General features: G+C 33.1%; 2 protein-coding genes and 2 pseudogenes across 2 annotated transcripts; 2 read left to right on the top strand and 2 right to left on the bottom strand.

The window, feature by feature from the left end:
• Nucleotides 1-3680: 3680 nt before the first annotated feature.
• LOC150032308 (uncharacterized) lies at nt 3681-6132 on the top strand (annotated as a pseudogene).
• Nucleotides 6133-26466: 20334 nt separating this feature from the next.
• LOC150032307 (uncharacterized) lies at nt 26467-30045 on the top strand (annotated as a pseudogene).
• Nucleotides 30046-32317: 2272 nt separating this feature from the next.
• LOC120090014 (uncharacterized) lies at nt 32318-33264 on the bottom strand. The gene has a single exon (XM_039047493.2). It carries the CDS (start codon nt 33262-33264, stop codon nt 32491-32493), a length of 774 nt encoding a protein of 257 aa, XP_038903421.2. The 3' UTR covers nt 32318-32490.
• A 3653-nt stretch (nt 33265-36917) lies between these two features.
• Nucleotides 36918-37872, bottom strand: LOC120090011 (uncharacterized). Its single transcript, XM_039047486.2, has one exon. The coding sequence runs from the start codon at nt 37861-37863 to the stop codon at nt 37084-37086; it is 780 nt and encodes a 259-aa protein (XP_038903414.1). The 5' UTR covers nt 37864-37872; the 3' UTR covers nt 36918-37083.
• Nucleotides 37873-72089: the final 34217 nt, after the last annotated feature.

The following is a 72089-nucleotide window of genomic DNA, read 5'->3' as shown; positions in this document are numbered from 1 at the left end:
AACAAACACTTTACAGAAATAAAATTCCTCTTTAACTCAGGAACTATATATACATAATTCAAAATGATAAATTATTCTGTAAATTCAACTGGAGCCCTCCCACTGGCGCAACTGAGATGATGTGCTCGGTGCCTACTCGCATCGTTATCTCAACAGCCTCAAGTTTCCGCTAGGATCTAATCCTTTGAAAAGAAGAAAAAACAAGATTAGTGGCCCTAGAGTTTATAATCCAGGCAAAATCATCATTTTCCACTAAACAAGTTTCCAAAATTAGTAAATCACATTTATCTTGTTATGCCTTGGCCTTAGCCTTCTCCTTCTCCTTTAACCAGCGAGGATAGTTCCACTTCGAGCGCCCATCCTGGTTACAACCGACACTTGTCGCCTACCCACTGTGTGGCAGCTTGTGGGTTAGCCGGTGCCTTCCCTTTCCCCTTACCACCCTTCTTCTTCTTCCACTTAGTAGTGTTGGAAGTAGAAGGTGCAGACTTTATTCTGGAGGTCGAACTCCAATGGAACTTTTTAGATGATGAAGCAACATTTTCCTCACCAACCTTTTTCTCCTTGCTTTTCAGTAAGGATTGGAATGTATTCAACTCATTAAGGAGAGTTGTAAGGGTATAATAAACTTTGTTCAGCACAACATTACTGTCAAAGTCTATACATTACTACTTTTAACACCAATTTTAGTTTTAGCAAAAATGTCCTATTGTACCCTAAGTGACATCTATTTTTCAATGGTGCCCCAGCGAGGCAGGACAAAAGTCACCAGTGGGGTAATCAAGTGCCTCTTCATTGAAATGAGACATTCTCAACCATTAAACAGAAACAACTCTTGTAACTGACTCTAACAGTCACCATTTTTCGGTCCAGAACTGTTAACCTTTAAAAATTTCGCGTAAGTCTAACCCCTCATTTTAGGCCCTAGAATCCTGCCCAATGTGCCCATCGTAGGGAAAAGTAGATTAGGAAAAGAGACTAAACGAACCTTATCCTATACAGGAGATGAGATAAAGAGTTGTGCAAAACTGCCATCCTTTAGGGGGACACTCCCAAGGTGTCTCAAGGCGATGCATAAAACATTATCCAACCGAATGAGAAAGACCGTGAAATATGTTATCACACGTCCCACTCCCACTTACTATGAATATTCTCTCAATTCACCTTAGTATTGACCTATTCAAATACCATACTTTAGGGGGACACTCCCAGGGTACCTTGAGGCCGAGGATAGATCTCATGGTGTGGACATTAGGGAGAAACGTGAAGAGGTTTAAGTGAAGTATCATATACCCCAAGTACCTTTCATTGAATGTTCTACCTAAGGATTCATTAACTTAGACAATCCGACTACTGATTTTATCCAAGTGTGAGTTTAATTTGCTAAAAAAACAACTCTTGCTTTTGATAATTAAACAAGTTCGAATCAAGTCCCATTAAACACTTTAATAGACTATCATCAAATTTGCATGCATGCATCAAATCTATCTAATTCACCTTTCCAGGTAGGTTCCCAGGTAGGAGTGTTCCGTTTCCATCAGCTTAAGTACTCCAGCCTAGACAGAACCCGTCTTAGACAAAAGGTCCCTTATAGATAGATTTGGTACATATTTAATCTTTTATTAGTCAATTTAATCCTATTAAACTGATTGAAAGATTAAACTTAGGTTTCTAATCTCATTAAAACCGTGATCTTATGTCTATCTCAGTTAAATTTTAAAACTCTTTTAAAACATGATTCAACCTAAGTTTGCATGCATGTCTTTCTTATTGATTTTAGTTCTAATTTCCATTATAACTCTTATAAAAGAAACAACCAAAATCATCCACATTACTAAGCTAGACTAGGTATTTATAACTCTTATAAATTAACCTATATATCATGCTTCATGCAATGTCCATTCATTACTATATATAACTCTTATATAAAATGTAATGAACGAAGCATACATGCTTCCATACACCTTTATACTATAATATTTATAATATAAAGATGATGCCTGAATATGCTTAATGCATGCATAAATATAACTCTTACATTATATGATGCATGAGCATGCTTTAAAGTAGATTAATCATGCAAACTACTATATCATGACTCTTACAATATAGAGATGATGCATGGTGAATGCATAACCTATGGTAGGATTTAAAACTATATGGTATACTATATGACATATAACTTAAACATACATCTCATGTACATTCACCAAAAATTAATGGACTGAGATGATTAGCCTAAAAAACGGGAAAGGAACACTAGAAGAAATTCGGGCTTCAATGTCGGTTGAAAATAGCATTATCGGATGCGACCCTCGATTTAAAACCGACATTGAAGGCCTCCCATTTTTTTTTCAAATTTATCAAAATTTTCATTTCCCTCTCGCATGCGCGTGCCCTAAATTTCATCTCTCAGCTCTCTCACTTTACCAAAAGTACTGCGACCCTCGATCGGCCATTTGCCTACCCAAACAAACTTTCTCCTCTCTCAATAGCTGTTGTTCAGCTGTTTGCCTTCAGGTGGGGTTGTCTTCATCGGGTGGTCATCGGGCAGTCATCTAAAACGAGCTCGTCATCCAAGCTTCTCCATCGCAGGTATATTTGAACAACATTTTCGTTTGCCTTCAGGTGGGGTTTTCTTCCTCTGTCATTTGATAGTTGAATATTTGAACAACTTTTTATTTTTTCATCGAACCTAATAACCACCAAAAGAGTAGCTTGTCTTGTTGTATTCATTTGGGAAATTTTGGGTTTATCTTTAGAGTAGATTCATAAACTTTGAATTTTTAACCATTCAACCTCAGACTTCATTAGACGGTGCATTGTTACACAAACAACAGTGTCATGAATCACGATGAATGAAAGAAAGGCTGAACAAATGTTCTAAAAATAGTCGAACCAAGCAGACCAATGTGTTATCCATGTTTATGTTGCTTTCTTCAGGGCATTGGAGATTAACTGAACTCTCTCTCTCCTTGAAGAGTCCTTTCATCCTCTAAATTTCATAAACGTCCTTGAATCTCAATGGCATATACAACCTAGTAGTTGTTCTGTTACTCATCCACTATATATTCTGGAAACTTTCATGTGTTTACATTTATTTATAATTTACAAATGGTTTAATAACTCTTTATATCTGACCAATCCATCTTTTGATCCTCTATCTTGTTGTTATTCAAGTTGAGCAATATGGTTCATGTATAAGAAAATAAGAAATTAAGGCACTGATTATCCTGTACTTTAGTAAGGAACATTATTTTCGTTAATCTTTTGTAGCTTCGTGCAGTAAGCTTTTTTTCTCTTCCGTTGATCAAATTTATACGTTACGTGGTTAATGGTTCATGCTTGTCAACTCCATATGTTACCGTTTAGAGTCCTTACCTCCCATTGGCTTTAGCTTAGAATTCACTGTCAGTTGTTGTGTGGTGTTGAGTGAAGTTTTTCATTTGTTAGGTTCAAGTTTGACGTGTAAGGCTAAATTTTGATTCTTGGGTATTTGGAGGGAAGATAGGAAGATTGCATTAGATGTGTTTTAAGAAGGTTGACAAGTGGAGAAAGTGCACCCAACACAAAAAGGACTTCATAACAACATTAATAACAAGGACAAGGTAATATTTATAAGATGCTTACCTTAAAAGTCTAGTTGTTCTAAATTTGTTCAAGTTGCATATTTTACAATCATGGATAAGTCATGGATGAAAATGAATAGAATGTCAGCTGAGTATGGTTTAGGAGTCGAGGTGTTTATTAAAAATGGTCTACAACATTCAAATATACCGAATGTCATGAGTTGTCCATGTTTGAAGTGTGTTAATGCAAAGATTCTAGATGTGAACAAAATAAGAGAACACTTATTTTTTAATGGTATAGATCAAAGTTATCAGACATGGATTTTTCATGGTGAATCATTACCGATTAAGAGGAACAATGAAAATGTGTCTACTAGTGAAAGAGACGAAGCTTATGAGGATGATGTTGATGTTGATGACACAATTGGAATGTTTGAGCCTGTATACAATAACTATTTTAGTGGAAAATCCGATAATTTTGAAGAATTATTAGATGATGCGAACAAACCATTGTACCCAAATTGTAAAACTTTTTCTAAAATATCTACATTGGTAAAGTTATATAATTTAAAAGCTAAATTTGGATGGAGCGATAAGAGTTTCACTGAGTTGTTGAAATTAATTCATGACATATTACCTAGTCCTAATGAAATTCCAACTTCTACTTATGAAGCAAAAAAGATTTTGGGTACTCTTGGAATGAAGTATGAGAAGATTCATGCATGTAGAAATGATTGTCGTTTGTTTAGAAAAGAACTCTCTAATACAAATGTATGCCCTATTTGTGGTACGTCAAGATGGAAGCTTAAAAAAAATTTAAACAAAAGGGCTAAAAATATCCCAGCAAAAGTCATGTGGTAATTGCCCCCAATTCCAAGATTTGAAAGAATATTTCGAAGTAAAGAGACAGCAAGTTTATTGACATGGCATGCTAAAAAAAAAGAAACAGATGGTTTATTAAAACATCCCAAAGATGCCCTATCGTGGAAAAAAATAGACAATTTGTGGCCAGAGTTTGGGTCAGAACCTAGAAATCTTCGTCTTTCTCTTTCGATAGATGGGGTAAATCCACATGGAGATCTGAGTAGTAGATATAGTTGTTGGCCAGTGATGTTAGTGACATACAATCTACCTCCATGGTTGTTCATGAAGCGGAAATTTTTGATGTTGACTGCACTAATATATGGTCCTAAACAACTGAAAAATGACATAGATGTTTATTTAGCTCCTTTAGTAGATGGCTTGAAAAATCTTTGGAAAGATGGGGTAGAATGTTACAATGCATATGAAGAACATCGTTTCATTCTTAAAGCCATTTTATTATGGACCATTAATGATTTTCCAGCGTATGGTAACTTGTGTGGTTGTACGGTTAAAGGGTATCATGCATGTCCAATTTGTGGAGAGAATACTTCATGCACTTATTTACCAAAAGGGAAGAGGATGGCATATCTCGGGCATCACAAGTTTCTACCCCACCATCATCCATATAGGAAAAAAAAGAAAGCTTTTAATGGCGCACAAGAATTAGAATTTGGTCCAGAACCATTGAGTGGGGAAGAAATTCTTGCAGAAACAAGTAAGTATCAATATTCATTTGGTAAGAAAAGTATCAAAGAAAAGAACAGTGGAGATAACACTTCAACTTAATGGAAGAAAAAATCTATTATTTTCGAGTTAGAATATTTGAAGTATCTTTACGTGCGACATTGTTTAGACGTGATGCACATTGAAAAGAATGTATGTGCAAATCTTATTGGCACATTGCTTGATATTCCTGGTAAAACAAAAGATGGAAAAAGACTCGATTAGATTTGGTGGAATTGAACATTACATCAGAGTTGGCCCTCAAGTAGGAGAGAAAAAAGTATTTTTACCTCTCGCATGTTATACATTAACACGAGCTGAGAAATTGAACTTTTGTAAGGTACTATCAGAAATTAAAATACCTAAAGGTTATTCATCGAACATTCAAAGTTTAGTGTTGTTCACAGATTTGAAACTTTACGGACTTAAGTTGCATGACCATCACGTTCTTATGCAACAATTATTATCTGTAGCCATTCGTGATATTTTACCCAAACATGTAAAACTTGCAATTACTCGCCTATGCTTCTTTTTTAATGCTATATGTTGCAAGGCGATCGATTCATCTCAGTTAAAGGGTATGCAAGAGGATATCGTTGTCACTCTATGCCTCTTAGAGAAGTATTTTCCTCCATCATTCTTCACAATTATGGTACACCTTGTAGTGCATCTCGTAAGAGAAGTTGAGTTTTGTGGACCTGTTTATTTGAGGTGGATGTATCCTTTTGAACGATACATGAAAGTGTTGAAAACTTATGTACGAAATAAAAATCAACCAGAAGGCTGTGTTGGAGAAAATTATATTATTGAAGAGACTATAGAGTTTTGTTTTGAATTCGTATTTGGTGTTAATTCTATTGGGCTAAACTCATCAACAAAGAAAGCGAATTCAAACATTGATAGAGCATTATCAACTGCTTCTTTTATCAGATCGAGTAAGGATGAGTTAGATCAAGCTCATCTTTATGTCCTTTAAAATGTAAATGATGTGCTTCCTTACGTCGAGTATGTAGATCTTCATCTTATTCTTGTTTTAGGTTACTTGATTATTCAATAATCTACTAACTTTGTCATTTATAATAGGCAACATATGGATATTTTGTCTAAGCTTAATTCTGGTAAAAATAAAAGTAGAAAGTGGTTTCAAGAAGAGCATAATCGTACATTCAGTTGGTGGTTGTCCACACGGGTAATCTCTAGAGACCTACTATTTGATGTATAATTAAATGTTAACTACTAAAATATTATGAATAATAACTTTTACTTTGTTTAGGTATCTTTGGGATGAATGTGGTTGTGATATTACAAAGAAGTTTTTTATAATTGATCAAGCAAGAATATCGCCACACGTGAAATCTCAAGATATCCGATCCAGAAATTTAGCCAATCAACTAGAATTGGCTAATTTAGACCAAATAGTCCTCATTCCATATAACACAGGGTAAGTAAATTGTGTTTATGTTGTGGCTAATTTGCATTATACACGTACTAATATTTCAAAATTGTTGCTTATTATAGTTATCATTGGATATTGATTGTAATCAATGTATAAGAAAATTGTGTTTGTGTTTTGGATTCTCTTCGAAGCAAGGTTCAAGAGGATTTTCATGGAGTTATAAATATGTAAGTGTAATTGAACTTTCTTAGCTCTTAATTGAAGTATTTATGTTTAACTAATGCTTTTAAACTATTTAATGGATTGAAAACATGGCAAGCCAAGCACGATCTCCAACACTATCGGTCTTCTCCAAAATGGAAACCGGTAAAGGTAAATTTGTATTCATTTTTTAACAATTTATGTTCATTCGACTTCTTTATAAAAATTTAACAATTGTTTTCAACTTTATATGCAGTGCCCTCGTCAATTAGATTCTGTAGGATGCGGGTACTTTGTGCAAAAATATATACATGAAATAGTGCATAATCCTACTACTCCCATTACTAGCCTCGTACGTAAATTATTTATTTTTTATATAGTGCTAGCTTTAATTTAATAAATGGATGTAAGCTTATGTTGAGTTTATCTTTTTTTTTTCCTTTTTGTAGTTCAATACAAAAGATGCATATACACAAGGAGAGATTGACGTAATTCGGACCCAATGGACAAGTTTTGTTGGCCGATTTGTGTAAGGATGTAATTCTTGTTTTTTTTTTGTCTCAATAGAATGTAAATGCTAGCTTAGAATGAATTTGTGGATAAATTCATAGGTGGAAGACATGATCTGTTTTTTATTGGAAGTTGTATTCTAGTATTGTGATTCTTGTTTATTCATGGAATTAGTATTAGATATTTGTGAATGAGAAAAATGATGACTTGGTGTAAATATTCTATGAAAGTCTGGTTCTGGTTGACTTGGTGTAAGTATTCTATGAAACTCTGATTCTGGTATTGTGATTCTTGTTTGTGGATAAATTCATAGGTGGAAGACATGATCTGTTTATCATTGAAAGCTGTATTTATGGTATTGTGATTCTGGTTTATTCATGGAATTAGTACTAGATATTTGTGAATGAGAGAAATGATGGCTTGGTGTAAGTATTCTATGAAAGTCTGGTTCTAGTTGGCTTGGTGTAAGTATTCTATGAAAGTCTGGTTCTGGTATTGTGATTATTGTTTATGGATAAATTCATAGGTGGAAGACATGATCTGTTTATTATTGGAAGCTGTATTCATGGTATTGTGATTCTTGTTTATTCATGGAATAGTACTACTTGATATTTGTGAATGAGAGAAATGATGGCTTTGGTGTAAGTATTCTATGAAAGTCTAATTTTGGTATTGTGATTCTTGTTTGTGGATAAATTCATAGGTGGAAGAATATTGATGGGCTCGCCATGCAATTTTTTTAATACTATTTAATATAAAACAATGACGGATATTTCCTGACCCAACACAAGACATATATTGTCATTTTTAACTTATTTGACCAAAAAAATTGATTCGGCAATGGAATTTTAAAAAAAGGGATAGATTCGGGCTTCAATGTCGGTTAACAATTAAAAAAAAGGCTTTAATGTCGGTTGCAACAAACATTAAAGACCTTTAATCACTAAAGACCTTTAATGTTTGTTGCAAGACTTTCAATATTGAGACTTTCAATGTCAGTTGCAACCGACATTGAAGGTTGCAATATTGGTGTTACTGAAGGCCTTTAATATCGGTTTAAAACCGACAATAAAGGTAGCCGACATTAAAGGACTTTAATAACACGACCTTTAATGTCAGTTGCCAACCGACATTAAAGGTCGAATTTCTTCTAGTGGAAAACTATTTATTACATAAACCATCGAGTAAACCGGTTCAAAATGACGAACCGAGTCTTGAACTGCCCGGGTGAAGCTTTGCTATCTTATCGTGTACCTTTTCCTTGTGATCATATAGTAAAGTTGGTCGAGTAACCACGATCGTATAACAACAATTGAGTACCTTTGACTATGCGATGAAGCATGAAGGCCAGTCGATCGTGCAACACACTGAGTATAAATGTGAGGCTAAATGATCGTGTAGACGACAACTATGTGCTGAAGCATGATCGTCTAGACGATCGAGGAGGGAGCGTCGTGTATCAATTTAACAAGTGATCGTGTAGCCAGTGACTATACGATGAAGCATGCTGGCCTACACGATTTTTAGTGCGCTCGCCTACCATGCAACGAGTATCCCATACTCAATGATCGTTTACCCCCATCTTTTACACGATCGAGTAGCCAATGCAAACCGATTGAGTAAACGTTTTACTAGTTCGTTTAGCCTCAACCATACCATCGTTTAGTAAATGTTACACGATTAAGTTAGAACTTTTCTACTTAATCGTTTAGCCATATCTAAACGATCGTTTAGCCTGGGTACACGATTTAACCAACTCTTGGTCTTCTTCTTCCTCGATGTAAACTGCATCTCCATGCCCTGAAGCTTCATCATGTGCGACTCTTACAGACTCAAACTCTTTGAATTACAGACTCGATAGCAAGTTAATATGCCCAAAAACACAGGGACCCTTACAATTAACCTTGAAATGTAAAAGAAAGCAATAACCAGAAACTCCATTAATCCACATCCACAAATACATTTAACACTTAAACATAATGTAGATATGTTTAAAAGCCACCAAGAATGTAAATGCAATTCAATATATCAATGGATTTGGAATAACAGAACAACCTAGCTCATACCAATTGAAGGAACTCTTATTCAAGAAAACCAATGAGCAGAAGCAAGATCTTTCCATGCCCATTGTAAAAGAATAAATGCATTCACAAACATACAAGAACAATTATGTAGAGAAAATTAAAGCATGCTATCTCAACTTAAATACAAAGGGAATCGAGAGACATACCTTTGAAGAACTTTTCTTCAAGTATTCCTTCGATCTACACTGGTTAAATGTCCCAGCAAAGTCTCAATGATCACGAACGTAACGAACACCCAGTGTAATCACGAACTGTCTGATCCTCAAACGACAACCCTTAACATTACCACTCGGTTACCTTGGTATTCACGAAGTGAGAATCCAGGAGATGTGGGCTCTGTGTGAATTTGGTAGAGGGAAGGAGGATTTATACGATCGAGCTACATGGTTGAGTAAGTGGGAGAAAGGTTTAGTCTATCGTATAGACAGTGGGTACTCGATCGTCCCGTAACGAGGAGCATCTGTCTAGAAAACTCTCGCTCTGGTCGCAATCGTCTAGCAAATTCTCGCTCAGTCGTTTAATCTCTCGAATGGGCTATCGTATAGCTTTCTTTTGCTCGATCGATTAGTAGTCCGATAATGCAATCAACTTAAAAAATCGAAAACTCTTTTCATTTTATTCTTCAGTTATTAAAACTAAAAATAACCTCCCACTTGCACGGTTAATGGAGAAAAGAAATAAACAACCAAAACAATTATCTCATAATTGTTTTATTCTAAATAAATATTATAACTAACTTATCATATTATATTTATAACCTATAGTTTTAATATCACATCATATGTAATATTTAAACCATAGTTCTTTTCTCCTTTATTTAATATAAATCATATTTATATCCATTCCTCCAATTAATGTATCTAATACATCAAGTCAATTATATCACAGACAATTGAACAAATTTAATTATATCATATATAATCAAATTTCCTTTTGTTAATTTGAACACTTCAAACTAACCCTCAAACTAACCCAAAAACTGATTCTCAAATTGAATCCGTTGAGCTGGGGACCTTATGGACGTGTAGCTTGAAGCTCCAACGGTACATGAATAACTGACTAAACTCTTTAATCACGATATCGGCCATCCGTTAACTGTCAGACACTCCACTAAAGACCGACAGTTGCATTCTTCACACTACAAATATATTTTTGCATCCATTGGATATAACCAATCAACAGTATGATAACCCTTCACAGATCGCTCGTAAGTACAGTTGGGTCAATTTACCGTTTGCCCCTATAGTTATATCTAACTTCTTAAGTACCACTAATTCCTCTAATAAACAATACATCATAGTCCTATTATGAGTGAACACTTCTCGGGCCATGCGAAAGTGTGTGGCGCCACATCATTCAAGCCTTAGAATTAGCCCTCAAGGGAGCGATCTATCTACTTACTCCTGTTTCAGGGAATGAGTGAATTTCGTCTTTTGTAGCTGAGTTCCCAACTCCCCAATCAGACGAATCCTCAAAGTGGTAGGTTTGAGTCGGTAATCTGGCCACTCGCACCCATACAAATCAAAGAACGGCGTTCATAGGCAGGAGTTCCCAATTCACTCCGGATTAAGGTCATGTGACCTATGGTCATCCTAGTGAAATGAAAGTCTCTATCATGAACGACGTTATATAATGAGACTAAACATTTTGTGGTCAAGTCTTATACAAACTCCTTTATATAGGATACCCCCGCCCACATGTCTCCACAAGAATGCTCAGGATCAGACCATCTGTAGCACTTTACAACACTTGTAACATCTACAAAGCGGGTCGTATCCGTAGTTATCTATAATGATGAAGTCAACTCTACAAGTGGTTATATTTTTTTTACAAAAGAGGAACAATATTATGAAAGTCTGCAAAACAGACTTGCATAGCTATATCCACTATGAAATCAGAAGTTATTGCTCTAGAACTAGTAGGATAGGAGGCTGAATGGCTTAGAAGCCTACTAGAGGATGGGTAGAATGCCAAGACAGAGCATAGTTCAAGTAGCCAAAGCTAAATCTAATCCTACAAAAAGAAGAAAGGAAAGGCACAACCCTCCGAAGATAGTCATGGAAACAAGTAGAGAATGGGTAGAATGCCTAGACAGAGCACTGTTTGGTGAGCCTTTTTTCATATAATTAGGCCTTAAAGTTAGATTTGATACTAAAAGAAAACATAATATTTATGTAAGCCTAAGTTGATTCCATCTTCCACTTTGCACCGTCTTGCAAGATTTGGTAAGATTTAGAGAAGTCACAAGAAAAACATTATAAAGTTAAAGGTGAAATTAATTAATACCTGTTATTGCGATACGATTGACTAATTTTATTATACGTTAAATTTAGACAACATATCTTTGCATTATGTGTTGCTTTGTGTTAAGTATCTTGTGCTATCTCCTTGCTGATTCTGCATGATTTTTTCTTTATAAGTTGGAATGTGTTCTTTTTCTTTTCTTTTTCTTTTCCCAATTTTTTTGATTTACTTTTCTTTTTATTTTTTTTGATTTTCTTTATTGTTCTTGTAGATAATATTTAATTTCCTTGGAAGGTTCTTTAAGGTTGTTCTGATGAACTATATGTTGTGCTTATTGGTTTCTGTTTAGGATTAACCCATTCGAATTAGAAGAGTGTGCGTATTAAGGGTTTTGAGTTTAGAGATTCCATGTCTAAAAGAATTTTTTGCACTGTTATTGAGCATTATATACTTTTCCGTTAAGGGTATTATCGACAGTCAATTAGACTAGATTGAATTGTTGTTGAGTATAGTAAATCACTTAGGGATCAAAAAGTAAGATCTCGAGACAAGTAGTTATTATTGTATTGAGAGGATTTCAATCAAAACTCAAGAGAAGCGTGTATGTAGAAGTGAGGGGAGCTCAAACTTAAGGGAACATAAGTTGAAACGGAAGTAAGCTTTACTTGAGATGTTGAAGAGGGAGTCTATCAGTTAAAACCTCCGTTTAATTGCTTGACTCTTTATTTAGTGAAGTTTCTTTTCACCTGACATATAATCTCTTGGAGTAGGTGACATTGTACTGACCTAGGTTATCAATCTTTGAGGTACTCTAACTTTGTTCAAATTGTTTGTTATTAAGTTATTTAATTCGTTAGTTATATCTTGTTACAACATTGTGTCTCTGGCTTTTATTTAATCAATGTTAGATCTTTAATTTTTCAATATCCATAGTCAGCTAAGTTTAATTACTCTAATCTATTTTCCTACCTTCGTGTTAGCTAAGACAATGTTTTTTCATTAGATTAAACGATATTTGCATGTTTTCTTATAATTAGGCTATCGGGGGTAAAATAGCATATTGACCCAGTCGTTATTATGAACAACCTGTGAAGGGTCAACTTACTAGTTATGGTTAAATCATGTGGACACAAATATATCTACAATGAGGAGAGTTAAACTATCGAGCTATAGTGCCGTGACTTGGTAGTTAACGAATACTGATTAATTTGGTCTAAAGAGTTTTAGCCACTTATATCATTGGAGCTCATGATCCGTAGGTCAATAAGGTCCCTCTACTAGCTCGTATAACATGAACACCTTGAATTAATAAATTGAGTAAATTTGGAATGATATCAATTTGAAATGTTCAAATTTAATTTCAATTTGAAAATGTTCAAATTGAAATTAGGGTTTAAATTTGAATAAGTTCAAATTCAAATTAGGGTTTATATTCGATATAATTAAGGTTTAATTTGTTGAAATTAAATGAAATTGGAGAGTTTACAATATTTAAATAATGATTTGAATATTAATTACATGGATATGATTCATGTTTAAAAGTAGATATATGATTAATTTAATATGTTTAATTAATTAAAAAACAAATTAATTTCCAATTTTAAATTCAATTTAAGAAATTGGATTTTGTAATTTTAGATTTGATTAATTGAGAATTAATTAAGTCACATTTTGATTAATTGCAGAATTAAGTAAAAGAAATTAATTTGAAAAAAAAAGAGAAAGTGGGGATTTCTCTTTACTCAAGCATGGGGTGGTTCTCATGCAATGTAGGACTTTGGTCGCATTCCCAACAATCCTCCCCTCGAACAAAGGACCACCAAGCCTCCAGTCATCCATCTGTCTATCTCACATCTAGGCTAACTTCTTCACCCGAGCATACCACCTATCCAATAGAGTTCAACCACGGATCACACACCTTTGTTCGACACTGAGGATGCTCACTTATATACCCACGATCCTCCTCTTATCAACCAATGTGGGACTTTGGTCGCATTCCCAATAATCCTCCCTTCGAACAAAGGACCAACAAGCCTCTAGTCATCCATCCGTCTAACTCATATCTAGGCATAAAAAGTTCAACCACGGATCAAACCATGACTACTTTCAAGGCTCCACTTTGGTGGCATTCCCAACAATCCTCCCCTCGAACAAAGGACCACCGAGCCTCCAATCATCCATCCGTCTAACTTAAATTATTTTCACCCGAGCATACCACCTATCCAACTATCTCCACAATAGTATGATATTGTCCACTTTGGGTATAAACCCTCATGGCTTTGCTTTTGGTTTCACCCCAAAAGGCCTCATACCAATGAAGATAGTCATTCTCACTTATATACTCACGATTCTCCTCTTATCTAACCAATGTGGGACTTTGGTCGCATTTCCAACAAATATCTACTTGATGGCAAACATGATTCTTAGAGATTGCACATATGCAACATTTGCAAAGTTTGAAAAGTGAAAGACAATTGCTAAACCCTAAACTTATTTAGCTACCCATTACAATTTCCCTTTCTAAAAACTATGTTTTTTTTTAAATCTTTATTTTCAAAACTTGACTTGATTTTTAACCATATTGGTATAAAACAAATAACAAAGTCACAATGCAAGATAAAATTTAGAAGTGACCGGGAATTTAATTATAAACTTGATTTTCAAAAATAAAAGGCCAAATGGTTACCAAATGAGAATTGAAATAGAAATTTATATATTTTTAAATACTTTCTAAGCTTTTAAGTATAAGTTGATCAATAGTCTTCTTCGTACTTTTTTATTGAAAAAGTAATATTATTTTAGAAGTGTGTAAAAGCAAAGGGGTAGATTGACAAAATAAAGCATGTATGGCCCAATCAATTTTTCTCATATAAATGTAATCCAAATTTGTTTATCATTTAAAAATCAATTCGAATTCCACATTCATTACATAGCAAGTTCGACATAGATCTAGAAAACAACATTCATTACATAGCAAGTTTGACATAGATTGAAACGTCAATTTGAATTCCACATTCATTACATAGCAAGCCCTACGGTTCAAAATGACCGAGAACAATTTGTTTAAAATGTTGAGGATCCCACATTGAAAAGAAATCAAGGAATCTATAGGTGCGTTACTCCTAATATTTTTTACAATTAATTGATTTTAAGATGACTGAACCCATCTTATTTAATAAAAATTAATAGAAAAACAAAATAAAGTATGGTCCAATCAATTTGTCACGATACACTTACGTAATTCAAATTTAACTTTGAATCGTTGTTTCGAATTTGACATTCATTAAAAGCAACTTCAACATATATTTAGAAAACAACATCAATTCTCGATCTCTTACCCAATGTTTTTATTTTTGTTGACATAATAAGAATATTGGGTTCATTACTTATAAAAGGGATTCTCAATTCTTATTTGAGATGGAGTTTTTGAGTGCATATCCACCATCATAACCTCCTTCTTCTCCACTTCCTTTGCTATTATCATATTCTCCTCCATGCACTCCTCCATTACCATAACCACCACTTCCACTACTACCACCATGGCCTCCTACTCCATAGCCACCGCCAACTCCTCCACCACTCCCATACCCATTGTCACGTGCTCTGTACCCACGTGAGTCTCCATAGCCATTGTCACGTGCTCCATATCCACGTGAATCTCCATAGGCATTGCTAGACTCAGGACCTCTTTTACTTCATATCCACGTGAATCTCCATAGGCATTGTCACGTGCTCCATATCCACGTGAATCTCCATAGAAATTTGATTGAAGTTTTTGTTCTGTACGGTAGCCAAACAAGTGGTTGGGTGTAGATCTTAGAGATTGTGAAGCAAAAAGGTTCTATAGATCTTAAGGTTTTGCTCTAGATCATTCTGAAGCTCAAATGAAGCATGGATTATCTTCTCTCTCTTATTTGAGAGTTATTTCCTTTTCTGAATTCGTGTATAAAAGATGTGATTTATTGAGAGTCGTTTTAAATAAACGAATTATATTTTTGAGAGCAAGGCGATTTCTATACCTTGATCGAACTGTTCTACATTGTGTACTTGCTCATTGTTCATTATTATGCTATGCAAGTTCTTCATTCGATGATTGCAACAGGTGGAAGATTATCATGAGAGATCATAAGCCTTAGCTGTCAGAGAAAGGATTATCAATCTTAGGGGGAGCTTAAGACTTAGCTTTAGAGAGTGAGTTCTCCATCTTACGGGGATCCTAAGATTTATCAGTGAAGGGAGTTCACTAACTCAATGAAAAGATATCATCGTGAGAGAAGTTTCATGATTAATATCATCAAGTTTAGGGAGAATCTAAGTACATTTGAGAGTGAGTCTCACATCTAGGGGGAGCCTAGGTGACTTGAGAGTTGAACTCTACGTGAGCCATTGTAGTAGTTTATGTATTACATATAAATACTACATTGTAAATTGCTCAGTATTAGTGGATTATCTTTTCTAGGCATACTATTCCCCAGACTGTACTGGATTATCAACTATTGTGTTCGTTTACTTGTTTTTGTTTATTATTACAATTCTTGTTAGTGCTCTCTGTTTAACATTCGAATTTTGAATGACAAGTCATCTTAACGATTTTTCAAACCTAAATGAAAATTAAACCAAACTTCATGAACTAAAAATGTATTTTTTCCCTTAAATAAATGTTAACCATGTATATATCTATATTAATAATGAAGATATATTTATCTCACAATTTTTTATATATAATATATCAAAAGGTGTGGATGTAGGAAAATTTTTGAACACTTTTGTCCCTTCTTTATTTGATGTAATTGCACAATATGTCATTATCGATTGAATATAAATAGTAAATTAATTAATTAACTGGTTGTTTTTAAATATAGAAAAATGAACCAAAATATTCCAAAATTTTAGAACTATTAATGATAGATGCTGATAGACACTGATAGACAGTGACATTGAAATATCCTCTCTTTTTCATTTCTCAATCTTTCTTCTCTTCCCTTTCTCACTTCTCTTCTCCAAACTCTCTTCCATTTGACTAAATCTAACCTTTGCTTTCTCACTTCTCTCCTCCAAACCCTCTTCCATCTGACCAAATCTCACTTCTCTCATTTCTCACTTCGTTCGTGGAGAGGTGCAGATCTCACCATCGTCAACTTTGTTTGTTTAATCTGTTCGTGGAGGTGCCAGCATTCAGATCTGCAGTCCGTTCATCGTCGATGTTCAGATATGCGGCCATGCAGTCAAATCTGAGGTTCACTTCGTCACTGGCATTAAATCTGTGGTAAGCTCGTCTTGCTCATTCGATCAGATATGCGGTCAGCTTGTCATCAACGTTCAGACCTGTGGTCGTGCAGTCATGCTAGGTTCACCTCATCGTCGTCGTCAGATCTGCGGTCAACTAGTCTTGCTCGTGCAGTCAAATCTTTAGTCACCAATCGCGTGTAACTTTGAATATCTCGCTTATGCGGTTAAATCTGAGGTGCACCTCGTTGCCGGTGTCGAATCTGCAGATTTGGTCGTGGGTTTTTCAGATCTAGTCGTCTATTTGTTCGATCTACTCATGGGTCTTTAGATCTAGCCGTGCAAGTTTATTTTTTAGATTGTTCCAATTTTGAGCTCCAGGTTAGATTCGTTCAAGCTTGTGGGTTGAGTGAAGCTCTTCACAATCTTTATGTGGGTTGTTTTAGTTGTTTGCTTGCTCCAACGGTAAAATTTTCATTTTATATTTATTTCCAGTTTAGTAATCTAAAGTTATTTCATTCATTTGGTTTTTATTCCAATGATTAAATTTCTTGAGATTTTGAAATGTTGGAATAAAATTACTTAAAAAATATATGCTTGTTTGTTAGCTTTACTGGGTGTGATTCAAGTGTATATTAGAACTTTATTTCAAAAAAAAAAAATTATATTTTAATATTTTGTTTTTAGTTTATCTCAAAGTTTAATATAAAAAAATTTAGGTATTGTTGTTGATTACGGTTCATAAGATTTGGAAGTGTCGAAATAAAAATTAGTTTAAGGATATGAACTTGTTTGATTGTCTTGTTTTCATCTTTTTATTTGGTGGTTAATGTACTTGTAGAATATTTTTTTGGGTTATATTTTGGTGTTGAAAATATTTTATTTGTATTCTTTTGTGTTTGTCTCATATTGATATAAACAAATGTAGGTCTTACACTTGAAGAATTGAGGAATAATCTTAATCACATCAAACTTTGCACGCAAAAGAAGAAAAAAAATCCATGTATATCGAGTATGATCATCTATTAATGTAAGAAGTTATTTATAACCAGCACGTATGGAAGATTGATAAGAACCCCATACGTCACAATGTATCAAATCAAACTTTTGAGTAGAAAAATGATTATTTAATTGAAATAACAATAATCATTGTTTAGCTAAGGAACAAGCTAAATAAGAGTAAGACTGCATGCAATCATTATTGACAGATAGTCCAGGGAAAAAACTCTTCAAAACAAGTAAATCTTTAACGAATGGATGTCCAAGGCAATTATGCCAAACATCAAATTTAACAGAAGAACTTGTACGAACAATATTACAGACTTGGTTGCGAGAGGCAGGCAAAGAAACATCATGAATCAAGTATAAACCTTGCGAAAGATCAGCTTTACCAATCATCCTCGAAGAAAACTTGTCCTAAATCATACAAGAACCATTACAAACTGAATAACCACAAACAAATTTGTTGTGAGAGCACTGACCGACACTAGGTTGAATTTGAATGAAGGCACAAATTGTTAGACATATTTAAATAATAATATGTTTAATTAAAGTATGGGCTATGTATGTGGATTAATAATTTATCACATTGGATTATTTTATTAGATTGGGCCCTATTATGTGATCTAATTAATTAAGGCCCTAGATTCCTAATTGAGTATGGACTTAATGAGTAGAAACCCATTCCTAGTTAATTAGGGTTTAATGGGAATCCTAATTGAACTAGTATATAAAGAGACCTTAGGGCTATGGTCCCTGATATACCAAAACAATATAAGCACTCAGTCTTTCTTGAATCCCATCTAAAGAGAGATCCCATTATGAATATTCAGAGATTTGGTTGAGGAAGACCATAGTTATCCATCATCATCTTGAAGCTATCATCAATTTTGCAATGGAATTCGGTATGTTATTCTTGACAATTTGACATGAATGATCCTAGGGTTTATCTATTCAATATAGATATAAAGAATTTATGCTAATAAATGGTATCAGAACATGAATTTCATGTTGGATTGTTAGTTTATGCATTTTCCATTGGCATTGTTGATTAAATTTTGGTTTCGGTAAAGAATTTAAAGAATTTTTTTAAAAAAATGGTCGGCTTACTATAGCAGCATTGTAAACTCATCGACGGTAGGATGGAAATCTTGATGGTAATTTTTGTCTTTGGTAATATGTGTTCTTGCAACCCGTATTCTTGTATGTAGTATTTGGCATATCATCACCGATTATGAATGATGTGCTAGTGGTAGATTAAAGTGATTTTTTTTTTGGTTGATTATTTTGATTGAACGTGGTTTCCTAAAAGTTTTTTTTTAAGGAAAAAAAAACTTAGTTTTATTATTGTCAAAATTAAGGATGTTCAGTTCAACATTCTTGACAAAAGTCCACCAATGTGATGAAATCTACTAAAAAAAACTAAATACCGATCGAAGGAGTTAGGTCTTAGTTGCTACAAGTTTTACCCATCAAGACTTTCGGTTAATGACTGATTGGAGTTGCCGTTGGGCGAAGGTATCGGTCAATTACCGATTAAAGTCTTGCCGACGGTTCTTGGTTTTAATTATCATTTTTTTTCTTTAATTCTTAATGGATGACTTTATGAATTCAATTTTAAATTTGATTAATAATAGAAAAGTTAATGTTGTCACTGTTTTTTTTTTTTTTTTTTTTGAAACTCATATTCATCAATTAAGTATTAACATAACTTTTCAGTTAAAAAAAAAAAAAAACTGATTGAATTTAATGAATTTATTTTTTAATAGTTTGATAATATTGAATTTGTCAACTATTTGGATTAATTGCTGATTGAACTTCTTGCCCGCGTTTCTAAGTTTTATTGATTAATAACTTGGTGAAATTCTTGAAAAGGGTTCTTAGTTCTTGATTGATAAGTTTGTGAATTAAAATCTACAATTTGATTGTTTTTGTGATATTCACATGTTTATGTTACTTTAATTGTATTATGTGTATGCAATTATTAAGTGAATTTTGTAAAAGACTATTTGGTGTTCTTCCTCCTTTATTTTTTTGTATAATAATATTATTATATTATTGTATCTTATATTTTAGATTGGATTGGTCAAAAATAATATGTTACCAAAGTAGCTTCTATTATCTAGATCGTTTTAATTATGAAATATAAGATGTGCATATTCATGAATTTATGCGGATAATTATCGGCCAAAGGAAGATAATTATTTGGCCAAATTGTGGGTATACATGTGGTAATGAGTATGTGACAATTATAAAGATTGCTCATGTGAAAAGTAGTCGGTCCAAAGAAAGGCTATTTTTTATTTTTTTACAAAGTTAATTGTCAATACTTTGATTACTACGTTGAGAGTACCATTTACAGTTAGTTTTTTTTTTTTTTTTTTGTGCTCGGTATCTTGTTAAAGGGGCCCACCACATATGTGAAATTATTTTGTTATGTTTTAATCGTGAGCATATGTTTTGTTGTTTATTGTTTCAGTTGATCTTACTCAAATATATGGAAATCTAAGTTCAATCCCTAAGTTGAATGGATCGAAGTTCAAGATTTGGAAAGAAAGCCTAGAGATACTTCTTGGGTGTATGGATTTGGACCTTGCATTAAGGACCGATAAACCTACTTCTACTGAGGAACAACCAAATACGGCTAATATAGAAAAGTGGGAACGATCAAATCGCATGTGTCTGATGATCATTAGGCACTCCATTCCGGAGTCTTTTCGGTGCTCTATCACAGAAAGTGAAAATGCCAATAAGTTCCTTGCTCAAATTGAGAAATATTTTGCTAAAAATGAGAAAGGGGAAGTAAGTAGTCTTTTGACTTGTTTATGTGCGCTTAAGGTTTTTGTGATTTAATTATATTAGGTACATAGACATAGTTCAAGTGGGAGATTGTTAGATATATTTAAATAATAATATGTTTAATTAAAGTATGGGCTATGTATGTGGATTAATAATTTATCACATTGGGTTATTTTATTAGATTGGACCCTATTATATGATCTAATTAATTAAGGCCCTAGATTCCTAATTGAGTATGGACTTAATGGGTAGAAGCCCATTTCTAGTTAATTAGGGTTTAATGGGAACCCTAAAGAGACCTTAGGGCTATGGTCCCTGATATACCAAAATAATATGAGCACTCAGTCTTTCATGAATCCCATCTAGAGAGAGATCCCACTAAGGGCATTCGAAGTTTTGGTTGAGGAAGATCATAGTCATCCATCATCATCTTGAAGCTATCATCAATTTTGCAATGGAATCCGGTATGTTATTCTTGACAATTTGACATGAATGATCCTAGGGTTTATCTATTCAATATAGATATAAGGAATTTATGCTAACACAAATAACACATTTTGAAGAAGGAGATCAGGAAAAATGTGGATATCACCAACAAAATCTACAGTGACTCAATCATGATTAGGCAACAAGACAGTCATTCCAGAAACAGGGGATAAATGTGTAAAATAATCTCTTGAGCAACATATATGTGCTGAGCTGCCTAAATCTAAGAACGAAACATCAGTAGAAATTGAAGAAGAGTAACCGCAGATACCTACAACATGATTAGAACTAGAGGCAGAGGATGAAACTTCTAAAGATGCAGACTTAGTGTTTGAGAGATGAGATTGTAACATGGCCAAGTGTCCTTCACATTGTTCAGAAGTAAGCATCATGGAAGAATCAGACAAAGAAGTCAGAGAAGAATCTGATTGTCCAGAATCTTTAGCCGCATTTTTTGATTGACAATATCCAAGCGGATAGCCATGGAGTTCGTAGTACTGGTCAATAATATGACTAGATATGTTGAAATAAGTACATACAAGCCATTCTTTCTTCTTCGATAGAGAATTCTCAGGAGCGAAAGTAGAACTCGTGGAAGAAGAAGAAGTGGAAGCCTTTGCCAAAAGAGTGGCATTGTTGAAACCAAATAACGTTGTTGAGAGATATAGGAATGGATGCAGAACGTTATTCAACCACCTGAGCAACTGAAGAGAACGCTCGTTGAATGGAAGGTTTAGGCTTCATCACTAACAATTGAGTACGGATATGAGAAAACGAATCATTCAATCCCATGAGAAATGCCATAACGTATTAAATCTAAAAATGATTGAGCAAATCCTTGATGCCTCCACATATGCATCGGCCACAAGAACAAACAAGATGATAAGCGGCCAATTCATTCCAGATAGTCTTCAATTTTGTAAAGTAAGTAGTTATAGAATTTTGATCTTGAACTAGGTTAGAAAGGCCACGATGAAGCTGGAAATTTCTTGGACGATTCTTACGCTAATAACACTGTTGAAGATCATGAAAAATATCCCTTGCTGAATTAGAGAAATTAATGTTAGCAACTATCTCTTTTGACAAAGCATTCAAGATCCAGACTGTAATAACACTATTACATATGATCCATGAATTTTGCAGGTCTTGAAGGTTTCGCACATTCATCGGACTACAAAGGTCTGAATGCACTAACTCTAGAGGCTCTTTGGCTCGATAACCTTTTACAGTAAAAGGTCTTTTAGTCATCTTGCCTTTAAGGCATGACTCGCACACAGGTAAAGAATTTTCCTCTAACTCGCTTAGAAATCCATTCTCCACCATCCTCTCAATCCTATTGAAATTGATGTGCCCTAATCGAAGGTGCCAAAGTTGGGCATTTTCCGTAGGAGAAACCTTAAGTTGTTTATTTTGAGTTATGACAATTTTAAACATCTCTATGTTATGGAGGAAATTTGTTGCTAATGGCCTTAGCACATACAAATTGTTTTCTACTTTTGCTGAACAAATCTCAACACCATCTTTCAGAATAAACACTTTATTCACCGAAAAGTTGAGAGTATTTACATTCAAACAAACACTTTACAGAAATCAAATTCCTCTTTAACTCAGGAACTACATATACATAATTCAAAATGATAAATTATTCTGTAAATTCAACTGGAGCCCTCCCACTGGCGCAACTGAGATGATGTGCTTGGTGCCTACTCGCATCGTCATTTCAACAGCCTTAAGTTTCCGCTAGGATCTAATCCTTTGAAAAGAAGAACAAACAAGATTAGTGGCCCTAGAGTTTATAATCCAGGCAAAATCATCCTTTTCCACGAAACAAGTTTCCAAAACTAGTAAATCACATTTATCTTGTTTTGCCTTGGCCTTAGCCTTCTCCTTCTCCTTTAACCAGCGAGGATAGTTCCACTTCGAACGCCCATCCTGGTTCCAATAGAAACATTTTCCTTTTTTAACTGACACTTTTCGCCTACCCACTGTGTGGCAGCTTGTGGGTTAGCCGGTGCCTTCCCTTTCCCTTTACCACCCTTATTCTTCATCCACTTAGTAGTGTTGGAAGTAGAAGGTGCAGACTTTGTTTCGGAGGTCGAACTCCAATGAAACTTTTTAGATGATGAAGCAACATTTTCCCAACCAACCTTTTTCTCCTTGCTTTTCAGTAAGGATTGGAATGTATGCAACTCATTGAAGAGAGTTGTAAGGGTATAATCAACTTTGTTTAGCACAACATTGCTGTCAAAGTCTATACATTACTACTTTTAACACCAATTTTAGTTTTAGCAAAAAAGTCCTAATGTACCCTAAGTGACATCTATTTTTCAATGGTGCCCCAGCGAGGCAGGACAAAACTCACCAGTGGGGTAATCAAGTGCCTCTTCACTGGAATGAGACATTCTCAACCATTAAACAGAAACAACTCTTGTAACTGACTCTAACAGTCACCATTTTTCGGTCTAGAATTGTTAACCTTTAAAAATTTCGCGTAAGTCTAACCCCTCATTTTAGGCCCTAGAATCCTGCCCAATGTGCCCACCGTAGGGAAAAGCAGATTAGGAAAAGAGACTAAATCGACCTTATCCTATACAGGAGATGAGATAAAGAGTTGTGCAAAACTGCCATCCTTTAGGGGGACACTCCCAAGGTGTCTCAAGGCATTGCATAAAACATTATCCAACCTAATGAGAAAGACCGTGAGATATGTTATCACACATCCCACTCCCACTTACTATGAATATTCTCTCAATTCACCTTAGTATTGACCTATTCAAACACCATACTTTAGAGGGACACTCCCAGGGTACCTTGAGGCCGAGGATAGATCTCATGGTGTGGACATTAGGGAGAAACGTGAAGAGGTTTAAGTGAAGTATCATATACCCCAAGTACCTTCCATTTAATGTTCTACCTAAGGATTCATTAACTTAAACAATCCGACTACTGATTTTATCCAAGTGTGAGTTTAATTTGCTAAAAAAAACTCTTGCTTTTGATAATTAAACAAATTCGAATCAAGTCCCATTAAACACTTTAATAGATTATCATCAAATTTTCATGCATGCATCAAATCTATCTAATTCACCTTTTCAGGTAGGTTCCCAGGTAGGAGTGTTGCATTTCCATCAGCTTAAGTACTCCAGCCTAGACAGAACCCATCTTAGACAAAAGGTCCCTTATAGATAGATTTGGTACATATTTAATCTTTTATTAGTCAAATTAATCCTATTATACTGATTGAAAGATTAAACTTAGGTTTCTAATCTCATTAAAACCGTGATCTTATGTCTATCTCAGTTAAATTTTAAAACTCTTTTAAAACATGATTCAACCTAAGTTTGCATGCATGTCTTTCTTATTGATTTTAGTTCTAATTTCCATTATAACTCTTATAAAAGAAACAACCAAAATCATCCACATTACTAAGCTAGACTAGGTATTTATAACTCTTATAAATTAACCTATATATCATGCTTCATTCAATGTCCATTCATTACTATATATAACTCTTATATAAAATGTAATGAACGAAGCATACATGCTTCCATACACCTTTATACTATAATATTTCTAATATAAAGATGATGCCTGAATATGCTTAATGCATGCATAAATATAACTCTTACATTATATGATGCATGAGTATGCTTTAAAGTAGATTAATCATGCAAACTACTATATCATGACTCTTACAATATAGAGATGATGCATGGTGAATGCATAACCTATGGTAGGATTTAAAACTATATGGTATACTATATGACATATAACTTAAACATACATCTCATGTACATTCACCAAAAATTAATGGACTGAGATGATTAGCCTAAAAAACGGGAAAGGAACACAAGAAGAAATTCGGGCTTCAATGTCGGTTGAAAATAGTATTATCAGATTTATTATGTCGGTTGAAAAAAATGGATCTTCAATGTTGGTTTTAAATCAACATTGAAGATGGCCTACAATGTCGGTTTAAAACCAACATTGAAGGCCTCCCATTTTTTTAAAAAAATTTATCAAAATTTTCATTTCCCTCTCGCACGCGCGTGCCCTAAATTTCATCTCTCAGCTCTCTCACTTTACCAAAAGTACTGCGACCCTCGATCGGCCGTTTGCCTACCCAAACAAAATTTCTCCTTTCTCAGTAGCTGTTGTTTAGCTGTTTCCCTTCAGGTGGGGTTGTCTTAATCGGGTGGTCATCGGAAAGTCATCGAAAACGAGCTCGTCATCCAAGCTTCTCCATCGCAGGTATATTTGAACAACATTTTTGTTTGCCTTCAGGTAGGGTTGTCTTCCTCTGTCATTTGATAGTTGAATATTTGAACAACTTTTTATTTTTTCATCGAACCTAATAACCACCAAAAGAGTAGCTTGTCTTGTTGTATCCATTTGGGAAATTTTGGGTTTATCTTTAGAGTAGATTCATAAACTTTGAATTTTTAACCATTCAACCTCAGACTTCATTAGACGGTGCATTGTTACACAAACAACAGTGTCATGAATCACGATGAATGAAAGAAAGGCTGAACAAATATTCTAAAAATAGTCGAACCAAGCACACCAATGTGTTATCCATGTTTAAGTTGCTTTCTTCAGGGCATTGGAGATTAACTGAACTCTCTCTCTCCTTGAAGAGTCCTTTCATCCTCTAAATTTCATAAACGTCCTTGAATCTCAATGGCATATACAACCTAGTAGTTGTTCTGTTACTCATCCACTATATATTCTGGAAACTTTCATGTGTTTACATTTATTTTAATTTACAAATGGTTTAATAACTCTTTATATCTGACCAATCCATCTTTTAATCCTCTATCTTGTTGTTATTCAAGTTGAGCAATATGGTTCATGTATAAGAAAATAAGAAATTAAGGCACTGATTATCCTGTACTTTACTAAGGAACATTATTTTCATTAATCTTTTGTAGCTTCGTGCAGTAGGCCTTTTTTCTCTTCCATTGATCAAATTTATACGTAACGTGGTTAATGGTTCATGCTTGTCATTTCCATATGTTACCGTTTAGAGTCCTTACCTCCCATTGGCTTTAGCTTAGAATTCACTGTCAGTTGTTGTGTGGTGTTGAGTGAAGTTTTTCATTTGTTAGGTTCAAGTTTGACGTGTAAGGCTAAATTTTGATTCTTGGGTATTTGGAGGGAAGATAGGAAGATTGCATTAGATGTGTTTTAAGAAGGTTGACAAGTGGAGAAAGTGCACCCAACACAAAAAGGACTTCATAACAACATTAATAACAAGGACAAGGTAATATTTATAAGATGCTTACCTTAAAAGTCTAGTTGTTCTAAATTTGTTCAAGTTGCATATTTTACAATCATGGATAAGTCATGGATGAAAATGAATAGAATGTCAGCTGAGTATGGTTTAGGAGTCGAGGTGTTTATTAAAAATGGTCTACAACATTCAAATATACCGAATGTCATGAGTTGTCCATGTTTGAAGTGTGTTAATGCAAAGATTCTAGATGTGAACAAAATAAGAGAACACTTATTTTTTAATGGTATAGGTCAAAGTTATCAGACATGGATTTTTCATGCTGAATCATTACCGATTAAGAGGAACAATGAAAATGTGTCTACTAGTGAAAGAGACGAAGCTGATGAGGATGATGTTGATGTTGATGACACAATTGGAATGCTTGAGGCTGTATACAATAACTATTTTAGTGAAAAATCCGATAATTTTGAAGAATTATTAGATGATGCGAAGAAACCATTGTACCCAAATTTTAAAACGTTTTCTAAAATATCTACATTGGTAAAGTTATATAATTTAAAAGCTAAATTTGGATGGAGTGATAAGAGTTTCACTGAGTTGTTGGAATTAATTCATGACATATTACCTAGTCCTAATGAAATTCCAACTTCTACTTATGAAGCAAAAAAGATGTTGGGTACTCTTGGAATGAAGTACGAGAAGATTCATGCATGTAGAAATGATTGTTGCTTGTTTAGAAAAGAACTCTCTAATACAAATGTATGCCCCATTTGTGGTACGTCAAGATGGAAGTTTCAAAAAAATTTAAACGAAAGGGCTAAGAATATCCCAGCAAAAGTGATGTGGTATTTCCCCCCAACTCCAAGATTTGAAAGAATATTTTGAAGTAAAGAGATAGCAAGTTTATTGACATGGCATGCTAAAAAAAAAGAAACAGATGGTTTATTAAAACATCCCAAAGATGCCCTATCGTGGAAAAAAAATAGACAATTTGTGGCAAGAGTTTGGGTCAGAACCTAGAAATCTTCGTCTTGCTCTTTCGATAGATGGGGTAAATCCACATGGAGATCTGAGTAGTAGATATAGTTGTTGGCCAGTGATGTTAGTGACGTACAATCTACCTCCATGGTTGTTCATGAAGCAGAAATTTTTTATGTTGACTACACTAATATATGGTCCTAAACAACCGAAAAATGACATAGATGTTTATTTAGCTCCGTTAGTAGACGACTTGAAAAAACTTTGGAAAGATGGGGTAGAATGTTACAATGCATATGAAGAACAACGTTTCATGCTTAAAGCCATTTTATTATGGACCATTAATGATTTTCCAGCATATGGTAACTTGTGTGGTTGTACGGTTAAAGGATATCATGCATGTCCAATTTGTGGAGAGAATACTTCATGCACTTATTTACCAAAAGGGAAGAGGATGGCATATCTCGGGCATCACAAGTTTCTACCCTGCCATCGTCCATATAGGAAACAAAAGAAAGCTTTTAATGACGCACAAGAATTAGAATTTGGTCCAGAACCATTGAGTGGGGAAGAAATTCTTGCAGAAACAAGTAAGTATCAATATTCATTTGGTAAGAAAAGTATCGAAGAAAAGAATAGTGGAGATAACACTTCAACTTATTGGAAGAAAAAATCTATTCTTTTCGAGTTAGAATATTAGAAGTATCTTGACGTGCGACATTGTTTAGACGTGATGCACATTGAAAAGAATGTATGTGCAAATCTTATTGGAACATTGCTTGATATTCCTGGTAAAACAAAAGATGGAATAAAGACTCGATTAGATTTGGTGGAATTGAATATTAGATCAGAGTTAGCCCCTCAAGTAGGAGAGAAAAAAGTATTTTTACCTCTCGCATGTTATACATTAACACAAGCTGAGAAATTGAGCTTTTGTAAGGTACTATCAGAAATTAAAATACCTAAAGGCTATTCATCGAACATTCAAAGTTTAGTGTCGTTCACAGATTTGAAACTTTACGGACTTAAGTCGCATGACCATCACGTTATTATGCAACAATTATTATCTGTAGCCATTCGTGATATTTTACCCAAACATGTAAGACTTGCAATTACTCGCCTATGCTTCTTTTTTAATGCTATATGTTACAAGGCGATCGATTCATCTCAGTTAAAGGGTATGCAAGAGGATATCGTTGTCACTCTATGCCTCTTAGAGAAGTATTTTCCTCCATCATTCCTCACAATTATGGTACACCTTGTAGTGCATCTCGTAAGAGAAGTTGAGTTTTGTGGACCTGTTTATTTGAGGTGGATGTATCCTTTTGAACGATACATGAAAGTGTTGAAAACTTATGTACGAAATAGAAATCAATCAGAAGGATGTGTTGGAGAAAATTATATTATTGAAGAGACTATAGAATTTTATTTTGAATTCGTATCTGGTGTTAATTCTATTGGGCTAAACTCATCAACAAAGAAAGCGAATTCAAACATTGATAGAGCATTATCAGCTGCTTCTTTTATCAGATCGAGTAAGGATGAGTTAGATCAAGCTCATCTTTATGTCCTTTAAAATGTAAATGATGTGCTTCCTTACATCGAGTATGTAGATCTGCATCTTATTCTTGTTTTAGGTTATTTGATTATTCAATAATCTACTAACTTTGTCATTTATAATAGGCAACATATGGATATTTTGTCTAAGCTTAATTCTGGTAAAAATAAAAGTAGAAAGTGGTTTCAAGAAGAGCATAATCGTACATTCAGTTGGTGGTTGTCCACACGTGTAATCTCTAGAGACCTACTATTTGATGTATAATTAAATGTTAACTACTAAAATATTATGAATAATAACTTTTACTTTGTTTAGGTATCTTTGGGATGAATGTGGTCGTGATATTACGAAGAAGTTTTTTATAATTGATCAAGTAAGAATATCGCCACACGTTAAGTCTTAAGATGTCCAATCCAGAAATTTAGCCAATCAACTAGAATTGGCTAATTTAGACCAAATAGTCCTCATTCCATATAACACAGGGTAAGTAAATTGTGTTTATGTTGTGGCTAATCTGCATTATACACGTACTAATATTTCAAAATTGTTGCTTATTATAGTTATCATTGGATATTGATTGTAATCAATGTATAAGAAAATTGTGTTTGTGTTTTGGATTCTCTTCGAAGCAAGGTTCAAGAGGATTTTCATGGAGTTATAAATATGTAAGTGTAATTGAACTTTCTTAGCTCTTAATTGAAGTATTTATGTTTAACTAACGCCTTTAAACTATTTAATGGATTGAAAACATGGCAAGCCAAGCACGATCTCCAACACTATCGGTCTTCTCCAAAATAGAAACCGGTAAAGGTAAATTTGGATTCATTTTTTAACAATTTATGTTCATTCGACTTCTTTATAAAAATTTAACCATTGTTTTCAACTTTATATGTAGTGCCCTCGTCAATTAGATTCTGTAGGATGCGGGTACTTTGTGCAAAAATATATACAAGAAATAGTGCATAATCCTACTACTCCCATTACTAGCCTTGTACGTAAATTATTTATTTTTTATATAGTGCTAGCTTTAATTTAATAAATGGATGTAAGCTTATGTTGAGTTTATCTTTTTTTTTTCCTTTTTGTAGTTCAATACAAAAGATGCATATACACAAGAAGAGATTGACGTAATTCGGACCCAATGGACAAGTTTTGTTGGCCAATTTGTGTAAGGATGTAATTCTTGTTTTTTTTTGTCTCAATAGAATGTAAATGCTAGCTTAGAATGAATTTGTGGATAAATTCATAGGTGGAAGACATGATCTGTTTTTTATTGGAAGTTGTATTCTAGTATTGTGATTCTTGTTTATTCATGGAATTAGTATTAGATATTTGTGAATGAGAAAAATGATGGCTTGGTGTAAATATTCTATGAAAGTCTGGTTCTGGTTGGCTTGGTGTAAGTATTCTATGAAACTCTGATTCTGGTATTGTGATTCTTGTTTGTGGATAAATTCATAGGTGGAAGATATGATCTGTTTATCATTGAAAGCTGTATTTATGGTATTGTGATTCTGGTTTATTCATGGAATTAGTACTAGATATTTTTGAATGAGAGAAATGATGGCTTGGTGTAGTTCAAGATCCTTAAAGCATTGACATAAATAAATAAATAAATAAAAATATTTAAATTTAAAACATTCAAAACTTTTTAAAACATGACACAGACCGGAAGCGTATTCACTAGTCTCATATGACGCAATCATGATCGTCCTCGTCATATGCCCAATACATTCTTTGCTATACCTGAAAAAAAATGTTAAGGAAAGATTGGGTATATAAAATACTCAAGTAAGTAACCCACTACTAAGGTCAGACTATGCAAACACATGCAATCTTGAATTTGAAAATTATTTTAACTAGTGAGACCTAAAAGGAAACAAAGTGGCCAAAACTATGTCATGTGCCACTTAAGGGCTTTTCATATCATGTGTTTTTTTATTTGATGTGCCTTGATGTTTTTCGTGTCATGTACCATCCAAAACCCGCACGTATCATGTGTCTTTTCAGGCTAAACGTGACATGTGCCTTTTCAGCAAGTGTATGACATGTGCCATTTTCAGGCAAGTGTACCATGTGTCTGGATGGTGGATCGTATCATGTATATTTCAAGGCAAGTCGTGTCATGTGCCTTTTCAGACAAATCGTGTCATGGGTCTAGAAGACAAGTTGTGTCCTAGTTTATCATTTATAAAAATTTCATGTAACATACACATACAGGTTCCACATAAAATTCACATGTAATCATATATTATCATGGTTCATGCAAAACTTGTATACATGCTTATCAATCAAAATTTACATGGTCAATCATATAAAGAAAATGTTTCTTTAACCATCATATATAACAAACATTATCAATCAATTTGCCTGGCACGATGACATTCTAGTAACAAAGCTACTTACCTGGAAAGCAAGCCCAATTAATATCCTAATATGAAAACCTTCTTTGCTTCTAAAGAATCTAGAATCAAATCCTACGATATAAACCAAATTTAAATTCAAATTCAACCTCTAAAACATAATTCCACACGTAATCCCATTCTAAGAAGTCCTTAAAACATTAACTCAACTCTCCCTTACTTCAAAGCCCCCTTCATCATCTAATAAAGCTTCGAATCTAATGCGACCATATAACTAAGAATCAACAATTACTGAGAAGATGGAATGATTTTAAAACCTTAATACTTACTGAGAACATGTCGAAACACTTTAATTTTTGAAGGCAGTGACCTTAAACAAGGTCAAAACCCCATTCAACCATCAAAATTCAATGGGTAACAATTAATTAGTGCCAAAATCTCATGGGTATCCAAGATCTTTCGAAGATATCCTTAAAACTCACCTAAAGCGACCCTCCCTTCCTTAAAAGACCCACAAATTGATGGCAGCACACGACGAAAACAGAGACAATACAACTAGATCTGAAGGCGGCACGATCAGACGACGACAACGTCGAGACACGCACAATGGACACACAGAGACAATGCTGACGAGCGAGTCCAGCTGGAGCCGACGACGTCTTCACGAACAAAGTGACGGTGACCCACGAACGAAACGGCCGGATAAACTAGCAGCGGCGTGAAGGTTCCTTCACGAAGTGGAAACAAGGGTTTGGTTGGAGGGGGATTAAAGTCCAACAATTTAAGATAATTAATCTGAATTAATCAGTAACTCAGGATGTTACAGGTTTGATTTTGTTAGGCTCGACCTTGACCAAGGTGGAGATCGAGCACATTGGCCCAACCCAACCTCTTTTCTAAGACATTTTGATCATGAGATCTATTTTTGGCTTGAATCTTATTATTTTAGTGGCTGGCTTCGATTCTTGTTCCATGTTGTTTATGTCATTCATTTCAAAATTATCAATAACAATATTGGTAGAAAAAATAATACAAAATCAAAATAAAATATGATCCAGTCATGCAATTTGTCACAATACACTTGCATAATATCCATATTTGTTTATCATTGAACCCTTGATCCAAATTTCTCATTCATTAAAAGCAACTTCAACATATATTTAGAATACAACATTAATTAAATCTCGATCTCTTACCCAATTTCTTTATTTTTGGTAATATGAATATTGGGTTCATTACTTGAAAAAGGATTTCTCAATTCGTATTTGATATAGAGCTTTTGACAGCATATCCACCATCATAGCCTCCTTCTCCACTTCCTTTGTTATTATCATATTCTCCTCCATGCACTCCTCCATTGCCATAACCACCACTTCCAATACCACCACCATGGCCTCCTACTCCATAGCCACCACCAGCTCCTCCACCACTCCCATACACATTGTCATGTGCTCCATAGCCATTATCACGTGCTCGATATCCACGTGAATCTCCATAGCCATTGCTAGAGTCAGCACCTCCTCTACTTCCATAACCTACGCCATGATCTCTTCCTTGGTCATATCCATCGCCACTTCCATATCCTGAACCTCCAAGGGAAGGGCCATCACGATTTTCGTAGCTTCCACCACCATTTCTACCATAACCATTACCATGTCCTTCTATACCTCCGTATCCACCACCATTACCATATCCAACCCCACGATCATCATTTCGACCTCCATATCCAGAATCATGTCCTCTATCACCTTCATATTGTCCGGAACCTCCAAGAGCAGAATCTCCAATTCCATATCCTCTACCAGAGCTTCTACCATATGCATTATCATAGGATCCATCACGATGGCTAGGATCATACCCTACTCTTGGAGTAGGACGATCATAATCATAGTGACGTGTACGTGGATCATAATCAAGAAGAGTTTTAGCAGCCGAAGCTAAGCCGAAACATACAAAGACAAGAAAGCCAAAGCACAAAACTCTAGTGGTAGCCATATGGATAGGAATGCCTAGAATGTATCCATCCATCTCCTTATATAGAAAAGGAGGATGTCTTAGCTTCTCTATGGTGTGCTAGCTTAGTGATAATTAAAGAGGAGCTAGTGCAAAAAAATATAAATTTTGGATATACCGAAGTTCAAGAGGCAAGCACTGTAGTGGCTTTTGCTTGTGTCATTGAGCTCAAAAGTTTGATTATAATTGGAACTAAATCACATCAATAATACTTGCCTTTGGATCCCATCTTCCACTTGCACCATTTTGCAAGTTTTAGTAAACCTTCAAGTAAAGCGAAGAAGAAACCTAAAGTGTAATGTAAAAATAGTGTTATTTAATAGTTGATTGAAAGTTGGGAGATTTGAACTCCCAATCTTTTAATCGAAAGTTTAGGCTCCATATCCGTCTTTGTTTTGTTTTTTTTTTTTTTTTGTTTTTTTTTTTTCCTCCTAATTCGCTGTTAGTAGACTTATTTTTTAAGAGGACAAAAGTATTATTGCAATAGACCAATTAGATCTTTTTGGTGGTTTAAATGTTCAAATTTAAGTTTTTCACTTGATAAACAATTTTATTTTTATAAATTTTTTAAATTTATGCTAGTTTACAAACTTCTTTGTTCTGTAATCTGTTTTGGTAGGAGGTTTTTTTTTTTTTTTTTCATTTTAAAAAGGTGAAAGTGGTGTTCATAAGCTTAATTTTTAATCACACACAAATTTCTTTCTTTGTTATCTACTTTTAACCGGTTGTTTAAAAAACTATGTCAAATTTTGAAAACTAAACAAATAACTTTTAAATTTTTTTCTTTTAAATTTGGTTAAGAATTCAATCATTGTAGTTAAGAAAAATGCAAAGCATAGTAAGAAATGAGGAGGAAATAGACATAATGTTCAAAAACCAAAAATAAAAAAAGAAATGATTATCAAACGGAGTCTAAGAAATTCAAATTTACACCATCTAAACACAAGATTGTATAACAAACTCAGATGAAACAAATCTATTTTCTATACATAATACCAACCCTAAACCTAAGATTTGAAAATTTCTCAGTTAACCAAAGATGTTTAAACTGCCATATGGGACCTCCCAACCTAAATCTTTCTTCATCAATAATTATCTCGAGAATAATTCATCATATATATTTGCATGATTAATAAATAACGCCTATAAAAATCCACCATGTATAAAGAACAGATATTTTATTAGGGCTCTTTTCCCCTTTTTCTCTTTTGTGCTTAAGCTGCCATGAGATTGAGAGAGATGAAGTGGCTTCTGAAACGATTTCCCATTACTATAAAATTTTTTATATATTTTTAATGCTTCTTTGCCTAATTCTCGCTTGAAAGAAACATTTAAATAAGTTCCCATTCGCTGCACAATATGGTGGGAGAATTTATCACATTTTTAAGACATGTCTCAAAATATGTTTGACAGATTAGTGCGATACACTATTCCAAATAGAAGATAAGTGGTGTTTGAGAAGTGAGTTGGTTATTATAGTTTGTGAGTTATAAAAATCTGTTGGTTATAATATTTTGACGACCACTCAAAATAGATTTTGAAAAAATGAGTTTATAAAATAAGTTGGTTCAAGATAAACACTTGAAATCATCTTTTAGAAAAATGACTTTTAAGTGTTTAATGATTAATCTCTCCCTAATTTGTATAATTCTTAAAATTACTGAAATGCTCCAAAGTCATCTACCTCATTTCTGTTGAGAATCCCACATTGAAAAAAGTAAAAGAATTTACACTCCTTATAAGATAGATGTTTTACTCCTTTTACCAATTGGGTTTAACATGAAACCCCATACCATATTAGAGTCTATAAAGTCCAAACGAATATTTAATCTGATAAAAAGAAAATGGTGAACCCAAAAAAAGCAATATCTTCATGGTTGAGATATTTTTCCCTTTTATCCTGTTCTTCCTTTTTCCTTTTATTTGCCCCACCGAGCTCATCTTTTATTATTATCTAATTAGAATATTGGATGTCTCTCTAAATGTTAATCCTGATTATTTCCTTTCTAAAGCTTTGTAGATTTTGAATGAAGGTATTTTCCTTTTCATTCCTATTTATTTAAGGGCAAGTTGTTTTCTTGTTAGGGTTGCCACTTTTGAGTATTTTGATTGAAGTTTTTTGTTCTATATTGTGGCCAAACAAGTGGTTGGGTGTCAATCTTAAGTATTTAAAACAAAAAGCTTCTATAGATCTTGAGGTTTTGCTCTAGATCATTGTGAAGCTTGAGTAGCTACTTTATTAAGGTTATCTCAATCTTAGGGAGAGCTTAAGATATCATTGCTTGAGAGATTCTTAAATTTAGGGGGAGCCTAAGTTCATCAAATGGAGTGATGTTCATTTGAAGGTAGAAAGATCTCCGTTGAGAGGGAATCTCACCCTTAGGAGAAGCCTAAGTGATTGCCTACTAATACACTCGTGTATAGGGGAAGCCTAAGTCACCTTGAAAGAGAGTGTTTATTAATCGAGTTAAGCTATTCGTATATGTCATTGTATTTGCCGTTTATTTACAGATAACTACAATGTTGAAATTACTTGACTTCATATTAGTAAAAGTATCTTTCTCAAGTACTTTACCGCCTAGGTGGTATATGACTGAATTAGGTTACAAAAACTGTATTTTGTCTCTTAAAGTTATCTATATGCTTTACTGTTCAGTTTTGCAATTACTAGAACATTGCGATTAACATAGTTATTTTGTGTGTTAGATAATTTTAATGTCATTAGTTTTTTTTTTTTTTTTTTTACATTGCCAAAAAGACACGTTTATTATTATTATTATTATTATTATGATAATGAGGAAGAGGAATAAGAGGGAAACGAAGGTGAACAGAAGGGACAAAAAAAATTTACAATTTGACAGTCGACGGTGGTAGTGGTAGCCATGAGAGGGAGAAAGTTTGTAGGTAGGAGGGAGAGAGAAAAGAAGAGGGAGAAAAATAGAATAAAATTATATTTAAAATGTTTTTTTTATAACTTAAAAATTAGACAAACGATTTAAAACAAAAATAAAATAAAACTATCAGAGGGACTAGAGTGGTACCAAAAGTTAGCAAGCATCAGGTATAAAATTGTTCAACTTGAAACTCAAGAATCAAATGAAAATTAAACCAAACTTCATAGACCAAAAATGTATTCATTTCTCCTTAAATAAATATTAACCATGTATATATCTATATCAATAATGGATAGATGTATCTCACAAGTTTTTATTTTATGTAAATGTGCTTAGCTTAATTATTAATGTATCTCTATTTCATTTAAAAAGTCATATACAATTGAGTCTTTTACTGCCACATGGTTGATATATAACAAAAAAAAAAAATGCAAAAACAAAAATAAAAGAGTTTGACATTAACCAACAACAACAATAATTTTTTTTAGAGGGAGGAGAAAGTGACCTACAAAAAAGAAAAAACTACACATAAATGTGTGTTATTTGTTACACATAATCTGATGCTTTAGTCAGGGAGAGGTGAAGAGCGTGGAAGCCCTATAATTGTTGTGAGAACGGATTTACGTTTTTGTCCTACAGTGTTATTTTTTACTCAAATCCTTTTATTTTCTTGATGTTGTCAATATCGATTATAATATTCGATCCAAAATCATCCATAACAATATAGATTGAAAAAAATAGTAAATAAACAAAATAAAGTATGATCTAATCAAATTTGCAAAATCCAAATATGTTTATCATTGAATCATTGATTCGAATTTGACATTAACTAGAAATACCTTCAACATAGATTTAGAAAACAACATTCTCTCTCACCCAATTTCTTTATTCTCGTTGACATAATATGAATATTGGGTTCATTACTTTGGACAAGGGTTTCTCAATTCTCCTTTGAGATGGAGTTTTTGAGTGCATATCGACCATCATAGCCTCCTTCTTCTCCACTTCCTTTGTTGTTATCATATTCTCCTCTATGGACACCTCCATTACCGTAACCAGCACTTCCATTACCACCACCATAGCCACCACCAGCTCCTCCACCACTTCCATACCCATTGTCACGTGCTCCATATCCATGAGAATCTCCATAGCCATTGCCACTTCCTCTACCTCCACCATTTCCATATGTTGAACCTCGAAGGGAAGGGCCATAACCATTTCCATAGCCTCCACCACCATTGCTACCGTAACCATCACCATGTTCTCCTACGCTTCCATATCCACCACCATTCCCATATCCAACCCCACGATTACCATTTTGACCTCCATATCCATAATCGCGTCCTCGACCACCATTGCTACCATAACCATCATCATGTCCTACTACATCTTTATATCCACCACCATTACCATATCCAGTCCCACGATCATCATTTCGACTTCCATATCCAGAATCACGTCCACCACCACCTTCATATCGTCCTGAATAACCTCCAAAAGTAGAGTCTCCAATCCCATGTCCTCTATTAGAGCTTCCACCATATGCATTATCATAAGATTCATCACGATGGCCAGGATCGTACCCTACTCGTGGAGTAGGACGATCGTAATTATATTGACGTGTACGTGGATCATAATCGAGAAGAGTTCTGGCAGTTGAAGCTAAACCGAACCCTATGAGGAGAAGAAAGCCTAGGCACACAACTCTAGAGATAGCCATTGGATAGGAATGCCTGAAATGCATCCATCCCATCTCCTTATATAGAAATCGAAATCAGGACCCATTAGCTTCTCTATAGTGTGCTAGCTTAATTAATGGTTAATTAAAGAGGGTGCACGTGCAAAAAAGTGTGATTAATTTAGGATATATAGCTCAACGGAGGTTCAAGAGGCAAGCAATATACATAGTGTGGCTTTTGCCTATGTCAAATAGGATAAAAAAATTTAGATTATAAATCTTGGAACTAAATCACATAAATACTTAGTCTTTGGATCCATCTTTCACTTGCATCATCTCACAAGATTTTAGTAAGCTTTACACAATTGGGAAGAGAAAAACTCAAATGGTAATGTAAAAATAGTATTCTTTAATAGGTGAATCAACATTGATATTGATCAAAAGTTTAGATTTTATATTAGTTAAGCAAAAACATTTGTTGACATTTTGTATACTTATTTTAATTTGCTATTACCTAGAATAGTTTTTAAGAGGATCAAACTACAATTGCAATGAGCCAATTAGATGTTTTTTTTTTTTTTTTTTTGGTGATTTGAAGGTTAAAATTGTTAGCTAGAATAATTCTTCATAGATATTTGCATGATTATTAATAATGTCTATAAAAATCCACCATGTGAAGAATACATATTTTATTAGGGCTCTTTTTCTCCCTTTTCTCTTTTTCTACTTAAGTTGCCATGAGACTGATGAAGTGGCTTTCTGAAACGATTTCGCATTACTATAAAATTAATTACATATTTTTTATGCATCTTTGCCTAATTTTCGCATTTCCTATACAATATATGGTGGAAAATTTGATCACATTTTTAAGACCTATCTCAAAATATGTTTGAGGTATTAATGCGTTGTATTACATAACAGGAGGTTTTATCTCAAAATTATTAAATTAAGTTGATTTTAAAAATATGCAACAATATATAAATTTGAGAATTCTCTAAAATATCATTATCCTCTTTTGAGCTTAGCTAAACTTAGGTTTCAATGACAGGTTTGCCTATCAACTTTTTCCTCAATGTTTTAATTTTAAAAAATTAATTAGATAGTTGGTTACACATGACTAACCAAAACTTATAGGTCTATTTTCAAATAAACCAAAATATATCAAAATTTCAGAATCTATCAGTATCTATCAATCAGAGATTTTGAAATTTTGCTGTATTTGTAAATATTTTTAGCAGTTTTGTAATTTAAAATAATTTTTCAAATTTTTTTTCTTTTTTAACATACATGTGCATGCAATATCTCTATAGAACTTAAGTGCACAAGTAAACTTCAACATGTTTTTTTTTTTTTTACTAAAAACCCATGTGCCTTTACATAGACCATCTAAAACAGTGAACCCCAGACCTGCAAATATTCTTGCAACAAGATGATTTATTTAATAAAGGATATAATCATTCTACAAAAAAAAAAAAAAAAAAAAAAAAAAAAAAAAAAAAAAAAATCAAATTGCAAGAAAATGGTGAACTTAGGGATCTACCCTATGAAAAACAGAGGAGAATTTGCGTCTAAGATTTGGTTACAAATCCATACTTTTTTTTTTTTTTTGAACGTTACAAATCCATACATCTGAATTGGGTAAAAGGTGTGATAAGATCCCATCAATAAGTCTCTTCTATTATTTATAATAAGCATTATTCTAGATAAGTTGTGTGTCACAATCTAACTTTGAGATAGTAGATTGTAAACCCACTTGTAAAGACAGTAAAGAGGCAACACGTGAATATCGACACATCTAGCAAAGATAGGGCCAAGAGAAGTGTTATGATTCGACCAACATAAGTGGGCAAACATACCATGTTGAACATTAAATAGAAAGACCAACAACCATGTCATCGGTGATGTTGGTAACAAACCTCAGTGGGGGCCAGATGGAGTCGCTGTTGTGAGTTTGGACGAGCGGCTCTAGAGTTAGATGTATATCGATAAGATATGCAAGCATGTCGAATTTTATGTCAATTGGAGTACAGACGGACGCTCTACGTAGTTGAGTGACCCTTCACCACATAGAGGGAGGCATGGTGTCAGTTCTCCACCACCCCCGAACCCTATGGCCTAAGTGAGCTATCCCATGGTACATGTGTGTGTCATGACGTGAGCGAGCATTACAAGACAACTGTTGTAGGAATCTTCCATCAAGATAGGGATCTCATGGACAGTGTCGGACGACACAAGTGTGTCGGCATTGCACCCCTTCCCATGGGTCAGAGGTCGATGTAGCACCCCATATGACTTTTTGATTCGACAAGGACTTGGAAGGGTCTAAGTGTCTTTTATGTCTGGATGGATGGATGTCCAGAAAGTTCGGAATTGGATTGTTGCCCATGGGTTGGTTGACGATGGTTCTCGATAAGAGTGTCCGAACAGAAGAGAGAAAGTTGATGACATCCTTAAACTCGGGATGGCATCCTGAAGCATCAGAGGGACTCGATAGTTTTCAGTTGGCCAGATACTTTCCTGAGTTGTCCCGGTAGTATTGTAATGGCCCGGTAAAGCCCAGTAGATGACCATTAGTGGTAGAAGCTCGATAGGCATTAAAGTAGGCTAGTAAAGCTTCGTAAGCATTGTTATGTCTCAGTAAGTCCCGATTAAGTGTTATAAACATACGTTTTGAAGTGATGTAAGAGTGTTGGGGACGTGTTGTTGGGAACCTAGATGATGAAGAGAGATGCGACGAGGATGAAAGAACCTTGCCTAAGGTCAAACAAAGATTCAAAGAGTCGAGCAAAAAGTGAATTGGGACTTGAGTTTCCCTTAAGGCTAACCATGAATGCGTGAGAATCATGGTATCGCACGGTTAGAGAAGTACGAACGTGACATTTTGTATCAGAGCCTCTCTTTTTGAATGGAGTTGGACAAGACAGAGAGAAAGAAACCTGAGGGTGAAGTGAAGACTTTATAGTTGCATCAAGAGTGCTAGTTTGGCAGGGCAGATGTGAGTCAGTATCAAAGTTAGTGTGTGGGTTGAAGCCGGATTTCGCCATTGAGGGAAATTCGTCCCATCAAGAAGTAAGAACCAAGCTTGTTTTCCAAGAGTGTGGATGTTCTGTTGGGAAGAAGAAGCACAAAAGGTGTACGGTGCCTTCAAAAGAACCATTACCACTAGAAGGATATGTTGGGTTTTATGTCTTAAAATTCGCAGTTTGTAAAAAGATAAACATATTCTATAGTCCATAAACTTATTATTGATTTTATAAATTTCATATGTAAACGTGTAAATCCAATAAACTAAGATCCATGGTTATTCTATGAATACTTGAACTTTATGTAGAGAGATAAAGATGGATCAAGTTCAAGTAAATAGTCAAAACGGTCTATAGTACATGATTAAGGTTGGGTACCTTATCTTGGTAACACTATTGGATGCAGCCTACTCTGTAGCTGTTACAAGTTGTTGTAAAGATACTACAAAGATTCGTTCATGTATTGACATGAGGAATGGAGACGTCCTATGCAATGAGTTTGCATAAGATCGAACCAAGAAATAAATCACTCTTACTTTATAATGTTGTTTACCGTATAAGACTGACTATTTCACTTAGATGACCTAGGTAACTCGACCTTAATCCTGAGCTAACTATGAACTCTTGTTTATTCGATATTATCCTTAGATTTACATTAGTGAGGGTTGGCTCAACAGTGCCGGCTCAATAAGTCTCCTATTTTAGGGGTAAGACCGGGTAGATAGTTGGGGACATAAAATGTAAGACGGAATTCACGTCTACCCGATTTAAGAATAGGAGAAAATTTGTTCTCCTAAGTACTGAATCTAAGTCTTGAACAAGGGGCCCTACCCTCTCACTGGGCTGAGTGGAATCTGGTTTAGTGACTGGATCGCAAACCAATTGTTCATTAGAGGATCAATAGAAACTTAGGAACAAGACATATTCTTGGGGGTAAAACAAACATTTGACCTAGCCGTTATTACGAACAACCTGTGAATGGTTGACTTACTAATTATGGTTAAATCATGTTGACATAATATATCTACAATGACGGGAGTGTAACTATGGGTTTTAGTGGAGTGACCCATTAGTTAACAAATGAGGATTAATTCGGTGTAAAGAGTTTATCAAATTAATCTCGAACCATTGGAGCCCATGATCTGTAGGTCCGCAAGGTCCTCCTACTAACTCGTAAATGGATTAGTTTTAGAGTAGCGTGATAAGTTAACTTGAAATGTTCAAATTAGAATTAAGGAAATTAGTAATTATATGAGATATAATTACGAGTTTAATTTTAGAATTAAACGAAATTGGAGAATTAATTAACATTTAAATATGATTTCAATATTAAATTTTATGAAGGTAAAAATTGTGTGAAATTAATTTAATATTTGATATTAAATTAATTAAAATTAATTAAAATTAATTAAATTATTTATTTAATTAATTATTATTAATTTTATTAAAAAATTAATTTATGAATTAATTTTGTAAAATTAATAATTTTTTTCAATTTGGAAAAACAAAATTGATTTGAGAAAACACAAATTTGAAATGTGGGATTTCTTCACTACTCATTCAACTAGTTCACACTAAACCCACTTAAATTTTTCTTCAAATATCCAAGTATGAGCTGCATCTTATGTAACCATCTTCTTTGCATGAAAGTACTACAATAAATGGAGAAGATGGAAGTGGAATTGAGGGATGCATCAATAAGATTTTGTTGAAAAATTCGAGTTGAAGAAGTTGTTCTTCAAGTGGGTTGTTGCAGTGAGTTCTTCTCCAAGTTTCCTTCATTCAAACTTATTTTGAGTCCCACGACTCAATCTAAAGCTCCAAAAGAATAGTGAGGAAGATCTTAGGTGGTTCACAACGAGGTTTGGAGAGGATTTGCAGCTGATTTCGAGATTAAAGAAGTTCTACAAAGGTATTGCCTAAAACTCTCTTGTTATTGTATGAATATACTTTATTTATAGCCAAAATTAATGAATTAGAATGCTTATTGATCCTTTTTCCTTACGCTACATGCTGGCACACTCCTTCAATTAGTATTAGAGTATCATTTAAGCATTCAATTTGGTATAATTTTGGTATTATGGGTGTTTTTCATAAGATATATGAAAATGGTGATCTGATATGGTTTTCTGAGTTTTGGCATTGAATTTCTCTTTGATTCCTTGATTAAATTTGTAATTGGCTCTTATTTGATGAGCTTATAAGTTTGTAATTTATTTGGAGTCGTTAGAGTTGAAATTAAGATGTAATTGGAGAAAGAAGTGAAGAAGGTCGAGTAGGAGGAACCAGTTTTTCAACTTCTGCTCAAATCTCATCGTTCAGATTTCGAGCAAAAGTGAGATCGACATCTTTTCATTCCCAGCGAGTTTATCTTTTGTCCTTCAAGCGAGAGTGATATTTCTTCACAAATTCTAGCGAGATTCCTATTACAAACAGCGAGATTTCAAAGTTTCAAGCAAGATTTCGTTTCGAGCGAGATTTCTAGTTCGAGTGAGACTCTAATTTCTAAGTTGAATGAATGGAAGACAACTCATAAGATCAATAGTTGAATGAATGGAAGACAACCCATAAGAAAAATCTAGACCCAATTTCTAAGTTCTAAAAAATCAATGGTAGACCTTACTGGAAAATATTGTATGAACAATAAGCTCAACACACCCACAAGAGAGAGCAAGAGATAGAAAGAAAAAGAGAAATGTAAAGAAAAGAAAGAAGCAAGTAGCTTTCTCTTGCACAAGTATTATAATTATATTTGGACTAGTTGAGAGAATCTTCGTCTTTTAAGATCTTGAAGAAGAGAAGCTCGGTTATCTATATGTGAGTTACAAAGACGATGGAAAATTTTCGTTGGCATAATGATGGTACCACAAGAAAAACAAAAGTATCTCCAGATACTAATAAGATCATACAAACTAAAACATTTATAATATCTTAGCCTTTTTGCACCTCGAGCAAACACTCCAAAAGATGAAATCAAAGAGTTTTAACTTGCACATTATCCATATAACTAAAAATTAAAAAGCCCCCTAAAGTAACACCAGATCTTCAAACAACTAAATAGCACACCAAGCGGATACAAGACTTCAATCAAATGAAACACAAAAAACATCTCCAACTAAAAGATGCTATTAAGGGTCAATATTTGACATGAAGATAGTCAATCCTAGACTATCCAAACTAAAAGATGCTATCGAGGGTCAATATTTGATATTAGATTCAAATTGACCAAGAAGCACAATAAATGGTTAAACAAGAGAGAATGAAAGATTCGACGATGATAATGAAGAATTAACCTAACCCACAATGCATTAATAACCCACAAACTTCCATAATGCAACCAATTTCATTTAGGCAAATAACGCATAAATATAAACTACCAAAGGATGCCTAAGAAGTTCCACTACCATAATCCATTTAGTGTAAGTCATAAACAACAAATATTACCTTGTACTTGTTATTAATGTCATTATGAAGTCCCTTTTGTGTTAGACGCACCTTCTCCACTAGTCAATCTTTTTAAAACATGTCCAATGCAATCTTCTTATCTTCCTTTCAAATCCTTAAGAATCAAATTTTAGCCTTACACATCAATCTTGAATCTAACAAAATGAAAAACTCACTCAAAGTCATTTCATTACTGCTTAAATGATTAACTCCCAAATTCTAATTTGACCAGTTTCCAAAAGAAAATTACTCTAAAATATTTTCATATTCATTCACAAAGACTAAGAAGAGATTGTTTTCAGAAAAAAAAAATAATAAAAAAAAAAAAACCTTGTCAAGAGAGAAGAAAAAAAAATAGGAAAACAAGTAACTTATCTTCTATATGGTTGAAAGCACATACTTCACTAATGACCTGAGGCAATTGAGCATCTGGAATGGCAAGTTCCCCATGCAACTCTATTGGTGCATTGGGAACATTATGTCCAATCAACACAATATTGTTCCTTTTTCTTAAATATCCTATTCAAGTGAAAAAAAAAAAAGTAACAACAATTAGCTCTCTCTATTAGAGCTTCTCAGGGCCAAAATGCTTCCATTGTAAATTCAAACCATTTTTGGGAAGAAAGAGAAAAATATGTCATTCTTCCTAAAATACAAGAGTCCAAAAAAACTCACAAATTTCAAGTGTTTCCATAATCAAAAGGTACACAAAGAACGAGTTACTATCGAGATAATTCTGATCATAAACAAAGTCGATCCTCATAGATTTAGCTAGTTTATTTAGTTGCAGTTTAACGCTCAAAGCATAAGATTATATATTTTTCACAAAGGGACTTGAGCAAACAAGAAAGTACCTTCTTGAGTTGGTTTTAGTGACTCATTTCTTAATTGAAAACTCGAATAGTGTTCAAAATAAATAATCTTACCTACAAAGACCTTGAACCCAATCCAAAACCTTCTGATCAAGCCTAAACTAAAAACAAAGCATATCCAATTGTTAAAAGCTAATTTACAGTATCTAAATTTAATGGAGATAGCTTTAAATGGAGTCTTTCAACCTAAAACTCATCAAAACGAGCCTGGGCTCTTGCTGAAATGTGTTCAAATGGTTCTAAATCTATTTTGAAACTACGGATACAAGCTTCCAAGCATGAGAGACAAATCTAAAGGACTTTAAGCTAGTTCGAAAAGAAATTTAGAGTCATCAACCTGCTGAAACTTACCCAAAAGAACCTGAAGTCTTGCCGGTTGGTGTCCAATTAGACGTGATCCTACTTCAGTATACATTACATAAAATCACCGAAGATGTTCATATAACAAACTTCATCATATCCATCTGATCAATATCAACTAACTTACTTTTTGAAGCATAAAATTAAACATAACTAACCAAAGCCTGATTTCATATTCTAATAGTTTGTCATCTTGAAGTATATAATGGTATTGAAGGCCCTTAATGTTTCAAAAAAAAAAGTTTGATTCAAATACTTTATAAAATAGTTGTTAAGCTCATTCAATACTTTAATGACAATGATCAATGAATAGATTACATGTAAAAGGGAAGATTCCTTGAGCACTAAATTTTCACTAAGAAGAGGGAGGAGACCTATAATATACCTAGCCAGTCAAATGTGAAAACCTTTCAATGTCAACACCCATCAAATTCACATGAATTATAGGTCTCCACAATAAAGCTTCATTTTTCCTACATATAACTAGGCAAGTCACTTACTTCCATATTGTGAAACTATAAACATTCACAAGCAAAAAAAAGCCTATTTCTTCATTCAAGAAAATCTTTCATCTGAGTTCAAATATTCTTCAACTCTGATTCCTACAGTTGATTGCCTAGTTTCCCAAAATTGTCAGTAGTTCATAATGTAATACATAATCAAAATTTGTTCGAACTTCCAAGGATATTTAATTCATAGATCATTCACCACAAGAAGAATCTCCAAGAAATATATTAAGTTTCACATGCACATTAGCTAGTTATAACAAATTATATTAATGATTAAAGGTATGCCACAAACATGCATTTTAAACTTGACTTTACGACTCTCTATCGATTAGGCCAAATGGAAGTGATCATTAAACCACAAATTTTATAGAACAAGATGATAATGTTAAACATTATATGACAATGATTAGAGAGATGCAAATACAAAAAAAATCCACCACATTTCAAACCCATGTTAATGTATTTTTACCTTGTCAAGATTCTCCAACATTATACTCTTAACTTCTGATACTTGAGCCTTCACTTTTATCAACTTTTCAATCTCTTCCGCATACCCAATAATATACTTCATGTGCTCTTTCATAATTGGCCTGCAAAATATGAGGAAGGCTATGGATATGAGCAACATCCATATCTTTTTTTAAAGTCAGCATTCATCTGTTCAAAAAAAAAGTTATAGATATCTGTTTTCTGAGATTCTTTTGCCACAACACAGTAAGCTGTAAAACTCCATGAAGGTAACATTTATATAGTATTAAAACAAGACGGAGTCTCTTAGCTTAAATTCATGTAACAAAAATTATTGCAGCAAAAAATTCAAGACATAAACAAGCTAATTCATTAAATCCATCACTAGTTAACATAAAAGAAATGGAGAGAAACTACAATTCTTGAATCAGAAATTTGGTGCACTTTCCTTGCTTCAACACTTGAAAATTGTAGTAGAGGTGAGCGTATGACAAACTAGAAAGGTTTGATAAATTATCTTAAAATCATTTAACTGACTTCCGTGAGGAAACTTCTGCATTCAATAAGAAAGAGAGAAAGAAGAAGAGGGGAGGAATTTATTAAAGTAACTGCATGCTTGACCATATTTAAGAAGTATGCCTGACCAATTTTTCCAAATCCTTTTTTACTAAACGATCACACCAATTCATTCAGATCCTATTTTATCAAATTCCTCTTTACCATAAGTTACAATGTTAGTATAGTCATGTAAATAAATGTAGCTACATGACATTGAATGCAAGCATTTATGCTAAATACATATTCTAGTGATCATATTTACCTCGCAACTCATAAACAACATGAATTACAATAAACTTACAATTTTATAGGCTTTCAATTTTTTGTTTCTTAAAAAAAAGATTAATCTATGCTTAAACTTTAGATTTGGAAAAGAAAAAAGAAAAAAAAAGTTTGGTTTATGAGTGAGGATTTTTTGCAATGAAAAATAAGGAGTTTGGAGTAAACAATAAATAAACATAGTTTTGCATTTGTCCAAACTCATTGGATTTGATTTGATGATTATTATTGTTTAATTTTTAACATAAACAACTTGAATTTTTTTTACCTAAATGTTATTAATAAAAATCTATACTTTGACCACCATGTCTTTTTTGTTCATGGTATTATTAGTTGATTTCATTATCAGAAATAGTGCATTTAGGTTGCCGACTCCAACATTTGAAGCTTGGGAATGTGAGAGTAATCGTAGTCTGAAGTCTCATAATGAAATTTTCTTGTTTAGAGTGGAAGATAGAAACACCAAATTAGATGCCAATACAGCAAGCAAAATCCAACAAAAAGAATTTCATTACAAATTTGCTACGAACCATATCTGAATTATTTTAAAGATATAAGAAAAGTACAAGTTCAAGAATCAAGATTTGCCATCTCTATCATACGATTGAGTTAGTTAAAGTAATAGAACAAAATCTTAAGAGATTATCAAAAAGAGAAGATTCCAAATCTAGACATTTCAACCACAAGGCCATAACAAGGACAAGAAATCGAAAGAAAAAGGCAAGTCTAAGTGAGTTTAGTGAAAGAGAACCACTCGCTCTTGATTTGGCGAATGCACAACACCGGCGAGCGCCAGACATTGCAAACAGAGCTGAATCATCATGCCGACAATCGGATCGAAAGACTCACGAGTAGATCGGGTAAATAAATGACCGAATCGAAAAAGTCCATGACCAGATCTACAGATCCAACGTCAGTGACCCATCTCCACGATCGAAGCGAGCTAGAGACGAGCTGAATGCCATGACGAAGCTGGCCGACCAGATCTGATGATCGAAAACAACACACGAGATTTGTACGACTGAGCTTATATGAACGAACCAACACGTGAACTCAAAACCCACAACCGAGCTCTACAATAGACGTGAATGACGACTTGAACGGCACGCGATCTGCGTGATCAGAACAACATGCGAGCGATGACGATGACGATGCTGAACGGCAACGACGGACAACAAGTTCAATGGTGATGACCAGTACAGTCAAGGGGAAGAGGGTTTGGAAGAGAGAAGTGAGGAAGGAGAGAGAAGAAAGATAGTGAAATGGATAGAGATATTTTCTTACTAAAGCAAATAAATAAATAAATGGGCATCTTCAATGTCGATTTTAAACCGACATTAAAGATCTATTTTTTTAAAAAAAATCGACATTATACCTCCGTTTTTACTTTTTTCCACTGACATGAAAGCCTAAAATTTTTATAGTGTATTAACCTTTGTATATTCCAAGTGTTGTTTTTCTTATTGTAATTAATTTTATTTAATGAAGAAAAATGGATCATTTCATTTTTCGGGGTGATTAAAAAATGAGCAAAGAAGATCTATGCTAGCAAATAGTGCAACTACACACACAATACTTATAAGTAGAAATTACTTTGTCAAATTGACAATGCTGAAAACAAAAGTAAATACAACATCTGGTTCTATAAACTTGATTGAAGGTTTTAGAAAAGCAAATATAATTTTGCCTGGAGGGATAGAATTTACAATTGATAATGCATTGTACTCTAGTCAATCAAAGAGAAATCTTCTAAGTTTTAAAGATATACATTACAATGTTTATCATACTGAGACTAATAGTAAGAATAATGTGGAATATCTATATATTATCTCTTATCTCACATGGAAAACTTACATTGGAAAAATTACATGCTTTATCTTTTGGATTGTATTATACTCATATACGAGTAATTGAGAGATATGCAACAATGAACTTAAAGTTCATAAATCAAGACATATGTAAAATTTGGCATGATCGATTAAGTCATCTAGGGTCTATAATGCTGAGAAGAATTATTTCTAATTCACATGGACATCCATTGAAGAGCTGGAAGATTCTTTATCTAATGAATTATCATGTGATGCTTGCTTCAAAGACAAAATAATAATTAGACCATCACCAGCTAAAGTGGGAACTAAATCACCTGCATTTTTGAACGAATTGATGGTATTATATGTAGACCTATTAACCCACCAAATAGATCATTTAGATATTTTATGGTATTAATAGATGCATCCAGTAGATGGTCACACGTGTGTCTATTATCAAGTCAAAATTTTGCATTTGCAAGATTACTTGCTCAAATAATTAAGTTAAGAGCACAATTTCCTAACTATACAATTAAAACCATTTGTCTTGACAATGTTGGTGAATTTACACCATCTAAAGCTTTTGATAATTATTGTATGTCAATTGGGATAAGTGTTGAACATTTTGTAGCAAATATTCATATACAAAATGGTTTAGCAGAATCATTTATAAAACATTTATAATTAATTGTTAGACCATTTCTTATGATAAAAAAGTTTCCTACATCTATGCAGGGTTATGCTATTTTGCATGCTACATCCCTTATACGTATTAGCTTAGTAGCTTATCATAAGTACTCGCCATTACAATTAGCTTATGGTCATGAGCCAAATATTTCCCATCTGAGAATTTTTGGATGTGCAGTATATGTTCCAATTGCTCAACTACAACGTACTGATATGGGTTCTCAAAGAAGATTAGGAATATATGCTAGATTTGATTCCTCATCAATTATTAAATATCTTGAACCCTTGACGAGTGATATATTTACTGCACGATTTGTTGATTGTCATTTTAATGAGACAAATTTTCCAATATTAGGGGGAGGAATTAAGAAATGGGAAAAAGAAATTACATGGAATGCATTGTTATTGTTCATTTAGACCCCTGTACAGATCAATGAGAACTTGAAGTTCAGAAAATAATTCATTTGCAAAATATAGCAAATCAGTTACCAGATGCATTTATAGATGTAAAAAAAGTAACTAAGTCACATATACCAGCTGCAAATGTTCCATAAAAAATTGATATCCCAACACAGCAAGTTGTCACTAACGAGTCTGGAACACGATATAAGTGGGGTAGACTAATGGATTCCAAAGATAAAAATCCTCAAAAAAGAAAAATAATCAATAGTAAAAAAAACTTTGGTTGAGTATGTAAATACCCATGAAGAAATCTTTGACATGACTAATGAGGAAGTTGAAATACCTAAAGATAATAACAATATTTTAATAAACTATGTCATGGCAGAAAAAAGATGGAATCGAACCAATGTAGTTATTGATAACATTTTTGTGTATATTGTTGATCTTGATATTATAACTGAAAGTGAGGATTTTGAACCAAAATCAGTTGAAGAATATCAACATATAAAAGATTGACTTTAGTGGAAAGAAGCAACCAAGGCATAATTAAGCTCACTTTCAAAACGTCTGGTTTTTGAAGAAATAATTCGAATACCAGAAGGTATCAAACCTATGGGATACAAATGGACATTTATGAGAAAAAGAAATGAAATTAATGAGGTCACAAGATATAAATCAAGACTAGCTACACAAAGTTTTTCACAAAGACCTGTACAATTAGAAAATTATAAAAATGAAACTATTCGTTTTGAACAACAAAAAGCGATTAATCAAGTATGACAACTGTGGATGCAATTACACTAAGATATTTAATCGATCTGACTGTATATGAAAGTCTGGACATGCACCTTATGGATGTAGTCACAACATATTTATATGGATCTTTTGATAATAATATTTATATGAAAATCCCAGAAGGATTTAAATACCTGAAACATATAAATCAAGTTCTCGACAATTGTATTCAATAAAGTTACAAAGATCACTATATGTATTGAAATAATTAGGACAAATGTGGTACAATCACCTAAGTGGATATTTGTTGAAAGAAGGATATCAACAATCTAATATATCATTGTGTTTTTATAAAGAAATCACAGTCAGGATTTTCTATTATAACTGTATATATTGATGATTTAAATATAATTTGAACTCTCGAAGAGCTTTCAAAGGCAATAGAATATCTGAAGAAAAAAGTTGAGATGAAAGATCTTAGGGAAAAAATTTTTTTTGCTTGGCTTGCAAATTGACATTTAGCAGATGAGATATTTGTTCACCAATCAACTTATATAGGAAAGTTTTTGAAAAAGTTCTATATGGACAAACATCTCCATTAAACATTCTAAGGAAGTTCATTCATTGGATGTAAAGAAAGATATTTCAACCTCAAGATGATAATGAAAAACTTCTTGGTCCTGAAGTTTCATATCTTAGTGCAATTGGTGCACTTATATATCTTGCTAATAATACAAGATCAGATATTACATTTTCAGTAAATTTATTAGTTAGATACAATTCTTCTCCAATGAAAAGACATTGGAATAGAATTAAGCATATACTCTGTTATCTACAAGGAATGATTGATATGGGGTTTACTTTATTCAAATAAGTCAAATTTTGATCTAGTTGGTTTTGTAGATTCTGGATATTTATTTGATTCACACAAAACTAGATTTCAAACATGTTATTTATTCACATGCGGAGTTACTAATATCTCGGTGATGAGTGAGACAGACCATAACGGCCACTGCCTCAAATCATGTTGAAATTATTGCAATTTACGAGGCTAATTGAGGATGTGTATGGCTAAGATCAATGATTTAGCATGTTCCCGAAATATGGACTTCTTTTCTAGTAAAAATTTTCCAACGATATTATACGAAGACAACATAGCTTGTATAGCCCGAATCAAAGGAGGATATATTAAAGGAGATAGAATAAAACATATTTCATCAAAGCTATTTTACATTCATGATCTCGTAAAAAATGGCGACATCACTGTACAACAAATTTGTTTGAAGGATAGTCTAGCCGACTTATTTGCAAAAGCATTACTCACTGCAACTTTTGAAAATTTGGTACACAAATTGGAATGCGGTGATTCGGAGATCTTAAGTGATGTTTCCATGAGGGAGAGAAAATATATTGTATTATTTTAGGATTATTAAATTATATAAAATATGTATTTTTTTCCATCATTAGGATTTTTTTTTCCATTACGTTTTTTTCTATTAAGATTTTAACGAGACATATTTCATATATAATGAGCATCTAAGGGAGAATGTTATATATATTACAAAAATGGATGCCCAATGCTAAATGTCCTAAAAACCATTTGTCACTCCCCCATTTCTCCATGTCTCTTCATGTTATTGTCCGTGTGCCTTGTAAATACTAAATACATAACTTTTGAATGATCGTTTGTAGAATTTTTCTTAGAAATAATATCCACCGTAAAATAATAATAATGAAAAAAAGCAGTACAACATTTTGAGAAACTTAATTTTCTATTAAATAACAAAAATATATTAACTTACAAAAAGAAAAATGTTGCACCTTATCAACAAAAACCTTTGAATGATCATTTGTAGAATATTTTCCGGAAATAATATCCACTATAAATAAAATAATAATAATAAATCAGTACAGGATTATGAGGAACTAAATTTTCTATAAATAATAAAAATATATCAACTTACCAAAAGAAAAATATTGCACTAAAATAAAGTAATAATATGAATAAGGTGGGGAAGATGGTAAAAATTGAGATGACTATCGAATTTGGGGGAGAAATATGAAAAAGATGTTAAAATGATGTTTGTTTGGGTAGAAAATATGAAGGAGATGGAAATAAACAATGCATCTCGAGTATTAGTGAGAAAATAGATGAAGAAGGTGAAAGAATTGAGGGGGAAAATTGGTGAAATTTAAGGGGAGAGTGAAGTGAAAAATTAAAAAATTAAAAAAAAAAATCAAGGTCAATGAGGTCGTTTGGTGCGTGTAGAGTACCTTGTCTGAATGTGTCTTCTCAACAGAAGCATTCAGACGATTTGACCTTTTATTTTTATTTAATTATTTGAATATGTCTCTTGAAGGGATGTATTCAGGGACAACGGGTCAAAAAAAAAAATTATTGAATGCGTCTCCATTCCAATAAAGATGAATAAACACTCATTTTTCAATATGACCAAAATTACTCCAAAATATAATTTTAATCATTCAAAACAATTTTTGGTGATATGAAAGTTGCATTTAAAAGTGTAAAATTAAATATTAAATTAATTTTGGGTGAATAAAGACGTGTTTTGGAGTGATTTATATAATAAAAGTAAATTTAACCATTTCAAAATCATTTCCAAACATACCTAAAACTTGTCAAGTTATTTTAATTTCTCAAAACTTTTAATTTCATTTGCATACGTCTCAATAGTTTTTCGTTTGAAAATTAATTGCCAATAAAATACTATATTAGTGTTTACATTTCACAAATGTAAAACATATTGAAACATATTGTTTAGTACAAAATTTATTAAGATTTTAATTTTTTTACAATGGAGCTCCATTTTTGTTTAAATTTATAAGTTTTTTAATACATGATTATTGAATATTTCATCTTCTTGGACGACATTCATTGGGCTTGCTAATTTTGTGCAAAATGTATCGTTCTAGTAAAGATTAGTGAGTTTTGAAGTAACTTCATGTTAGTTCGTGATAAACTAAGAAGTATAAATATTTATTTGGGTAGAAAATCAATATATAATACGTTTTAGTTATAGATACATAATAGATACGTGTCAGATGTGTGATTTAAAATATCTGATTTTTTATTTTATTTTTTTCCACATACGTGAAAGGGATACACAAGGACTTTTTTTTCTTCAAATTTAAGTTCAAGCACTTAAAAAACTCAACCCACAATCCATTTTATTTAAAAATTCATTTAAATTTAACAATCCAAAACAAAATAGATTAAAAATGATAAAAAACAATAAAGAATAAAAACATAAAAAGTTTTTTTTTAAAAAAAAAAACAGAAATGTAACTAAATCTTCATTTTTCTCTTCTCTCTCGCTATCTAAATCATGATTCACCCCTCTCCCCCGCTTCATTCTCAACTTTATTCTTCAATCTTCATCTTCTATTTCATTCCTACCATCGGCTCTAGTCGCTTAACCACCGGTTGACATTGCTTATAATTTTTTTCATATTTTAACTCTCTTCTTGAGTCTACTTTAATATAAATTAAAATAAGTATTATAAAAATTAATTGGACATTATCATATATATATCATATATATATATATATATATATATATAATAACGTATATTCAACGTGTCTGTATCTTAGCTTTTTAAAAATTTGTGTATCATCGTATCGTATCGTATCATATCGTGTCATATCCATATCCTATATTTGTATCCGTATCTGTGCTTCTTAGATGATAAATTTTAGTGGTTGAATTGAGCTAAAATTGAACATAAGATACTAATGAGTGAATATAGCTACACTTGAACATAGGGTTAAAAAAATTGTTCAATAAATGATCAAGTATAGGACTTCCATTTGATAAGATTGAATGTTTATGATAAAAATTAATACAATTTGTCAATCGTCATGGTTCAAAATTGACTTTATCGTCAACCAGAGCATAGCTTAACTGGTATAAAATATGAATTATCTAATAAAAATTAGTTGGAGATTCGAATTCCACACTCCACACATATTATTGAACTAAAAAAGAATTGATCTTAATTCCCTTCTTTCTCCCCCCTTAAATTATTTTGTTTATCATTTATTATTTTCATGAATTTTTATTTTTCAAGTTTTGAGGCAAAGATTGAATACTGGTTTATTTCACAATTTTAACATTTTAAAATATAATCCAGGATATTATCCAGAGATTTTTTTTAAAAGTATTATCCAGAGATTTTTTAACATTTTGAAGTCTTCTTTCTAAGAGTATTTTCAGTAAATGAAAAAATTAGGCAAAATTAGAGGTCTATTTAGAGGTATTCGAGATCTCAAGGTCCGAATAGAGGCGAGATTGATTGGCTTTAATGACGGGGTTGCTTCGAGAGTGGTTTTTCTTTGTTTCCTTTATTTCTCTTTAATGGATATGGTTTTTGTAATGTATTAAGATATGTTTGTAGCATCGAGCGTGGCTAAGAGCGTTCTAGTTCTATAGTGTTGATGAATTTCATTATGGATTTCAGTTAATGCATTAATATTTTCTATGGATGTGTGTTATTGATTGTTTTTTGGTATTATTGTGCTCATTACATTGTTTGATCATAGAATGTATGTTAGGTTGAATATTCAATTGGAAAGATTACTTCTTTAACTGGACCTATAATATTGGATCATTAGTTAATCTATCATGCGAATAGTTTTGTTGCTAATGAAAGTTGATTATGACTAACCCTAATGTCATGCTTCTTAATTTGGTTTCAAGAAATTAGCAAGCAATTAAGTTTGCATGAGAAACGATTGTTATTGGAAGATAATAATCTGGAAATTAGTTTCTAGACTTAAACACATCTTTAGCATAATAATTCATAGAAATACTTTGCATAACTTAATAAAATAATTGAGGAAATCAACCCCTTTAAACGCCTTTGACTCTTAAATTTCATATTTATCTGTTCTTTGCTTTCTTTATTTTCAAAATTAAAATCATCATCACCAAATCATTCCTTTAGATAAAATAGATACAATTCTAAATAGTTAGGCATAGATCGTTCCTCATCAAATAAAACTCATGATCCAAGCTGATTGTGAAGAAATTATGTAAAAATGTGTTTTCGTTTAACTTTTCAAATACTTTGAAAATAAGTTATTCGAGAATAGATTGAAGTGTTTGGCAACCGTTCGAAATAGCTTTTGAAATATTTTTAAACTGTATTTTAAAAAAGTTTTATCATAAGAGTTTAAATAAAAATGACTTTCTTGAAAATCATTTTTTTACTAAAAGAAAAAGAGACTCTCCCAACGCCTAAAACAATTGTCCAATGATATATTGTCGAGAGAGAGAATCTCTCCCGACTATGTAACGGTAGCGTCGAGAGTTATTGATAACTCCTGACGCCATATATAAGTAGTCCAAAGATTGGTCCAAATTCTCGATGGATAGACAATAGGCGTTGGGAGTTCGAGAGATCGAAGTCAGCCCTGACCAAACACTCGACGATTTAAGTAATTCATCAAGAGTTTTGTAGGAATTCTCAACGACTCTCCCGACATCATATATAAGTTGTCAGTAGATTTGTCTAAACTCCCGACGGATAGACAATAAGCGTTAGGAGTTTAAGAGATGGAAGCCAGCACTGATCATACTCCTGTTGATTTAAGTACTTCGTTCGGAGTTTGGTTGGAACTTCCAATGGCTCTCTTGATGGCTGACGATAGTCGACGGGAGATGGGTTTTAAAACTCCAAATCGAATGCAAATTTGGGATCTGCCTTCTTCATCTTCTAACCCTAGCAATTCTAGCAAATCAGAGATGAAACAGTGGTGCGCTTCCGTCCATTCGTCTGTCATCCGTTGGTAATCCTTCCATTCATTCATCGTCCGTCATTGTTCGTTCATCTTCTACCCCTATCAGATCAGAGATGAAAAAGTGTGTTGTTGGTCACCCGTTCGTTCATCATCCATTGGTAAGCCGTACGTGATAAAAGAATCTATTCTTATGTTTGAAAAATGCTTCGAACTTTACCTATTTTCCTTATTTTGCTGAATTTTTTTCTCGGACCAAGTTTCTATCATATACGTTATTAACGAGGAAGGTACAGTGGAACTGAAATCTATATTACATGTTCATCTAGATTTTAAATCTTCGAAGAATTGCTGAAGTTTTTTTATGGTTGATACATCTTCTTTTGAATTTGATTTTAGGTATTTTTTAAACACTAGATGAACTTTTATATTTTTTTAATTGGACCTAAAATTCTTGATTTATTTACACTTTTTAATGTTTAGAAGAATATGAATTAAGGTAATGACTTCTGATTGCTCTATTTTTCATTTTGTTGAGCCTTAATATAGGATTAAAATGTCTTGATTTTATGAAAATATATGTGAAAACACTCATGTGAATGAATTGATATTCGTACAAGAAGATGAATAGATATTGATATCAAATTCTTCCATTTCTGAAAATATTAGTGGAAGCATTAATATGTGGATGAACAACACATAGTATCACTTTAGTAACTAGGTCTTTTTGTGATTATGATCATAGTTTGATTTTGTTAGATTAGATTTATAGTTCAGGGTCCCCTTTTTTATGGACTTTTTCTATCTCCTTGTATATTCTTTTATTTTGTTCAATGAAACCTCGATTTTGTTCTATGAGCATATATAAGTCTCTAAAAATTAACCACCATTCATTATGTACACAACACAGGCTATAATTTGTTTTGTATTACAAGTTGAGTTAGAAAAGATTTATTTTTAAGTATGAATAAAGAATAGATCAAACATAGAAATAAGTTGTGGGTCGAGTATAAAGAATGAGTATCCCAATTTTTAGATGTGGCAAAGTTTCATGTCAATGATTCCGAACAAACAAGATGCCCATGCAAGAATTATATAAATTCAATGTGGGAGTCATTTGAGGATGTGGAGCGACATATATTAAAATATTGAATATCCCCCGCATACTGTGAATGGGTTCAACTTATCTAGAAATTTAGAAAGACATACAACTTATTCAATAAATAATGATGAATAACCTAACATAGAGTGTAATGTTGTTGAAGAAAATGAAATGTTGAATTTTATAAACAATCTACAAGTTTCATTTGAAAATGAAGACGCAAATGAAGAAGGGATCGAGAATGAAATGTCCTCTAATGTCAAGAAAGAGATACCACAAACTTATTTGACAATTTATTGGTTGAAACACATAATAAACTATACCCTGGTTGTTCACAATTTTCTTCTTTGAACTTTTTAGTAAAGTTGCATATCAAAGTTCTAAATGGCTGAAGTAATAAATCATTTAACATGTTGTTAAAATTGTTAAAATTAGCGTTTCTAGCCAGCACTGTTGTACCTACTTCCTTTTATGAAGCTAAGCGAAAATTTTGTGACTTAGGCTTAGGTTATGAGTCTATTCATGCATGCAAATACGATTGTGTATTGTATTGAAAATTTTTTTGCAGATTTACTACAATGCCCAGTTTGTGGTGAGTCTCGATACAAAGTTAATGATGGAAAGAGTAAAAAAATCACACATACGGTATTACATTATTTTCCATTGATGCTGAGATTAAAGCGATTGGTTGCATTGAAAGAAGATGCTTCTGACATGAGATGATATAAAGATAAGTGAGTTGAAACGGAGGATGTGTGACAAGGGGTTGAAACATTTTGATCATTAATTTTCTCATTTCGCTTTAGATCTTTAAAATGTTTGTTTAGGATTAGCTCAAGATCGATTTAATTTGTTTGGGAATATGAGTACTTCATATAGTATGTAGCCTGTGATGCTAATCCCTTATAATTTCCACCTTGGAAATGCACGAAGGAGATAAACTTCTTCATGTCTTTGCTCATACCTGGTCCACAATTTTATGAAAAAGGAATTAATGTTTACTTGTAGCCGTTAATTGAAGATTTAAAAGAATTATGAACTATTGGTGCGAACTTATGGTTATGTTACCGGTGGGTTTTTTCAGCTATATGCGACCTTATTGTGGACTATTAATGACTTTCCTACGTACGATGACTTATCTGGGTGGAGTATAAAAGGTTATCAAGCATGTATCATATGCAAAGAAGACAAATTGTCTTTCGGGATAAGAGGGAAAATAACATTCATGAGACATCGACGTTTTCTTCCAAAGAATCATAGTTGGCATAAAAGTAGGCAACATGATGGAAAAGTTGAATGTAGACCGCCTCCAGTCATAATGAATGGACAAGAGATCTTACAACAAATAAATATGTTGAACTTTCTTGTCCTTAGCAAACATCCATCGAAGTAAGATAAGAAAAAACGAATTCTAAACTGGAATAAGAAAGTATTTTTTTTTCCAACTTCCATATTGGTTCATACTATTATTACGAAATAAATTGGATATAATGTATATTGAAAAAAAATATGCGACAAATTGGTAAGAACATCGTTAAATATTGAAGGAAAAATGAAGGAGACAACAAACGCTTGGTTAGACCTACAAGATTTGAAGATAAGAAATGACTTACACTTGATACAGGTTGATAACAGATTTGTAAAGCCACACGAAACGTACACATTAACTAATAGTCAACAAATTGCATTTTATAATTTTCTGTTGGATTCGTATCTAATATATCACGATTTGTGAATGATAAAGATGAAAAAATATTAGAGCTGAAACACACATGACTGACACTAGTAACATAACCATAAGTTCGCACACCAATATTTCATAATTCTTTTAAATCTTCAATTAACGGCTATATGCGACCTTATTGTGGACTATTAATGACTTCCTTACGTACGATGACTTATTTGGATGGAGTACAAAAGGTTATCAAGCATGTATCATACGCAAAGAAGACAAATCGTCTTTCGGGATAAGAGGGAAAATAACATTCATGAGACATCGATGTTATCTTCCAAAGAATCATAGTTGGCATAGAAGTAGGCAACATGATGGAAAAGTTGATTGTAGACTGCCTCCAGTCATAATGAATGGACAAGAGATCTTACAACAAATAAATATGTTGAACTCTTGTCACTAGCAAACATCCATCGAAGTAAGATAAGAAAAGAAAACGAATTCTAAACTGGAATAAGAAAAGTATTTTTTTTTTCCAACTTCCACATTGGTTCATACTATTATTACGAAATAAATTGGATATAATGCATATTGAAAAAAAATATGCGACAAATTGGTAAGAACATCGTTAAATATTGAAGGAAAAATGAAGGAGACAACAAACGCTTGGTTAGACCTTCAAGATTTGAAGATAAGAAATGACTTACACTTGATACAGGTCGATAACAAATTTGTAAAGTCACACGAAACGTACACATTAACTAATAGTAAAAAAATTGCATTTTATAAGTTTCTGTTGGATTCTTTTCTAATATATCACAATTTTGGAATGATAAAGATGCAAAAATATCAGGGCTGAAACACACATGACTGCCACCGGTAACATAACCATAAGTTCGCACACTAATAGTTCATAATTCTTTTAAATCATCAATTAACGGCTATATGTTACCTTATTATGGACTATTAATGAATTTCCTTCGTACGATGACTTATCTGGGTGGAGTACAAAAGGTTATCAAGTATGTATCATATGCAAAGAAGACAAATCGTCTTTTGGGATAAGAGGGAAAATAACATTCATGAGACATTGATGTTATCTTCCAAAGAATCATAGTTGGCATAGAAGTAGGCAACATGATGGAAAAGTTGAACATAGACCGCCTCCAGTCGTAATGAATGGACAAGAGATCTTACAACAAATAAATATGTTGAACTTTCCTGTCCTTAGCAAACATCCATCGAAGTAAGATAAGAAAAGAAAACGAATTCTAAACTGGAATAAGAAAAGTATTTTTTTTCCAACTTTCATATTGGTTCATAATATTATTACAAAATAAATTGGATATAATGCATATTGAAAAAAAAAATATGCGACAACTTGGTAAGAACATTGTTAAATATTGAAGGAAAAATGAAGGATACAACAAACGCTTGGTTAGATCTACAAGATTTGAAGATAAGAAATGACTTACACTTGATATAGGTCGATAACAGATCTGTAAAGCCACACGAAACGTACACATTAACTAATAGTGAACAAATTGCATTTTATAATTTTCTGTTGGATTCATATCTAATATATCACGATTTGTGAATGATAAAGATGAAAAAATATCAGGGCTGAAACACACATGACTGCCATGTTTTTCTTCATAGATTGCTCTCTATTGATATTCGAGCATACATACCAAAGAATGTGTCCACTGCTATTGTTGAGTTGTGTGCATTCTTTTATGATTTATATGAAAAAACAACATGTGTAAGTGATTTGAACTGACTACAAGCAAACATCATAGTCATACTTTGTAAGTTGGAGAAATTATTCCCATCTGCCTTCTTCGATGTAATGGTACACCTTGCTATTCATCTACCATATGAAACCAAAGTGGTGGGTCTGGTTAGTTACAATTGGATGTATCCTATTGAAAGAAGTTTACGAACATTAAAACAATTTGTACGAAAAAAAGCATGTCCTGAGCGGTCTATAGCGGAAGCATATGTAATGAATGAATCATGGAACTTTTGTTCGCGATATCTAAGAGGGACTGAAACGAGATTCAATGGAGATGAATGAAATGATTATAACAGTCTCGATCATAAGATATTTGATGAATTTGTGTATTTAGGAGAAATGTATGACCATTAGGGGTGTCAACTTTACGAACACTATCAGCGGAGGAAGAGTGTATCACACATTGGTACCTTGTCAATAATTGTAAAGAAATAACAAATTATTGCAAGTATGTTTCAAACTTTATAATTTTCTATCTTTTAAGATAAATTCTTTGATATAACTTTCTAATGATCAATTCTAGGAAACACTTGAGGTTAATTCATCGTGAAGCTCAAAGCGCCTATGAATTATATATAAGACATCAACACAAATTTTCCAATTGAGTCAGATCTCAGGTATACATAGTATTGGAAGTTGAGAGGTGATTCATTTTTTATAGTCATTTTTAATGTATAATGAATTATCAGGTTCTACAATTTTGCGAGAAAGAAGATTTCTTTGATGATTTCTTTTCACTTGCAATAAAACCTTCGTTTGAGGTGCACTCTTACAAGGATGCATTGTTAACGGGGTACGATTTCACAATGTAGAGCGTGATAATCAAGCTATACAAAATAGTGGAGTCCTGGTAGTTGGAAAGATCAATGGGAACGGAGGTGTTAATAACAATTTCTACGGTGTTGTAGACGAAGGATTAGGTTTCCAATAAGCGAACAGAAGACGTGTTTTTATGTTCAAGTGTAGATGGTTTGACACAGATAACAACAAAAGTAATAGGACACACGTGGATTTAGGATATAGATCAATAAACACATCTCGTGTTTGGTATATTGATGAGTCTTTCATTTTTGTTATCTAAGCACAACAAGTATTTTACCTCAATGACATAAAATATGCTAGCAATTGGAAAATTGTTCAAGTAGTTCAGAATAAAAGAATATGGGATGTACTAGAAGTGGAGAATGTTGAAAATGAACAACTAGATTTACTAGAAATTGCCCGTGGAGTTCGAGTAGATGAATCCATTTAGGAGGTTACTTTATGCAGAGTTAATGTTGATCCTACAGTTGTGAAATAACCAATTATTTGACATGTTCATGATGACTTCATAAACGATGATGAAGAGCAATTATCTCCCAATAACAGTTCAAGTGCTGACAGATAATTTGATTTAGATGACGATGATGACTAATCATGTATCTACTCAATTCTCTTTCTCTGTTTACACATATTTAATATTGATTTTATATTATTTTGTCTTTTTATGATTGTATAGATACGATGTCAACCCCTAATAAGTAACATAAGGCAGAGGAAGAATTCTGTGAGCAAGAGATATATCTAGGGCAACACGGGATCTTCTATGGATGACACTTCAGGTTAGTATTCGTACACATCTTCTGTTGACTGAAATATATATAACCTAAACTGTTTTAAACTTTTATTCCTCATATAGTATCTCTCCATCCACACGGAGGAAACACGAGCATTCACAGAACATCGAGTTGGAAAAATATGTCCAAAAATATGAGAGAATTCCAATCGTGTCACCTTCAAATCTGCATTTCCAGTACGATGTCGTACTTTTGCTAATGTTCCAAACGAATTTGTAGAATTGCCTAAGAGTCAATTGTTGGTAATTTTATAAGTTTGTTCTTTTAGATTGTCATAACCATCATATATGCTAGTTATTCCTTAATTCTTTTGTAGCCTAATTTTGTGCTTGATTTATCCGATCTAACACTTAATAATTTTATTGAACATCAAATAAAAAAATCGTTCAAAGAATTCAGAGAAAAGTTGCATATACATTACAGGAAAAGTAGCGACCCTCAGCCAACACATGCCAACCCGCCCAGCTGGTTTAAGAATAGAGCAGAAGATTGACATTTTTTGTGTGACCATTTTCAGAGTGAAGAATTTCAGATTATAATAATTGAGGACGTCTATCACGTACTTCATTTACTATTATGGAATGTCTTTTTAATTATTTTTTGTTTGAATGTAGGAAATTGCGATGACGAATAGGAAGAATAAAAAGAAATTACCATTCGACCATGTAGGCAGATCGAAGTCGTTCCTGCAAATTCAATCTAAGCTGCAGGAAAAGCAAGGTTGAGAAGTAGAACATGTTGGCCTATTTAAAGAAACACACTCTAAAGATGACAAGTTCATAGGCAGCTGAGGATGAACATGTAATCAATTTTGTTTTATTTTCATTGTTTTTCATTTGTAAGTTTAGTAACTTGTACTTACACACTTAATTAATATATGCATAATCAAATGTTAGAAGTACAATCTAACCCCACTCCAAAAAGTTCTTAACCACTAACAAGGAATGAAATTTGTGAGACGGTTTCGTGGAGATGACCCGGTCATGTAAAAGGCCTAGGTTAGGATTCTAAACCTAAGTCAATAAAGGGTAGTAGCTCATCAAGTCTGTCATATACTCAAGAAATGTAAAGTAAGAAGGTGAGGAAATTGAAAGAAAAAAGTTAGAAAGAGTTTTCTACAAACAGAGGAGAGAACGAAAGATAGAAAGAAAATTAATTTGTTTGAAAATTCATTTCCCATTAGAGCAGAAGGCATAATTTCCATCAGGCAAAAGAAAATGGATCAATCCACGTGTTGCACATCAGATGGAAGATCGTGGAGCAACCAGGACCAAGTTTTCTACCTACCAAAATTATTTGGGGCAAAATAACTTGGTTTGACCATGGTTTGGATCAGCAAAAAGGGCCAGCTTCATCATTTGGGCTTTTTCATTCAAGAATTTCAAGTGTGCAGGCCCAAAAAAGTGGTATCAGAGCAAAAGACTTACAAGATTGCAGTTCTTGAAGATTCAAGATTCAAGTTTTTCACTCCAAGATGTCAGTAGCAAGATTCGAAGTAGAGAAGTTTGATGGTACAGGAGATTTTGGTCTATGGAAGGCCAAAATCAAAGCAATTCTCGGCCAACAGAAGGCTCACAGAGCTCTCCTTGACCCATCTACACTCCCAGCCTTAGTGACAGCTCAAGAAAAAGAAGATTGGGAGTTGGCAGCTTATGGTATGTTAGTCTTAAACCTTAATGATAATGTTTTAAGGCAAATTTTAGATCAAGAAACAGCCTATAGGATATGGACTAAACTGGATGAATTATATGCTACAAAAGATCTTCCTAGTCAAAGGTACCTTAGGGAGAAATGTTTTATATTTAAAATGGATTCATCAAAATCTTTGATTGATAATCTAAGTTGAATTCAAGAAAATTGTTGTTGAATTCAAAACCTTAGGAGAGAAACTTGGGGATGAAAATGAGGTCTATGTGCTTCTTAATTCTCTACCTGGACCTTATAGGGAGATTAAAAATGCTCTAAACTATGGAAGGGATAATATAAGTACTGATACAATAATATCAGCCCTAAGAACTAGAGAGCTAGAGTTACAAACTGACAAAAAGGATCATCCTAGTGGTGAAGGGTTATTCGCTAAAGGAAATTTTAAACTAAATCACTCAAATGAAAAAAAACCACATAATTTAGAAGAAAACAAGCCTAAACAAAAATTAAAATGTAAATACTGCAAAAAGAAAGGACATTTAATCAAAGACTGTTTTATTCTTAAAAGGAAGAACCAAAAGAAAGAAAAGGACTCTAAAGGTAAACAACCTGAAGCTTATGTGGTAGAAGGTTCTTATATCTACTCCGATGCTCTAGCCTCAACCTTAGATAAACCCAACCATGTAAATCCTTTAGGAAAACATGATTGGGTCCTAGATTCTGGATGCACCTATCACATGACCTCTATGAGACCATGGTTCAACACCTTTAAAGAAATTGAAGGAGAAATGGTTTATATAGGAAACAACCAAGGCTGTAAGATATAAGAAATTGGCTCTGTTTCTATGAAACTTAAGGATGAAACTATTAAACTTCTTAGAAATGTGAGATATGTTCCACTTCTTAAGAGAAACCTAATTTCCTTAGGAATGCTTGATGCAATTGGGTGTAAATACAAGGGTAAAGGAGGAATCCTTGAGGTGCTAAAAGATTCCAAGGTAATACTAGTTGGGGAAAAGGTAAATGACTTATTTGTGGTCAAAGGAGTTGATATGATAACAGGGGCATATGTTGCCACCACAAATAAGATCACAGAGGCTGATGTTTGGCACAAAAGATTGCCTCACATTAGTGTTAAAGGCCTAAAAGTCCTATCTATGTAAGGGATTCTACCTAAAGGTCTCTCAGAAAATCTAACTTTTTGTTAACATTGTGTTTTAGGAAAGGCCACAAGGCAAAGTTTCACTAAAGCACAACACACCACAAAAGCTATCCTAGATTATATTCACTTAGATCTATGGGGTCCAACTCCTACACCCAGCCTAAGTGGCTCAAGGTATTTACTCTCTTTTACTGATGACTTCTCTAGAAAAAGTTGGGTTTACTTCCTTAAAACTAAAGACCAAGTGTTTGATAAGTTTAAGGAATGGAAACTTATGATAGAGAAGCAAACTTCTAAAGAAATTAAATATCTAAGAACTAATAATGGACTGGAATTCTGTAGTGAAGAGTTTAATAAGTTCTGTAAAGAAACAGGAATAACTAGGCCTAGGACTTTTAGATTTACTCCTCAATAGAATGGAGTTGCTTAAAGACTTAATAGAACAATCATGGAAAGGGTGAGATGTCTTCTTTCAGATGCAATTCTTAGTGAAAGGTATTGGGTTGAGGCAGCAAGCTACACTGTGTTCACCTTAAATAGGTGTCCTCATTCCTCCCTAAACTTCCTAACTCCTAAAGAAAAATGGACAAAACATCCTCCTAACCTAGAAAATCTAAGGGTATTTGGATGTGTTGGCTATATTCATCAAAGTCAGGGGAAACTAAAGTCAAGGGCAGTGAAGTATATGTTTGTTGGGTTCTCAGAAGGTGTTAAAGGCTTTAAGATGTGGAATCCTATTGAGAAAATATTTGTTGTAAGTAGGAATGTCACTTTTAGAGAAAAATAGATGTTTATGCAAAAGAAAAATACAACCTGTGAAGTTTCTAAAAGCCCTAGTACTGCTAGGATTGAGGTGGAGACACCTAAAGATTCATCCACTAGTCATAACCCTCCTAATGAAACTGAAGAAGAAGAAGAGGAAAACTCAAGTGAGCCTACTGAGAATACTGAAACTCAACCTGATTTAAGTTAATACTCATTAGCTAGGGATAGACAAAGAAGAGTGATAGTTTCTCCAGCTAGGTATACTGAAACTAACTACATGAACCTAGTTCTAAATGCCACAATAGCTCTTAATGACCAAAAATCTGCTACTTTTGAAGAGGCAGTGAACTGCCCTAATGCTAGGTCCTGGATTGAAGCTACGTGTGAAGAAATGGAATCACTCATTGTCAATAATACTTGGACCCTAGCTCCTCTTCCTAAAGGATGCAAGCCTATAGCTTCCAAGTAGATATAAACTAAAGGAGGGTTCTACTAAAGAAGAAAAACCTAGGTATAAGGTAAGGTTAGTGGCTAAGGGGTTTACCCAATGGGAAGGCATAGACTACTCTGAAATTTTTTCACCAGTAGTAAAGTAAACCTCTATTAGACTTCTACTATCTCTAGTTGCTCAGTACAACCTTGAATTAGATCAACTAGATGTTAAAACTGCTTTCCTTCATGGAAATCTATAAGAGGTTATCTATATGGTTCAACCTAAAGGGTTTGAAGAAAGAGGAAAGAAATACCTTTACTGTCTCCTAAACAAATCTATATATGGTCTTAAACAATCCCCTAAATGCTGGTACAGAAGATTTAATGATTACATAGAGAGTATTGGGTTTCAAAGAAGTACCTATGACATTTGTTCTTATGTTAATTCAACAACCTATAAGGACAAAGTCTATCTACTACTATATGTAGATGATATGTTGCTAGGTAGGAAGTCTAAGAAGGATTTAAAACATGTCAAAGATCTCCTAAAGATAGAGTTTGACATGAAGAACTTGGGTCAGTCTAAAAAGATTCTTGGGATTGAAATAAGTAGAGACAAGGCTTCCTCTATCTTCATCATTAGTCAATTAAACTACTGTAAAAAGGTTATTAAAAGATTCAATATATCTAATGCTAAACCTATCACTATACCTATTGCTAGTCATTTTAAACTTTCTTCAGAAAATTCACCCAAGGAAACAGACATAGAACATTTGACTCAAATGCAATTAGTTCCTTACAATCAAGCAGTAGGCATTCTAATGTATCTAAAGATATCTACTAGACCAGACTTATCCTATTGTACTAGTCTTATCAGTAGATACATGTCTAACCTTAGAAAAAGGCACTGAGAAGCAACAAAATGGATATTTAAGATACTTAATGTGGTCTAAACAATCTAAATTAACATATCAAAGTACAAAAGAAATAGAATTAGAGCTATATGGATATGTTGATTCAAATTTTGCAGGTGACCAAGACAAAAGGAGATCATTAACAGGTTATCTATTCTTATATGGTCCAAATTTATTAGGTTGGAAAGTAAATCTTCAGTCAATCACAACCCTATTGACTACTAAAGCAGAATACATGGCTTTATCAGAGGCAATAAAAGAAGCATTGTGGTTAAAAGGGTTGATGAAGGACTTCGGTATCAATCAAACAGTAGTTAAGATCTACTGTGATAACCAAAGTGCCATTCATCTTGCCAAAAACCCTCAATACCACTCAAGGACCAAACACATAGATATTAAATATCACTTTGTAAGGGACATAATAGAAAAAGGTGAAGTTAAAGTTCTAAAAGTACATACCAGCGAGAATGTCGCTGATATGCTTACCAAACAAATTTTGAAGCTCAAGCTCTCAACTGTCTTGGTCAGATTGGCTTCCAGCTTCCCGAAAAAGGGTGAAGACAAATCAGATCTCGAACGAGAAAAGCTTGCATGTTGAGCTTAAGGTGGAGATTTGAAGTATAAATAAGCTCAAGCATACAAACGAATATTCAACAGCCTTTACATTTTTCTTTACAGTTTGTTATGTAACTACTTGTATCAACTAAAATGTATAAATATGCATCATTTACAATTTGCAGTACAATCTTACAGAAGCTTACAAGAAAGTTACAAGATCTGTAAAGAAAAGTGTGACTTAGCTCTTGAAATAAAGACTCTTCTCCTTCCCGTGGATGTAGGCACTGTACTGCCAAACCACGTATATCATCGTGTAGATCTTCTTCTCTTTTTTCTCTTTACAATATTTCATGTTCTTCTTCTTCTTCTTCATTCATACAGCAAACTCACGAAAATAATCCGAAAGAAAAGAGTTAGAAAGAGTTTTATGCAAATAGAGGAGAGAACGAGAGAGAGAGAGAAAATTCATTTGTTTGAAAATTCATTTCTCATCAGAGCAGAAGGCATCACTTCCATCAAACAAAAGAAAGTGGATCAATCTACGTGTTGCACATCATCTGGAAGATCGTGGAGCAACCAGGACCAAGTTTTCTACCTACCAAAATTATTTGGGGCAAAATAACGTGGGTTGATCACGATTTGGATCAGTAAAAAGGCCCAGGTTCATCATTTGGGCTTTTTCATTCAAGAATTTCAAGTGTACAGGCCCAATAAATATGTAATTTTGAAGTGTGTTGATTTTCTTTGTCTTGTAGGATTGTAGGATTCATATTATGCCTTTTGTTTGATTGTGAAAGTTTATGAATTTTGAATGTTGTGTGAGATGACTTGAGATTAGTTATTCTTTTAGAATTCAACTTGTGGTCTTTGTGTGTTTGTGGAGGTTTAAGGTTGAGATCATGTAGTCTTGGAAGTGTGTTGATTTTCTTTGTTTTGTAGGATTGTATGATTTTCTTTGTATTGAGGATTGTAGGATTGTAGGATTTTCTACAATTTGTAGGATTGTAGGATTCACCTTATGATTTTTATTTGTTTTATAGGAGATGATGTTGAGAGTTCTTTCTTATATGTATTTGTCAAGACATATTTTATTTGTAGACCATTTTGTCAACTTTTCTATCTTTTGTGTGATAAAAAATACTATCAATTTTGTTTGTTTGTTTTGTTCCTTACGTCAATATTTTTTATTTGATTCATAATGTTATACATTTTAGGTTATTTAGATCAAATTAAAAATGATTCAAAAGTAAAAAGTAAAAAAGAAAGACTATCTCCCGACAATATATATTGTCACGTCGAGAGATGTTCTCTCGACAGATATATCCCGACCAAACTCCCAATGACAAGTTTGTCATCGAGAGTGGATCTTCCAATGCATTTTTAGCATTTTTCGATGGGGAGCTTTATAATTTAGTAAAAATAATTTATAAGAGAATAGTTCTATGAATTTATAAGAAATTGACAATATAACAACAATATCATAAATTAAATAACCCAACAAGTAGAGTTTAAGATGTTTACTTAAGATCCATAAATTATCTAAAAAATTAATGAAATAAATATAAAATAAAGAAACTAACACAAAAAAATAAGAATGATTTGAAACATGAAAACCAAATGCATATAAATAAAATAACAAACTTAAAAATAAGAAGAAAAATAAATTAAAAAACTTATCTCACAAACTAAGAGAAGAAGTTGAAGAAAAAGCCCTTGTCGGAATACTCGAAAGATAGGGTCATATTACAAAAATTATATTTAGATGAATGTTAAATTATAAATGTAGTTCCTATGTTTTAAAAATTGCGATTAAAAAATCCCTAAAGTTTCAATTTTGACTCTTGTCCTTTAATAAGGTCTAACAATTTTATAAACTAGTTCAATTTATATCTAATAAATCTACAAAAATATTTAATATGTTTTAAAACGGTTGGCTGATAACATGTTGTGAATTTGAGGAGCATAACGAGAACACGGATGGTAATAAAATATAATATTAAAATTAATATAATATAACACATGGCTTTTGGGACCCTAAACAATGGACATCTATTTATTATTATACTATTCATAATACTCCCCCTTATATGCCTATATATATATATAATATGCATCGTTGAAACATTACTAGGAAATACCCAATGTTCTAGTGAAGGAAAAAGAGTACATATTTCATAAGATATATACTCCTAAAAGAATATGATATATTTACTCTCCCTTATGAAAACATCACTTAAGATCTCTAAGTCGCCGCCTTCCAATGTTGTGCACCAATTTTTCAAAAGTTGTGGTTGGTAATGCATTTGTAAATAAGTCTGCCAGATTATCCATCGAACAAATTTGTTGTACAGTGATGTCGTCATTTTCTTCAAGATTATGAGTGTAGAAAAGCTTCGGTGAAATATGTTCTATTTTATCTCCTTTAATATATCTTCCTTTTATTTGCTCTATGCAAGCTGTGTTGTTGTTTTCGTATAATATTGTTGGAAGATTTTTATTAGAAGACAAGCCATACGTTTCACAAATGTGCTGTGTCATTGACTTTAGTCATATACATTCTAAACTAGCATGAATTGCAAGAATTTCAGCATGATTTGAGAAAGTACTGTTATGGTCTATTTTAGCAATCGTCATGATGCAGCAGTTCCTCCACATATGAACAGATAACCTGTTTGAGATCTAGCTTTGTGTGGATCAGATAAATATCCAGACTCTGCATAATCAACTAGATCAAAATTTGATTTATTTGAATAAAACAAACTCATATCAATTGTTCCTTGGAGATAACGGAGTATATGCTTAATGTTGTTCCAATGTCTTTTTGTTGGAAAAGAATTATATCTTGCTAATAAATTTACTGAAAAATGCAATATCTAGTCTTGTATTATTAGCAAGATACATTAGACCAATTGCTTCTTGAGGTCAAAATATGGTACTTCAGGACTAAGAAGTTCTTCATTATCTTCTTGAGGTCAAAATATATCTTTCTTTATATCGAATGAACAGACTTCCATTCGAATATTTAATGGGTGTGCTTTGTCCATATAAAATATTTTCAAAATTTTTCCTGTATAAGTTATTTGATGAATAAATATTCCATATGCTAAATCCTCAATTTGCAAACCAAGGCAAAATTTTTGTTTTTTTCGAGATCTTTCATCTCAAATTCTTTCTTAAGATATTTTATTGTCTTTGAAAACTCTTCAGGAGTTTCAATTATATTCAAGTCATCAACATATATAGTTATAATAGCAAATCCTGATTGTGATTTCATCATAAAAACACACGTACATATTGGATTATTTTGATATCCTTCTTTCAATAAATATCCACTTAGGCGATTGTACCACATTCGTCCTGATTGTTTCAATCCATATAGTGATCTCTGTAACTTTATTGAATACCATTCCTGGAAATTTGATGTATATGTTTGAGGTACTTTAAATCCTTTTGGGATTCTCATATGAATATCATTATCAAGAGATCCATATAAATATGTTGTAACTACATCTATAAGATGCATATCAAGACTTTTCAATTAAATATCTTAGTGTAATTGCATCCACCACTAGAGAATATGTCTCCTCATAATCAATTCCAGGTCTTTGTGAAAAACCTTATGCGATTGGTCTTGCTTTATATCTTGTGACTTCATATTTTCATTTCTTTTCCTCACAAATACTCATTTGTATCATAGGTTTA

Source organism: Benincasa hispida, chromosome 11, assembly GCF_027475165.1.
Source record: "Benincasa hispida cultivar pf3 chromosome 11, pf3_genome.v1.1, whole genome shotgun sequence".
Taxonomy (NCBI): domain Eukaryota; kingdom Viridiplantae; phylum Streptophyta; class Magnoliopsida; order Cucurbitales; family Cucurbitaceae; genus Benincasa; species Benincasa hispida.
This window is presented reverse-complemented; position numbering and strand designations above follow the sequence as displayed.

Coding starts and splice junctions, on each gene's coding strand:
- LOC120090011 (XM_039047486.2), bottom strand. CDS start 37,863: ATGGCTATCTCTAGAGTTGTGTGCCTAGGCTTTCTTCTCCTCATAGGG.
- LOC120090014 (XM_039047493.2), bottom strand. CDS start 33,264: ATGGATGGATACATTCTAGGCATTCCTATCCATATGGCTACCACTAGA.